This window comes from Halictus rubicundus, unplaced genomic scaffold (assembly GCF_050948215.1).
Source record: "Halictus rubicundus isolate RS-2024b unplaced genomic scaffold, iyHalRubi1_principal scaffold0215, whole genome shotgun sequence".
Classification (NCBI taxonomy): domain Eukaryota; kingdom Metazoa; phylum Arthropoda; class Insecta; order Hymenoptera; family Halictidae; genus Halictus; species Halictus rubicundus.
Window position 1 is genome coordinate 671 of NW_027488756.1, and position 72,089 is coordinate 72,759.

Below are 72,089 nucleotides of genomic sequence, written 5' to 3' on the forward strand. Positions count from 1 at the left end.
AATCTATAAAAACGAAACTATCCAACGAATTTGTTTGAAAATTTGTCGAGAGATTGCCACAGGTAGAACGCTTATTAGGCAAAAAAAATTTGTGTAAAATGTTATTAACATTAAGTAGTATGGGCTAATCGAAAATCTCCGTTTTCTGCCCATTTTTTATTTATGGAAGCATACAACAAATACTTTAATAGATTTTGGTCTGGAACTAATCGTTTTGGCAAGGTGTAATATTGATCTAACTTTGTGCAAAAAATCATGAGACCCTTTCGTCACAATTTAAGTTTAAATATCAACTTTCAGAATTTCCAAGAGTGAATTTTCCGGACGTTACGATTATTTGATGTTCCAGGTGAAATTTTTTAGGAATATTTCTAAATAATAAAGAAAAATGAGAAGTGCATACGATTTATTAATTTTTTATGTATAAGAAAATATTTAATAACAATTTTTTTTATCTGACATAAATTATTTTTACAGCGTTCATTGGAGCACTACCACAAAATACCTGTTGCATTTTTGCGACAGTAGTCCAGTGAACGAAAACTTCGTTTATTTAACATAAAAAATTGTTATTAAATATCTTTTTATATGTATGAATGTCACTTTTTTTTTCTTATCCGATATGTAACCCTTAAAAATTTCACCTGAAACATCAAATAATCATGACTTCCGTGCGATTCATTCTTGGAAATTCCGAAAGTTGATATTTGAACTTAAATTGCCGCGAAAGCATCTCGAAGTATCTCGTGATTTTTTGCACAAAGCTAGATCAATATTATAACTTGCCAAAACGATTAGTTCCAGATCGAAGCTTTTCAAAGGATTTTTTGTATTCCGCCATAAATAAAAAATGAGCGTAACGCAAAGGGGCTTCAGGTTAGTCCATATTACTTAATGTTAAACAACTTTTTTTGGAAAACTTTTTTTTCCAGTCAATAGTTAAAACCATTTGCAATGACCCATATGATTTGTAGACCCCTTAGTATTCAATTATAGGCGGAGTAATTACATAACTTTCGCACTGAAAACTGATGGATTCCCAGGAGCGAGGAAATGGTTATTTACCATGCGTATATCTCCGTAAAAAATTTTTTTTCAAAAATCTGACTTTGGCACATCATGCACGCACTATTAGGCTATACAGAAATAATTTTTTTTTATAAAAATCGAAAATTTATAAAATGGACTTTTTGCCGCCTTGGCACCACTGTGCGCCGTTTGTCCCGGGTGGACCACGTTTCGCGCGGCCGAACGTGGCCCGGCTTCACGGTCTGTAAAAACCCGCCGTTGCCCGGGTTTTTCTCCCGTCGGACGGGCCGAAAATCAGGGCAACGTGACACCGTACAAATTCGTTATTTAATACTAAGATAAAGCTACGAATGGCGTGTTTCAGCAAGAGACTCGAAGATGGACGCTTCTTTTGTTGACGTGCCCATCCTGCTGTGCTCCCTCCTGGGTCTGCTCGTAAATGGGTTCAACCTGCTCGTGATCCTGTGCATACACAAAGAGGTAAATATTTAAAAAATAGAAAACTCCATACAAATACTATATAACTATTACTATAAGGACTGCCTATTACAGTGAAATCTCGTTGTTTGTCAGTCCGCCGTTTTTACTGACAAGATACGAAATCGGAGGTTCTCGCCGAGCGTCCCATTTGAACTACACAGGGAACGCTGGAAACCGTCGTACCCTCTTCAAGTCATAAGAAACCTATAACTTGAAAACGCTACTGACGTGAAAACGGCGAAAACAGCAAAGGTCAAGAGCCGTCGTCGCCGAGAAGTGTGGCACACATTGTCGGCTATATCGGTGTGAGACCAGAAGACTAATCGAATCCAGTTACAAAACTTCTTTATTTGTCATTATTTTTTTTTATGAAACTTTTACCAACATATTTACCAACATGTTTCTGATTAAAACTAAACCAAATATGATTTAATTCCGATGATATATACTTGTGTAATGGACGATGAAATATGTAGGACGATTGTGTTGTGTCTTGACATGTTCTATGCCTTTAGTATAATTTCGTGGTTAGATCGTGCATAACTCACAGACGATAATCGTCCGTTCGCTGCACCAGATATCCGGTGGGACATATCAAACGCCCTGGTTGGAAATTATGGAGGTTGTGTCTGACATGTAATTGCTTCGACAGCACATATACTAAATTTGGAACGATACAGAGAAGATTAGCATGGTCCCTGCGCAAGGATAACACGCAAAATCGTGAAGCGTTCTGTGCTGTTGAGTACTCGCGTGATCCAGGCACACACCCTTTAGAGAAAAAGTGGAAAAATTGCCATTTTTCACGATTTTCGGCTTAAAATCGCAATTTTTAATCGTTTATAACTCGTAAACGAATAAGTCAATACCGGTGAAATTTTCAGCATGGACATAATTTATTCGAACGAATCAAATACATTCTTTAAATTTTCAATACAGGCTCAGATAAAAGAGCCTGAAAAAATCAACTTTTACTATTTCTTTTGCGATTCCGACCAATTCAAATTTTTTTCAAAAATTTTTTACACCTCGTCTAATAAACTAATCCTTCTAACTTCTCAATAAAATTCAAGTCATTTGATCTAATTTTTAGAAAGTTATGTTGCTTGAAATAGTGTAGACTCAGTTTTGCTCGTTACTGTAAGTAAGAAGTGGCCGCACAATGCACAGATAGATGGATAGATAGATTATAATAGATAGATACGTTATAATAGATAGATAGATTATTACTGTTTTTTTTTTCCCCGCGGGGAACAGAATTGCAGTCAATCACAGTCCCAGCAGACAGAGGCAGTGAACGTCCGGTGGTTCGACCGCCAACGAATAAACCCTCAGATGAAGAATTATTATGAATTATTATGGACATCCGATTATGTCGCACGAGGAGAAGTAAAAATAGGATTAAGATATATGTTAAAAATTCTACGCAGTAAGGTAGCACGAGAAACGACTCCAACTTTTCTTCCTGCAAGACACGCAGATGAAGTTCTCAGTTTACACGCTGAGAACAAACAGGAAAGGTGTCCAAATATGCCAAATTATAAGAAAAGACGCCGACTTCATGGTAAAAAGATCCTGTCGGCGTACAGCTGACTAGTCAGGAGACATCAAGAAGATAAAAAGATGCAAGGTAGAGACTCCTGTGCCAGCATCTTTGAAAAACAAAGGATTGTGCATCTTATAAAAAGGGGGACCAACTCCTAAAATTCAGTTATAAATAGTCAGTCAGTCAGTCAGACAATCGTGAACAATCAGTTATTCAGTCATAGTCAATAGTCCAGTAGTCTCTTTTGAAGTTAAAATAGTTCGTTCAGTTGTTTCGCGACAAACCGTTTCAAAGACCAGTGTCAGCAGTCGGAGTACATTGTAACCGAATCCGAACCCGTGATCACGGTAATATTAATATTATTATTATTATTATTATAATCAAACTATTTGTAAGCACTCCAGTATATGCGCTATATAAACCATATTTGTAAAATCAAATTTGTAATCTCTGATTCAGAACCACACTTTGAATAAATCAATAATTTTGTTGTTTTCAAAATAAGGGTACAAAGTTATTTAAACGAGCCTCAATTTCCCGAACCATAGCCGGTGTATGCAGGTAGGTTCGAAACTGCGTCCTATCCTCTTAAGATCGTAATTCATACCACTTGGGACGTAACACTATCAAAGCTTGCGAAGGAGTATCTTTGTGTTATGACAACATCTGTTCCTTCCGAAAGAGTATTCTCAAAGACTGGCGAAATAATTAGTAAAAAAAAGAAATAGATTAAAAGACAATATAGTGAATAAAATATTGCTTCTTAATATGTACAAAATAAATCCTTTATTATGTCTATTTCGTACATATTCGCTTTATCTACGTTTTTTTCTTGCCGAAATGTTCCAGTATTTCCACTCGCGGCATTTCTATACTCATGTCAGGTCCGAAATCACAGTCAAATTTAAAGCATCGAGATATTTGAAGGAATCATTTGGCAATCGATACATATAGTATAGAAACAGCTTATAGTGATCAGGAATAAATAACTTCTGTGAATTTGATTGCAAAGTGAAAAAACATTGACCACTTTGACTCGATAATTTCATACCTTACTTCATATATTAATGTATATATATAAGGCGCTAAAACTCAAGGAAGGTAAAGAATATATTTCACAGAAGTCATAAGGAAACACCAATCCCTACGACCCATATCCCATAAATTCCAACTTCAAGAAAACAAGATCTATTCAAATTAAAACATTGATAAAGAAATAATGAGAAAATAACTGCGAAATTTCTTCTTAAGGGCCAGTTTTCCCAGGTGGCCTTGAACAATCGATAGTACCGCTATAACGGCCACTCGAAGAAGCTAAATAGTAACATTTTCGTCCAGTATGGGGAGCTGGGTGCACTTTCCACATTCAGTGTCGAGTGAGAGAGAAAAAAAAAAAAAAAGAAATAAAAATATATATATAGGAAAATGTGCAACTTAGTACGTAAGTCAAATCGTTATGTATATAGGTATAAGGGAAACATATATTTGCGGCTAATGGGTCCGAGTGGACTCAAGTCTTTGTATTATTGTTGTTAATATTAATAGCAATGAAAATAAAAAAAAAAAAAAAATTCAGTGTCGAGTGGCATTTTCCGAGTATACTCTCTGATTCGATCGCATGATCTCTGACAATAGAGGCGATCTGAGCATGCGTGGTCCACATCGTAAACGACGGCGCTGGCGTAGCTTCGTTCGAACAGCCGTGCCTCGGCACACTCACACACCACCAGGTCGGCGTGTACGTGTACCGATGAGAATAGCAAGGGTCCGGGATGCCGCTAATCATTCCTCGATCGTGCAAAATGGCAGAGTTGGGCAAAATATTTATCTAAATAAAAATTTCGAATAACTAGTAAAAGATAAAAAAAATTTTTATTCCTTATTCGAAGGTTCAAGTAAAGAAAGTATCTTTATTTGATGTGTATCGAATAATTTTATTCGACGAAAAAAGATAATTTTTTTTATTCGAAGCGGATTTATTCAAACTTCGAATAATTTTTTCATCTTTTATCTTATACCTCGTCTGTGGTGTAGCGTTCATTTCATAACTTTAATTTCGTCAATTTTAAACTGTCCGATATTTTGATAAAGGTCCTCGTATTCTTCAAATTTTGAAAAATGTTCCTGCCACGAAAACATTGCATTTGTCTAAAACAATTGCAATAAATAAATGGTGAAGAAAACATTTTTTTTATTTCAAATGACAACGTTTTTAACGTACCGTACACTCCGGACTGCACCGGACTGTGTGTGCATTTGAGAGTAAAACTGTCGCGAGTTGCTCTCCAGAGTCAAATTCGTCAGTGTTTTATTATGCACGAAAGGAATAGCCCTCTCCGGTAGCAAATACTTCCGATGCTACCGGAGAGTGCCATTCCTTTCGTGCATAATATGTAAAACACTGACGAATTGACTCTGGAGAATAAGTCGCGACAATTTTACTCTTAAATTGGCACGCATCCTTAGAGTGTATGTAGACTAAAAATGTTGTCACTCGAAGAAAATGTTTTTCCACCGTTTATTTTGCAATTGTTTGAAACAAATGTTCCTGCTTTCGTGGCAGGAGCAATTTAAAAACTTTAAGGGAAATGAGGAACTTTCTCATAAAAGCGGACAGTTTCAAATTTCCGTAATTAAAGTTATTTCAAGTGAACGCTGCACCGTGACATACAGCTTCCGACGGCAGGCGCGCGGTAGAAGCAGCGGCCGGACATCTTACCTACGTGCAGCGTTCACTTAAAATAATTTTAATTCTCATTAAATTGTCAGTAATGGGGACACTTTGCGCTATCTCCCCATTCTTTTTCAAATTTTTAAGAATATTCCGGCCATGAAAATATTGCATCTGTTTCAAACAATTGCAAAATGAATGGTGAAAAAAACATTTTTTTCAAATGACAACATTTTTAGTATACTCTCTTACGTTATCACTATATGCTCCCAAAAACTCATCTTTGATCTTTGTCGATTTGTTAGTTCTAGCCGTATAATTTAATGAAACAAGAGTGACACTTTCTTACTTTTCTGTAAAATCATGAAAATCCTTTGAGACTTGTTCATAGGTGACTACAACATATTCAAATTTGAACAAAATGCGAAACATTGCTGCAACAAGAGTCCGATTTCGCGTGGAATGATCCTTATAAGAACAAGGTGAGAGCATATCGTTTCATAGAGGACGAAATACAGAAAGTTTCTGATACAATCGAACGAATCAGTTCGAGGGAACGGCGAGAACGTCCGCGACGTCGGCCATTGTGGATGGAAATCATTTTCCTTAGCCTCCGCCGAGGAATAAAAAGTCATGTGCAGCTCTGAAGACGCAGGGAATCGAATCGCATAGTTATCGGATGCACCGGCCAGCCTCGTTTTCATAACTTACCTTGGCCGGGAAACCATGGCGTTGTGAAAACAATTAGTTAATGGGACGCGGGCCAAGTTTACAAGCTGATCGAGTTACGTTTAATAAAGTCAGAGAATTTTAAACTTTCGTCACTTGCCCGGTTCGATCTATCGCTTGAAATTACCGGTCGAATTAACGGGGCTTTTAGGGGTTGTAACCCCCGACGAATTAGATCGGGTTAGATAAACGTGGAAGTTCGTGTCATCTATTAACCCTTAACACCCCAACGTGCTTCTGTATCATAACTGACCACTACTGTCCAAAATATGGCGAGTGTATAATCGATTAATAAAATGGCTTTTAGCAAACAAATAAGATCTATCGGTTTCTAGAAAATCGAAATATGCTCAAGTAGTATGCTCGACGATTATACGGTTCACACACAATTACAGACGTATTTCGCGCGTCCTCGTATCTCCGGGAGATAAAAATGAATTTCTTCATCCCCTCAATCAAGAAAACCACTTGGGAGATCCTTCGTTTTTACGCGAACAAAGGTGGCTGCTTTGCGGGAAGTTTTTTGACGGGAAATTAGCGGAGATGTTGACACCGTTGTTGCTCGTACATCTTACTTTTTTGTAATAAGGAATGCCATTGTGCTTAAATAAAAAGAAAAATTAAAATCGACTTTTACGGATGTTGCACGCAATTTCGCGCAGGAAATAATTCCAAGATATAACGAAAGATAGAAATGTTTCTGATCGGTGTACGTTAGCGTACCGTTTTCATTATTTTCAACCGATCCGTCGGAAACTACCTTTAAGAAGTTCAGCTATCTTCTTTCCTGCAATAACCCCAAAGAAAATGATTATATCCGGCTTTTCAGATTGATTTCAATTATATCTACACTACAAAATTCAATAGAATGGAGTAGAATTTTTCTTGATTTTAGATCTACAAAGTTGCTACCACTGAAAATAAGATTTCGTGGGGTTTATTAAAGTTTGACTACAGAAACTGAAAATTGCCCAAACATCCGCAGTCCATCGACAAGAATCACCCGCCATAATAAATAAAATATCTCGTTAAGCATCGCGTCCGTGATGAGAGGCAAAAAGCACATGAATTTTTCACACCCCCCAAAATAGAAGGACTCGGCAGTTAAGGTCAAACGTCTCTCGTCGTTCTCATAAGGTCATCGAAGTTGAGATGAGTCACAAGTGATCGAGGGCTGGTTTGTCGATCGCCGGACAATTTCTGAATTACCGAAATTTGGAAGTACAGTGAATTTTCGATATATGTCAACAACACGGGTCTTGCCAGTGTCATCACCATTGTTGCATTTCGATAAGAAACTTTCGATTCTTGTATCGAAAACCTTTACAGAAAATAAAATTGTTCTAAATAAATAATAAGTTGATCGTAAAAAATAGAAACAAGATGAAAATGTGCCTGTTCTTTCAACAACTTTCATAAATTGAAAATAATATTCTCCAATTTTTCTAACACCTTCACAATTTAGCTTTCCAGTTTCCATTTTTCTATAAATGCACAAAATCCACAGCGAACAAAAATTAGCACTTAACGATGTTTGTTTATTGCCCGTTGTTCAATTCCATTTTTGACAATCCACTCTCGACAATCGCGTTCGATACGGTGTTCCACGGATTCCACGTCGCAATTAACACGGGCCGGAAGTCACCGCGCATAATTTTGCGTAAGGAGAGTTAGACACTGTCAAATGGCGGAAGACGAACACTGCGGGCTTAATTGTGATCCTTATTGGGCCCACCGTGAAATATGGAACAAGAAGCGGATCGCGTGTTATTGTATGCGCCTCGTATTCGGGCGCACACGATCCCGGCCGACGGGATATAATACCCTGCGGGAATAATGATTCCCCTCTGTGACGCAAATTTTTCGAGCGGAGAATGAAATTCGAATTTTTACGGATAAACAAGAAAGCCCGTCACGTGCGCGATTTCAACGGGAATATCTACATATGTCGGGTATGCAAACAAGAACTTATTCATCCCATTCTTCCGTTTGTTTCAAACGCCAATGCAACTCGATGAATAAATATGAACTTCCCGGAACATGCGAAAAATCCCTCGGCGAAATAGTCAATCGAAGTTTTCTTGTGAGGTTTAAAGCAAACGCGAAGTATTCGTCAAACAATTTGATTATTTATTAAATTATTTCTTAATCTATTTAATAATCAGAATAATTATTCTTAGAATACGATAGAATTTCGTGGCTTGATTTCGAGAAATATTGTAATCGAATACCGTTGTCTGGCCCTCCGGAATTTTAATTAAAAATTCCGTAAAATTAACAGAGCTATGGCACGCGATCAGTTCATGCTCCTACGATACTCAGCACGACACGTAGAACGTAAAACGCGTTGTTTGGGACAATTCTAATTTCTTAAAATCTCTATTAACAGTTAGAATTTCTAACAACGATGATACTATTAAAATAAATTGGGAGAGAAAAAAAGAAGAAAGCTGCATGGAACTGGAAGAGGGAAACGGTAGAGGAAGTCAAGGAATTCTGTTATTTAGGAATAAAGTTTGAAAGCAACGGAAAGATAGCAGGTCACGTAAAGGAAAGGATAAAGAGAGCGAACGTGGTCCTAAATCAAGTATGGGGAATCGGCGAAAGGAAATTTAAAAATGATTTTAAAATGAGAATGTTTCTCTTTGATACGTTGGTACTGGGGGTACTCCTATACGGGGTAGAGCTATGGGGCTTTAAGGAGAGAACAGAAGTAGAAAGGATTCAGCTGAAATATATAAAGTGGACACTTGGTTTGGACGTGCGTACCCCAGGATACTTGGTAGTGGAAGAAACAAAAAGGGCGAGGCTTAGAGTAAAGGCAGGAATTAGGGCATGGAAATACACGGAAGGAGTAAGAAACAGAGCAGGGAGGAAGATAGTCAAGGAATGTCTGAAGGAAAAGGAATCAGGGAAAGTTCAGGGCGAAAGCGGGAAAGAAAGGGAGGAATACTTAAAGAGAAACGGATGGAGCCAAGCAGGGGTGGAAGAGATGATAAGGCTAGAGATGGAGGTAGCGGAGAGGCTAAAGGAGAGAGACATTGAGGTACAACGGCAAGAACAATATACAAGGATAGAGCAGTCAAAATATAACAAAAGGTACAAGTTTATAAGAGTGGCAGAGTTACCAGAATACCTAAGTAAGGAGGGAAGAGGGGAAAGTCAAAAGTTAGTAGCCCAAGTAAGATGCGGAAATGCAGAAAACTGGAACAAATACTGGCTGGGAGACGAAGCAAGAGAATGCGACCTGTGTGGGGACAGGTATGGCAATCTGGAGCATCTAACAAGAGAATGCAGGGAAATGGAGGGAAGGATTAGGATGGAGGACATAGTGAGTGGGAGGATAGATACAAATGTTGAAGCGCGGCTTCAAAAGTTCAGGAAGAAGAGAGATAAGCGAGCAGAAATATAAAGGTAATATAAGGAAGCGTAAACCAAAGATAACAGACTAGGAAATGGTGCAATAATCAGAATAAGAATAGGAACAGGCAGAATATAGGTAGAGTAGTCAGGGTAGGGATGGGTGAGTCGAAGAGGGAAGGGGGGAGAGAGAGAGAGAGAGAGAGAGAGAGAGAGAGAGAGAGAGAGAGAGAGAATTAATGCGTGGATAAGATAGTTATTTTTTGTATTCATAGGTTATTGTAAACCGAGTCCAATTCTTGGCCGTAAGGCTGAATAAAGCAATATTATTATTATTACTTTTTATAATAACTTTTATCATAACAATAAATTTTATATAACTTTTTCCTCCGTGAAAATGTTCTGCTCGGCTTCGTTAAGGAGTTATTAACGAAAAACGCGGGTCAATCAGAGCGCGGATACATTGAAAATTTAAAAAAATATTTATTTCAATTCTTCCGTAAATGACCATGGGATTTCGCGAGATTGGAAATAAAATAAAAATCACGTTCGCAACAAATGACGCGTTTATTTTATCGCGTTTTGTGTATAATCGCGTGGATGGTCTATTTGCCCGTTGGCCGGAAATATCCGCGCTTATTAAAATCGAAAATTTAACAGATTACATGTTTACGGAGAGAGAAGAGTCATCGAGTCGTTCGGGCGAAATATTAATCAATATATTGCGAATTTTAATGCGAAAGAAATATCGCCTGCGTTCGTTGAAAAATACAGAGACCAAATTTATTTCCCTTTTAAATCGTTTATGCGTTTCTAGATTTTCTAAATGCTTCTATACTGTTTTGCGTTTGATCCATCCATTTTTAACACGAATCTATAAAATCCTCGGTCTTGTTAATCATTGTTCGTTTAGCCTGGGATGAATAATCGTTCAAAATATAATGTTTTAAATTCGATGCTCTCAATGGGCTGATACAAAAACCTTTTAAATTCCACGAATTTGAATGTGAAGATATTTAATCTCCCGATCAAGAGCTTTCGACAGAACGTAACAAATCCGATTTTACCGTTTCCATTCGCGGGATTGGCCAGCAGGGACACGGTAGGAATCAGTGTTAGTTGTGGCCAATAATTTCATTGTTACGTTTTCAACGCCGTAAGGAAAAAATCGGCTTGATACTCCGCGTTTTTCAGCTACAGTGAAATTTTATCTTCGACTTTTCCTCGTTTTTCATTCTACATTACCCCCGGTTCTGCTTGGTAGCGTTCACGTTCGTGTCGGCCCCACCCCCTCTGCCCTTCGCCGTTACGTCAGAGTAATAAGTTTCAGGAGCCACTGCTCGATCGCTGGTCGTTTAATCGGCTGCGAAATATCGGAAATTGTTACATGCTTCTCGTATGCTGATTTATTTTATTTCTGCCCCCATCGATTGGCTGCCTCGATTTTACAATCACTAAATAATATAAATCCGTTTCGAAGAGGATACGTTGAGCAACAGTATCCGCTTCGTATTTTCCGCATTTCTTCACAGGTGAGGAGAGGTGTTAGCTCCACTTTTGCCAGTTCCACTATCATAATTTTTCCAGCCACGAGGCTCAGGGACAAACAGTTTCTCTGGAAATAAAGCATCGCCTCCGGAAAGGGCAAATTTTTTCGTGCAACACAGGCACGCGCGGTTTGCTAGAGTCTTACACAGAATGTATGTCGCGGTGTGTACCACCCACGTGCTCTCAGCAAATACCACCCTTTTCTTCAGTGAGAACAGAAGCATCCCGGTGGTAACAATATCGCTACCCGCTAACCGATACTACGTATCGTACCTTTGACAGCGAAACTGTATATACGTGACATCCTTTCTTCCCACCCCTGCGACCGTCAGAGATGAGAACCGCGCCAAGGGAAGAGAATTTAGGGGGAGAATTGCTTACGGCGTTTTTAATACGTCTGATCGCCATACGGTTGACCCCTCGTGTTTTTGTTCTCTTCTGGCTACGACTTATTCCTCGTCGGTCACTCGTGACTCCTATTTAATCTGTGAATCATTGGTAGGATGATAGAAAACATGATGATGGGCTAGAAATAGTTAACGCATTGGTTACCAGCGGTTGTTTTGGCAATAGACTTCATCATATGATATTGTTTAAGATGTCCTTTTTTAAAATGTGGTGTCATATACGGTCGGTAAAATATCGATAGAAAGAGAAATAATTACAGTAGAACCTCGCTTCGTCGACCGTCATTTATTGCTAGAACTCCTCGTCCCTTTCATACTCACAAGGGAACATAATCAGATGCGAAAATCCGATTTTGATGAAACTTGTGGGAGCTTATAGTTCTTTGAAAAATATTTCACACTTGTTTTTTTTTTATCGGCAACCATCCACTTTGAAGGGGTGAAAACAGCCCTCAAAGTTGGCGGTCAAAACCATATTTTTGGAGATATCTCGGAAACCAGAGGTCCAAAAAATTTGAATTTTTTTTTAAATTGTGTGTTTTTCACACTTTTTTTTTTAAAAGTTTGTTGTTTAAACAATATATTAAAAATTTGATTTTTTTGCGGCGCGCCGTAATTATAATTAGCACCGCGTCACGCTGCTACCTGCGCCACCTTCTTTCGCTACTAATAAAATAATAAACGACACATAACCCAGTGGTATTGTTTAAAATACTATACAGGTTTATACTAAATGCTTATATTTCGATAAAACCAGCCAGAATTCCTTCCTACGCACGCCAGGCGCAAGAATATCTTCCATTATGCATAATTATTGTTAAATGGCAAAAAAAAATCCTGAAACATGTACCCCCTATTTTGGATCAAAGATCACACACCCAAGTTTACATTAAAATGAACTAACAATAAATAAGGGAAACTGAAGAAAAATCAAATTTTTAATATATTGTTTAAACAAGAAGCTTTTGTTAAAATTTTCTTGCGCGACTACATTTCCCATTGAAAAACACACAATTTAAAAAAAAATTCAAATTTTTTCGACGTCTGGTTTCCGAGATATCCCAAAAAATATGGTTTTAACGCCCGAGTGTATGGTTGCTGATAAAAAAGCACGTGTCAAATTTCTTTCAAAGAACTATAAGCTCCCATAAGTCTCATCAAAATGGGATTTTCGCATCTGAATATGATCCCTTGCCAGTATCGCCAGATAAGGTGAGGCAGCACAAATTGACGGGAAAAAGTTACCCTCTGTCTGCCAGTACCGGATTAGTCAGATATAAAACCCGTCATGTTACCGGGGGCTAGAACTTTCTGTGAACAATATTTTTTAGTGTTGGTGTTAATTTTTAAAACATAAACGCATGCTCTTCTGTGTAAAAAAGAGATATTGTACATACATAGTACAAATTAAAAAGTACTAACATAGCTATATTTCAGATGTCAGTTTTATTTCGGTATCTATTTCAGACGTTAAAACCACGTCTTGAAAAAGACGTCTTTAGGGGAGTCATATCGTCGTCATTTATTTCAATAATTCATCATAGATTTGAAGATACGAATTTTGGCCACGAACTCGGCCGAATTCGCCACTGTGCGATGGCTGGCAACTTGAGGTTGTACTCACACCCGAGTCGGAGCTTTCGTTGACACATGTTTAGAAAGTTAGGGGTCTTTACTGTGGACGATACCTTGTTCTTAAGGGATCTGGCCGCGGAGTGGGGATGGGCGAGGGTGTCTTCTAGGAGCGCGAGTGACTTCTCATTACTTACCGTGGAACCATCCGGAGACGTATTCGGCACTTTAAGTAATTTTGCGAGTGAATCGATCTGGGAGCAGGAGCAAGTGTGTGAAGTGAGAACAACATAATTCCACATCGTCATTCTTGTAATATTCAGACAAGTAAGTATTTTTATTGCTACTATTTGTTATCGTTCGTGTTTTTGCTTATGCTCTTCCGCTATATTTGTTACATTGATATAACTTCTCTTAATTTCCGTATATATCTCTTTAATTAATGTTTAAATTAGTATGTTTTCTTATAAACCATGCCACAGAAATTTTGACTGTATTTTTCAATTCTAGGCAAGCAAACAATGGAAACTGCAACGTGGACGGTGGTTCAGTTCATCGAAGATGGCAGCATGGAGGCAGTGCTAACAAAGTGGTTAGAGGGCGAAAATTGTTACTGGCCACCACTGCAACGGGGTCGTTTGATGACCGCAATAAAAAAAATGGAGGCCAGTAACAATTTATGGACCAAGTACAAGGTCAAGATTTTTAGAAACAGCACTTTCGGTAAGTTACAATTTGTTCAGGATTCAAGCGTTGGAATTCGGCGGCTATTGTCTCAACTGGCGACCGCTGTATCATACAGTTTTTGTCTCGTATGTCAACACGCGGTAAGAACGCGTGTCGCCGTTGCTCGACACCGCGTAGCAACAGTTTCGTCTCTCATTGGCCGAATTTCAACGCTCGAATCCTTCAAATCGAGACAAACAAGGATTATCCGATTCGGGAGCACCAATCACGGTGCTCCACATTCGATGGTCCTTGTTATTGAAGGCATCTGCGTGTGCCTTCTCGCTCTCTTAATGTTCGTCACTCGCATCACGCTGCTTAACGCTCTTAACGTTCGTCTTCAGTCATATTTCTCGCGCTAGTTTGCTGCTCGCGCTCGTCTCGCTCAGGTCAGATTTCAAAATCTCTCGCTCGGAGACTCTCGCGATCTCCAACTGCTCTTTCGCAGTATTTTCTACAATCTTCCGCGCCACGTTACGTGCATTCTGCCGCGTGTTGAAGATCTCCGTCGCCCGCGTTAAAGATTTCCGTATCGCGGTGGCACGCGTTTCGCGTTCCGACGGCAGAAATCTGCACGCGCAAGATATCCGTCCATCCGCCGGCTCGCGATTCTCGATCGCGCTTTCTCTCTCTCGATCGTGCGCACCTCGTGACGTCCTCGTTCTCTCCATCGCTCGCGAGTGACCGGCTGGTCGTGCCGCCTGTGATCGGTCTGCGATCAATAAAGTGCAGTTTAATATCTCTCTCTCTCTCTCTCTCTCTCTCTCTCCGTCAAACTCTGACTCTCTACTTCCGCGACCGCGACCTACCTCGCATATATAGCCCGATGGTCCTTAATACATACACCCGAATCGGATCACCTACATCGCTCGCGGTCGTCGCACCTTCCTTACTCTCTCACATTCATTCGCACCCGCTCGCTCGGGCATTCACCTGTCGTTGCGTTGATGTTTTTCGGCCATCCGCGGACGACCTGCTCCACAAAAACGCTGGTCGTTTTTGCGTTTTCGCTGACCTAATCGGCGATTTCCGCCAACGGCTCCGTCCCCTACGTTTATGTTAAACAAAAACGAACAAACAAAAAGAAACAAAGAAACAACTGACAAACTAAAACATGAAAATAAACAAACAAACAAACTTATATTTTATATATATTTATTTTTATTTCCTTACAGAATATTTATTATATAATTTATGATAGGGGAATATTCAAAGTAAAATTAAAATTAAACAGAAACAAACAAACAAAACAAACTAAAACATCGAAATAAACAAACAAACAAACGAAAAGAAAAGAAATCATCTATAATAATAATTATGATTAATATTGATGCCGCGGCCTCTTGGAAATAACATTGTAGCGGCGTGAAGTGAGCGTGAAGAGAGAAAGAGAAAGAATGTGTCAGTACGCGTGAAGTGAGCATGAAGAAAGAGAGCGAGGATGAACAAATGAGCGTGAAGAAAGAGAGCGAGTATGAACAAATGAGCGCGAAGGAAGAGAGAGAAAGAATGAGTAAATACGTGTGAAGGAGCGAAAGAAAAGATAGAACGTAGAGACGCGTGCGTGTAGTTTTCACCAGAAGCAAACGAACCAGCGTGTGAGACGGTTGCAAACCGCGTGTAAAAAAGTAATAAAAGTGAATTCCAAGAATACAGCGTGAAAAGTGTGTTAGAAAAATCGAAGTAAGCAAACGGTCGAGGCAGGCCATGTGGTTTTTGTCAGCGCGTTGCCCTTCCACAAGGGAAAGTCCTTTAGCTTGGGGGTGTCATAAACAAGGGGGCATACTGTCGAAGGCGTTCTCACGGCTGAGGATTTTTGGGACAGCAGGACATTCTGATTCTGACTGTCGTCGTGTACAGTTGTCGTGAATAAAGATTCATAGTATTTTGTAATACGCCCACATTTATTTAAGTTAACGATATCGCGTTATCTATCTTTCTAGTACTTTCTTACAAGTGAATAAAAGAAGCCTAACAACATTATAAAAATAATTTATAATTACTTTGTATTTAAATTATATAATAAGAATTATATTTATTATTATTTTAATTTATAGTTATTATTATTTATTTTAGTTTATTTTATCGCCTGTGTGTGATGAAAGCAGCCTCTCTTTTTTTAGCCCCGCATCCGCTGGCGGTACTCCGCCCGCTTTATCAGCTTGGCCAATTTATTCTGAAACATAATATTATGCTTTATAATTTTTTAATTATTCACCATTTATTTATTATTTTATTATTTCTTCATTTATTCTATATTTACTTACATAAGAATCATAATTTAGCCTAGCCGTGGAGGTGGGCGGGGGCCCACGTTCAAATGGCCTCGGGATGCGGGAGGGCGGAAAGTTGGGCGGCAACAATTTTACCGCAATGGGCCACGGTATCTGCGAGGCCCGTGGCGTTGGGGCGGATGGCCCCTGTTCTAAGGACATTTTTTCAAATTTGATGGTGTTTGGTTCCATAATTCTGGAAAAGAAAAAAGAATTACTTCATGCGCCGTCTCGAAAATGTCGGATTCAAATTGACGCGTATTATAGTGTTGTTTGGAATTTGGAAGTGTGCAAGAACGGTTTTTTCGGGATCGTATCGGATTCTCGAACAAAGATTGTAAGTCATTGCAGGTGTGCAATAATTCGAAAGAATCGGTTACCCAATCGTTGGGACGGGTCGGAAATCCATAGGATCGAGAACAATCACTGAAGAGCAAAATTCTTCACTGATTCGTCTCGACCCCATGGATTTCCGACACGTCCGAACGATTCAGTGCACGACTCTTGCGAATTATTGCACACCGGCAGTCACTCACAATCTTTGTTCGAGAATATGATACGATGTCGAACAAAACATTCTCGCACACTTCTAAATTGTATATATCACTATAACACTTCACGACGCGTCCAACGAATCAAGTCTATTCGTCTAATGTAACAAAAATGTTTATATCTCAGAAACGGTTGACCTTTCGACCTATGTTTACTATAGCTTTTTCACTCAGCACTGTGTATCCTATATACCATATAAATATTGAATGGTTTTTTTTTAACACCCTGTATATATATATATATATATATATATATATATATATATATATATATATAACATGTATCCAACGGCAGAAGGTGAAGTTTTCAAGCTACTACACGCTGTAAGGAAAATAAATTGTAGGGACAACCTGAGAATAAATGAAGGGATCGTTTGCGGTGCAATTACAAAATTGTCTCTACCTGAAATACTTGCACTTGTGAAGACCATTCAACGTTTATGAACTCAATGGATACATATATAGAAACAACTTATCGTGATCATGAATAAATTACTTCTGTGAATTTGATTGCAAAGTGGGAGAACATCGACTCGATAATTTCATAGGGTGGATAATAAAAATCTCCTTGTGGATTTTAACCAAAGAACACACACACACACACCCCCCCCCCCCCGCCCTAAAGAACAAATTCGGTCATTCAAAATAGGCAGAATTTTTCATCGAAATAGATAGTTTTTTGCAAATATCTCGGAAAATAAAGAGACCGCCGTACTGTGCGGACTAATGGCCTGTTTTTGGGCACTTCTCGTAATTTGGTTATTAATGTATAAATATATATCAGAAATTGTTTGCAGAAAATTAAATTTACTGTGGCGGCCGTGCAAATAGCACGCCGACGAACCGCCAATATACATTGTAAACGCGGCGGCGACCGTCCTCGGAAAGCCGCAAAGAAACACGTGAAGATCGGCTCCGGGGACGGTCGCCATCTGTTAAACAATTGACTGACGCGAGGGAGAGGTGGTCAGTCAAAGGTATGCGATCGACACTCGGTCGCGAACGTCGATACAGGGCAGTCGACGGTCCACCGACCAATAAAGACGTATACCACCGAACACGGCCTCGATCATTACACCGGACACCCACATTTACCAATATAATTAATAAATTTAACAAAGATTTTATTTTTAAAAACATTCAATTTAAAACGAAATTAATAATAAATGAAGTATATGCAAAATTAGTAATAAGAGACTTGAGCAAATTATAATAGTAGTAAACAAAATAAGCAAACTTAACAAATCACTATTCGCTATAAACAATTTCGATCTATCTTTACATTCTTATTACTTTTCCAGTAGGTGTAAAACATATATTAAAAACAAATTAAGAATACGTAAAATGACATGATGCGAGTTACATGATGCGTAGTAGACATGATGCGCCTCCCCTCAGGTCAATCAACGAATGGGGATGAGTCTTTCGGGATTTTCGGGTCCATCCCTTGGAAGAGTTGGACACCAACGAGATGGCCAGCAAACGGACCCCGGACAGCAAACGCAGCAGTCATTCCGTTGTTATCAGACTTTCGCGATCGTACGCAACCACAGCACTTTCAATCGGATCCCGTTACCCAATATTAAATTGGCGGGTAACTTTTCGGCGATACGGGTACGCGACGCGTTCACAACGGTGAATCCGAGCCTTACAACCTCGGGTGGATATACAGTGGAAATCCGCGCGGCACACTCGATAGTCGCATCGCAAAACACTGGATCAGGTTATTCGGCTATCGAAACTTGCCAGTTAGTCGTTCCTAAACCATTCGAGAGTAAAATATTATTGTTTTCATTTATTGAAACAGCCCCTTGCGGGCCACACGGGGATACCGCTCCATCTCCGTCAAGGTGGTGGGCCTCCTCGCAACGGTTCCATCGTTCCATTTGGCGGCGGCAGAGCGTGGGAAGTTATACCACATCGCCTGCTCGTTCCGCCGCCCGGTGGAGGTGGAGCTTATGCGCGGGGAGGATGAGGAGCTTGTGGCTCTGATACGCCAAGCCCGGGCGGATACGTTTGCTGAATGGGGGAAACTGCTCGCTACGGAAAACACTTCAACAAGCAAGCGCTTTAAGAGAAGCTTTCCTAGGCGTATCAAGCAGAGATTGGTGCGTGTCACAAGCACATTCGAAGCGAGATCACCGTCACAACGCTAAACTGGTGCGGATACCTACACAGACTGAGCCTAATCAAGATGCATGGGGTACTAAGTACCAAAAAGTGGGATCCGATAATCTCTGGGGATTGAAATGTACAGAAGTGAATGTGTGGCCTACCCATGTTGTCGGCGCTAGTATGTATGAGATACATCCTGACATAGAAGCAAATAACCCCAGCGTTAGGTGTTATGGAGCGACTGATACATATTGGATGATCTCGACAACTGTTGCTGGGGCTAAGGAGCAGTTTATAATTAGGCCGAAACAGCCGTTTATATTTTTCTGCAAAGGACTTGTTAGAGTTGTTTTAGCTCATGTAATTGTTAGCAAAAACAAACTTCCTTCAGGACAGTGCATTTATGCGTTGTCACGTCCGGTGGTTCGACCGTAAATGAATAAACGCTTAGATAAAGAATTAGTATTAATTATTATAGAAAAACCCGATGATGTCGCGCGAGAGGAAATAAAATAAGATTAAAGTATATGTTAGCAATTCTACGCAGTTAGGTAGCGCGGAAAAAGACTCCAACTTATCTTCCTGCAAGACACGCAGACGAAGATCAGTTTACACCTTGGAAACAAACAAGAAGAATATTATGCCGAATTACAAGAAAAGACGTCGACTTCATAAGTAAAAGAACCCTGGCAACACACAGCTGACTAATCAGGAGACATTGAGAAGATCAACTCCTCAAAATGAGTTCAGTCAGTTAGTAAAAGATCCATACGTTAGACGCGTCGTGCAATTATTAACAGTTCTTTTTAAAATCTACGAGTTTCGACGTATAAGTCCCGCGAAGTGCTCGTGAAAGTTCAGCAACTTCGACCTGCGAGCCACTGCGGAAAACCAGCGACTACAACCTGCGAGCGCCCTCCCGAAATCAGCGACTGCAAACTTGCGAGCGATCTCCAAGAATCAGCGACTCGATAAATTAATATTATTATAAAGCGAAACACTTGTAAGCCCTCTAGCTTATGCGCTATACAAAATCCCTGCTTGTAAAGTAAAGTCAAACTTCGAATATCTGATTCAGCACCTAATTCTGAATAAATCGATAATTTTGTTGTTTTTTAAAAATACGGATACAACTTATTTAATCAATCCTCAATTTCCCGAATCGTAGCCGATGAATGCAGGTAGGTTCAAAACTGCGACTTATCCCCAAAAAATTATAATCCGCCCCACCTGGGACATAACAAAAATTGGTGACAGCGGTGGGATAAAGCGCAGTGACAAAGACCTTTGATCAACAAAATATTAGAAAGTTTTGGAAAGAACCTTCAATATATGAGTATGTATATCGGAAAATTAGTCCAGAGAAGCTGCTATCAATCCTCAGCACATCAACTTGTATGGGTAAACCAGTGATAAATTACATCAGAAACCCTGATATCCCAGAGACCAACTATATAAAATCGATGAAGGTAATAGCGGGACAAAGGATCAATTCAGAAAGACAACAATGCCTGTCCCAAGGCCGAATTATCGCCCAGAGGAAGAGGTGTTAGAAGAATTCTACGGGCCTATAGATGGGATAGTACCGACCCACTATCCAGAAACATACCGGAACCTCCTGAATCTGTACTGTGTCGTCGCACCACGACAAGAGACGTCCTATATACCTCACTGAAATAGGATATGTCGTGCGTGTTATGGCCGCCTGATCAGAAGGGAACAATGGTATTGTGAAGAAGGAGGCTGGCACATCTTGTGTCAGCTAGATCCAGCCCAAACCTACTCCAAATATGGACTGCCCGCCGGGAATTTTCCGGACCGAGACGTACGGAGGAGACGTATGGACTACCGCCCCGAAGAGGAGGTATTGGAGGAATTTTATGGGCCGATAGATGGGGTAATACCACACCATTACCCTGAAACGTACCGGAATCTTCTAAATTTATACTGCGTGTGTACATCACAGCAAGAAGCATCGTACGTGTACCACCAAAATAGGATATGCCGGACATGTTATGGCCGCCTAACCCCAAGAGAGCACTGGTACTACGAGCAAGGGGCTGGCACATCGTGTGTCAGCTGAACCCGGCCCACACCTACTCCAAATGCCAAGACTGCGGTCGGCAACTAGGAAGGGTCCGTCAGGCATGGGAGTGCACGGAATGCATCGAAGAGAACTTCGAAATGAACGTGGACGAGTGATGACCTGATCCACACTGGCTACGCCCAAGAAGTAGTCACCCGATGGTGACAAGCGCACCCACACCATGTACACATTTTTTTTCTTCTCATCCCATTACATTTGGATCCTTCAGTGCAGGAATATTAGCAGTCCTTATAATCCTCAAATTTATAAAGGTGTCACGTCCGGTGGTTCGACCGCCAACGAATAAACCCTCAGATGAAGAATTATTATGAATTATTATGGACATCCGATGATGTCGTGCGAGGAGAAGTAAAAATAGGATTAAGATATATGTTAAAAATTCTACGCAGTAAGGTAGCACGAGAAACGACTCCAACTTTTCTTCCTGCAAGACACGCAGATGAAGTTCTCAGTTTACACGCTGAGAACAAACAGGAAAGGTGTCCAAATATGCCAAATTATAAGAAAAGACGCCGACTTCATGGTAAAAAGATCCTGTCGGCGTACAGCTGACTAGTCAGGAGACATCAAGAAGATAAAAAGATGCAAGGTAGAGACTCCTGTGCCAGCATCTTTGAAAAACAAAGGATTGTGCATCTTATAAAAAGGGGGACCAACTCCTAAAATTCAGTTATAAATAGTCAGTCAGTCAGTCAGACAATCGTGAACAATCAGTTATTCAGTCATAGTCAATAGTCCAGTAGTCTCTTTTGAAGTTAAAATAGTTCGTTCAGTTGTTTCGCGACAAACCGTTTCAAAGACCAGTGTCAGCAGTCGGAGTATATTGTAACCGAATTCGAACCCGTGATCACGGTAATATTAATATTATTATTATTATTATCAAACTATTTATAAGCACTCCAGTATATGCGCTATATAAACCATATTTGTAAAATCAAATTTGTAATCTCTGATTCAGAACCACACTTTGAATAAATCAATAATATTGTTGTTTTCAAAATAAGGGTACAAAGTTATTTAAACGATCCTCAATTTCCCGAACCATAGCCGGTGTATGCAGGTAGGTTTGAAACTGCGTCCTATCCTCTTAAAATCGTAATTCATCCCACTCGGGACGTAACACTATCAAAGCTTGCAAAGGAGTATCTTTGTGTTATGGCAACATCTGTTCCTTCCGAAAGAGTATTCTCAAAGACTGGCGAAATAATTAGTAAAAAAAAGAAATAGATTAAAAGACAATATAGTGAATAAAATATTGCTTCTTAATATGTACAAAATAAATCCTTTATTATGTCTATTTCGTACATATTCGCTTTATCTACGTTTTTTTCTTGCCGAAATGTTCCAGTATTTCCACTCGCGGCATTTCTATACTCATGTCAGGTCCGAAATCACAGTCAAATTTAAAGCATCGAGATATTTGAAGGAATCATTTGGCAATCGATACATATAGTATAGAAACAGCTTATAGTGATCAGGAATAAATAACTTCTGTGAATTTGATTGCAAAGTGGAAGAACATTGACCCCTTCGACTCGATACTTTCACAGGGTGTATTAAAGAAAGTTTGTTGTGCATTGTAGGTATTAACGAAAGAACCCTCCCCCGCCCTAAAGAACAAAGTCGGTCATTCAAAATAGGCAGAATTTTTCATCAAAATAGGCAGTTTTTTGCAAATATCTCGGAAAATCAAGATACCGCAGTACTGTGCGGACTAATGGCCTGTTTTTGGGCACTTCTCGTAATTTGGTTATTAATGTGTATATATATATATAAGGCGCTAAAACTCAAGGAACGTAAAGAATATATTTCGCAGAAGTTATAAGGGAATAGCAATCCCTAAGACCCGTATCCTATAAATTCCAAATTCAAGAAAATAAAATCTATTCAAATTAAAACATTGATAAAGAAATAATGAGGAAATACCTGCAAAATTACTTCTTAACCGTTGAAAACGAAACATGAGGCCCTGGGGTGACCGAGGAACCAGTGCGTGAGGTAAAGAGCGAACCAGCATTGCATCCGTTGGCCAACCTCACCCATTTGAAAACACTGGAAATAAATAATAACATGTATCCAACGGCAGAAGGTGAAGTTTCCAAGCTACTACACGCGGTAAGGAAAATAAATTGTAGGGACAACTTGAGAATAAATGAAGGGATCGTTTGCGGTGCAATTAGAAATTGTCTCTACCTGAAATACTTGCACTTGTGAAGACTTCATTCAACGTTGATGAACTCAATGGATACATATACAATAGTATATCATGAATAAATTTCTTCTGTGAATTTGATTGCAAAGTGAAAAAACATTGACCACTTCGACTCAATAATTTCATACCTCCCTTCATATATTAATGTATATATATATAAGGCGCTAAAACTCATGGAACGTAAAGAATATATTTCGCAGAAGTTATAAGGGAATAGCAATCCCTAAGACCCGTATCCTATAAATTCCAAATTCAAGAAAATAAAATCTATTCAAATTAAAACATTGATAAAGAAATAATGAGGAAATACCTGCAAAATTACTTCTTAACCGTTGAAAACGAAACATGAGGCCCTGGGGTGACCGAGGAACCAGTGCGTGAGGTAAAGAGCGAACCAGCATTGCATCCGTTGGCCAACCTCACCCATTTGAAAACACTGGAAATAAATAATAACATGTATCCAACGGCAGAAGGTGAAGTTTCCAAGCTACTACACGCGGTAAGGAAAATAAATTGTAGGGACAACTTGAGAATAAATGAAGGGATCGTTTGCGGTGCAATTAGAAATTGTCTCTACCTGAAATACTTGCACTTGTGAAGACTTCATTCAACGTTGATGAACTCAATGGATACATATACAATAGTATATCATGAATAAATTTCTTCTGTGAATTTGATTGCAAAGTTCAAGAACATTGACCCCATCGACTCAATAATTTCATAGGGTGGATAATAAAAATTCCCTTGTAGATTGTTATGACACACAGCCATTTCGGAGGAAAGACCATTAGACCTCGGGATACTTTTACAAGGGTCTCGAGAAGGCCTAAGCATTTTTTATATACACGTTACCAGTTAAGGCCTAATCGTCACGGGTTAGGCATCCGCGTAGTGCGTGAGGGTTAGAGACCCTAAGGCAGACCCCTTGGGCCATCAGTTTGGGGACCCCTAATAAACATAGTTGCCAGATGACTGGAACAAAGTGACTCTTCTGCCAAGTCCTTGGAAAATCTAGCTTTTCCAAGGAAGCATTGTTCCCAAACTCGATGGTCCTCGCCCTCATGGGACAAGGGGGTAATAAACCATAGGCACGTGCTGGCCACTTGGGCCCTTTTTTTCGTCACGCTGCTCTGGGGTCTGGCAATCGTCACGTGCTGGTCTAGGCACTTTCTCTACGCGTTTGACTTGGGGTGGGGACTTCCTCCACCACCAACAGGGGTTGCATACAAATGACTCCTCCCTCAAGTCAATCAGCAAGTGAGATTTCTTTCCCCCAAAAATGGGACCATCTCCCACTCTTCTCCAAAGTCACCACCGAGGTGAAGAGCGAGCTGACCCCAGAGCAGAAATTAGATACAAACTTGTTCTCAAAGGAAACCGAATAATCACCAGTCCGAATGTAAACTGTATATAGTCATTGTTCTAATAAACCAAAGTTGTTATTGCAAAGGAAGGTGTCGGGTCATTAATTCGACAAAATAACACGCAGAACCTCTCCTACAATTGCGAGAAACTGCACGACATAACATAGATTTTAATGAAAGAACTCTCCTCCATCCTAAAGAACAAATTCGGTCATTGAAAATAGGCAGAATTCGCAATGGAGACTCTGACAGTTTTTTGCAAATATCTCAGAAAATAAAGAGACCTCCGTACAGTGCGGAATGGTCTGTCTTCGGGCACTTCTCGTAATTTGGTTATTAATGTATATATTAATGTACAATAACCAGCAAAACTGAGTCTACACTATTTGAAGCAACATAACTTTTTAAAAATTAGATCAAATGACTTGAATTTTATTGAGAAGTTAGAAGGATTAGTTTATTAGACGAGGTGTAGGAAGGAATGGGAAGAGGTGGAAAGGTTGCAGGAGAGGTTTCTGAGGTGGGTCCTAGGAGTAGAGAGGTACGCACCGCGGTATATGGTGCGGTAACAGCTGCAGAGGGAGTTGTTGAGAGGGAGGGCGGGGTTGAGGGCATGGGGGTACCAGAAGAAGTTGAGGGTGGAAAAAGGGGGGGAGCTAGCTAGGTTGTGCTGGGAGCAGGGAAGAGGAAGGGGCAGAAGGGGAGGGGAGGTAGTAGGGTGGGTGAAGGAGCGACGGCGTTTTTGGGAAGAGAGGGGCTGGACAGCGGAGGAGGCGGAGGAGATGATGGAGGAGAGGATAGAGGCAGTGAGTGAGGAGATAGTGAAAGGGGAAAAGAAGAAGCAACAGGGGAGAGATGGGAAAAGATAGGAAGCGCAAGGTACAACATGTGGTACGGGAGGGTGAAGGGAGAGCGGATACCGGGGTATCTGAAGAAAGGCTGGGGAGAGAGCAGGTGGCAAAGGGTGGCCAGGTACAGGTTGGGAAACGAGATGAGAGGTGGAAAGTATTGGTTGGAGGAGGAGAAGAAAGTATGTAAGGTCTGTGGGTGAGAGGAGGAAACGTGGGAACATGTGTGGGAAATGTGTAAGGGAGGGTTGAGGGGAGTGGTTGGCAGGGGATGGTGGGGAAGTATTAGGGGATGAAGGAGGAGAGGAATGGATGAGGAAGGTGGATGAATGGAGGAAGAGCAGGAATGGAGAGATATGGGAGATGAAGTAAATGGAGAGAATGCATAGGAATGGAGTGAAAGAGAGAGCAGCCGAAAGAGGAGGTCCAGGAGGCATGGGAAGGATGGGTGAGGTGCAGGGAGGGGAGAGAGCAGAGAAGCATGTATGTGTGGGACAGGGAAAAATAATAACGCGGCGGATATTAGTGAAAGATCGTTCTCTCTCTCTATGGCGTGTTTTTAGGACACGTTTAATTAAGTTAGGGTAAGTTAGGATAAGTTTAAGGTTAAGATTGGGGTAAGAGGGAGATGTAATTAAAATTGTAACCCCGAGGGGAATCAATAATTGATATATATATTAGACGAGGTGTACAAAATTTTTGAAAAAAATTTTAATTGGTCGGAATCGCAAAAGAAATAGTAAAAGTTGGTTTTTTCAGCTTTTTTATCAGAGCCTGTATTGAAAATTTAAGGAATGTATTTGATTTGCTCGAATAAATTATATCTACGCTTAAAATTTCACAGATATTGGTTAATTCGATTACGAGTTATAAACGATTAAAAGTGTGGTTTTAAGTCGAAAATCATGAAAAACGGCAATTTTTCCACTTTTAAGCGTTTATAACTCGTAAACGAATTAACCAATATCGGTGAAATTTTCAGCATGGATGTAATTTACTCAAGCGAATCAAACACATTTTTTAAATTTTCAATACAGGCTCAGATAAAAAAGCTAAAAAAACCAACTGTTACTATTTCTTTTGCGATTCCGACCAATTCAAACTTTTTTCAAAAATTTTTTACACCTCGTCTAACAAACTAAACCTTCCAACTTCTCAATAAAATTCAAGTCATTTGATCAGATTTTTAAAAAGTTATGTTGGCTCAAATAGTGTAGACTCAGTTTTGCTGGTTAGTGTATGTATATAAAGCGAGAAAACTCAAGGAACGTAAAGAATATATTTCGCAGAAGTTACAAGGGAATAGCAATCCCTAAGACCCATATCCTATAAATTCCAAATTCAAGGTAACAAGATCTATTCAAATTAAAACATTAATAAAGAAATAATGAGAAAATACCTGTGAAATTTCTTCTTAACTGTTGAAAACAAAACACGAGGCCCTGGGGTGACCGAGGAACCAGTCAGTGAGGTGAACAGCGAACCCACATTGCATCCAATGGCCGGCCTCACACTTGAAAACACTGAAAATAAATAATAACATGTATTCAACGGCAGAAGGTAAAGTTTTTAAGCTACTACACGCGGTAAGGAAAATAAATTATAGGGACAACCTGAGAATAAATGAAGGGATCGTTTGCGGTGCGATTAGAAATTGTCTCTACCTGAAATACATCCACTTGTGCACTTCATTCAACGTTTATAAACTCAATGAATAGATATATAGAAACAACTTATAGTGATCATGTATAAATAACTTCTGTGAATATGATTGCAAAGTGAAAAAACATTGACCACTTCGACTCGATAATTTCATACCTCCCTTCATATATTAATGTATATATATATATATAAGGCGCTAAAACTCATGGAACCTAAAGAATATATTTCGCAGAAGTTATAAGGGAATAGCAATCCCTAAGACCCGTATCCTATAAATTCCAAATTCAAGAAAACAAAATCTATTCAAATTAAAACATTGATAAAGAAATAATGAGGAAATACCTGGAAAATTACTTCTTAACCGTTGAAAAGGAAACATGAGACCCTGGGGTGACCGAGGAACCAGTGCGTGAGGTAAAGAGCGAACCAGCATTGCATCCGTTGGCCAACCTCACCCATTTGAAAACACTGGAAATAAATAATAACATGTATCACTCAATGAATACATATATAGAAACAACTTATAGTGATCATGAATAAATAACTTCTGTGAATTTGATTGCAAAATGGGAGAACATCGACTCGATAATTTCATAGGGTGGATAATAAAAATCTCCTTGTACATTTTAACCAAAGAACCCTCCCGCGCCCTAAAGAACAAATTCGGTCATTCAAAATAGGCAGAAGTTTACATCAAAATAGACAGTTTTTGCAAATATCTCGGAAAATAAAGAGACCGCCGTACTGTGCGGACAAATGGCCTGTTTTCGGGAAAACTTATCAAAATGTATACTCCAAACCTAATCGCCATAATACGTACTTACAACACACGGCACTGACACGAATGGCTGCTCTGAAGTGAATACTGGCCGACGCTTGCGAGCGAATGTTCGATGGCATTCCTTCGACCGCCTTCGGAACCGATCTTCGCTTCTTTCTCTGCAGCTTCCCGTGGACCGTCGCCGCGCCGCCGCGTATACAATGTATGTTGGCGGTTCGTCGGCGTGCTTGCCGCTGCGCGATGCCCAGGCTGCCACATGTCCATTTTCATCTGTCTTTTTCGGCGGTTTATTTGACTTCGAATAATTTCCGGAGGCGCGTTCGAATGCTGTAACGAGGACAGAGCAGTCAAAGACTGGCGCGCGCGTTGCAATGTATGTGGTTGTATCGCCCAATGACAAAGCAAGGATCAAATAAAACTCTAGTCTATATATAGACACTTATGAATCGTAGTTCTTTTTAGACCTTTGAAATTTTGAATCATTTCATTTTTGGTTTAATTTAGCTTCACACATGAATTTATTGACTCTGTTGTAAACATTTATTTCATAATAAAAAAAGAGAGACCGAGGTGTGTGCATGAATAATAGTGGTAAAGTATTTTTAAGTTATAACATTCGCAAAACATCGTATCCGGACCTAATCTAATCATACATTATCATTATTAGGATCATACTCTTATGCAAATGCACGTAGACTTTTTGACAGTGATACTGAAATAAATGTAATGTAACAATTACAATTTTTATTCTGTTATAACGTCTGACACCTGATCGTTCCATACTCCGGGTAAAAAAAAACATGTCCACTTAGGACCCTCCTCCCTATAAATATCCAACATTTAATAAAATTGAAAGATTCCCTTTTCAGTTCCTTTCTTATTCGTTATCCAACACGCCGGTGTTTCCATCTCGTATTCATCAGTCAGCTACACATCTGTAGGTAATACCATACCACAGACGAGGTATAGGAGTAGACCAATCACCCAATGTATTATTCTGTCTCACGCTCGGGGGGCTCTAGAGCCCCCGTACTATTCCGTGTCACATCCTACCGTATCATCCAGAACTAATATTGTGGAACCGATATTCTACAATGGCGCTGTTGCTGATATAATTTTAAATCTCATGTCGAGGATTCATATGATGAATGAAACAAAAGAATGTTGTTTCCTCTTAATTCCATTACGGCTGACACGCGAGTGCATCGAAGGAGACGTAATGTAATAATAATAATAACGTAACGTCTCCGGCTGAGAATATTTTGGTCCCGGATCGAATCCCGCATGGAACGATTTTTTTTTCGTTAAACACTTTTTTCTTGTTCTTTCTACTACATCAGTCGTCTTCCCTGTGCAATTACAACTACAACAGTGTAATAACATAATTATAAAAAATTAAATTAGTTCAATATTAGCCAAAAGTAAGAATGTAGTTTAAATTTAATTAAATAAAATACGACGTTGATATCATTAATTTCATTTGACTATTTAATAGCTACTTATTCAATGTACTTCTGATATTGCTTTTCATTCGCAGCATATATATTCTAATAAATTTAATTATTTGGGATTGATAAAAGATTGAACAACAATATTTATAATAACTAGTTTTGAACATTTTTTAAGGGTAATTAAATTTAAAAAACAAAAAGAATGATTTAAAAATACAAAATATATTTCAGTATATACCATTAAACCCGATTCTTTTTAATTTTTTCAGTTTAAATTTTACTTTGGTATTGTTCCGTCACAAGACAAAACAAATATTTCAATATAACCAAACATCTGGGTGGCAGACTTCGGCCTACCTCCAGTTTATCATGTTTGTAATGCACTAGCATTTATGGTAGCGGCCCGGGACAAAATTTACAACACTTTACCGGGCGCAGGTTTATAACGCCTTTCCGGACCCATCGAGTGAGGGTACCGCGCGTCCACCTCGGCACAAGGTTACCCTCCCTTTGGCAATGGTAGGCGCCAACGAAGATCAATGACAATGATTGACCAATCACGAACAAATTAGAAGACAGAGATTCTTAGACCCCACCCACACCGAGATTAGCTGCAAGGAGTGAAGAGACGACAAGACCAGTCAACCAACTAGCCTCAAATAAACAAGTATTCCTCCGAGCAACCGTAGAGTCGTAGTCCACCAGAGCAGCAGCGGTCGTAGTATCCGCGTATTTCTTTTTATTTCTTCGGTTCTGTTAACGTCAGAGTCGATAGTGCAAACCGACACGGACAAGAGTGTCCCTTGCACTGCATTCCAGACAGAGTTGGGCACTATTTAGATAACAAATTATTTAAATAAGGATTCGAATCAAAGATATTTTATCTTTATTCGTTATTCGAAAGTTCGAATAAAAAAAGTATCTCTGTCGAATAAATAATTTTATTAGACGAGAATTTATCGGACGAATAGAGAGAATTTTTTTTATTCGAAGCGGATTTATTCGAACTTGGAATAAATTTTCATCTTTTATCTGTATCTTTTATTCAAAGGCTTCGGATAAATCTTCGAATAACTTTTGCCAGCTCGAATAAGCGGCGACGAGGTCCGACGAACGCCGATCTTCAAAGACCCAGCGACTGACAAACGGTATACAATGTAAGCAGATGGAGAATCGCGCACGAATGAAAGTTCAAACTTTTAGATTTTTCAATATACCTCCATAAAATTGCGGCGAGTGAATTGAGGGGCTTTTCCTGATGAAAATGAGTCCAAACTCGAGTGTAATCGAACAATTTTATTGATACGTAATGTTACGATAAAAATTAAAATCTTGTTGAAGATAATCCAAATGATGTCGTGTTTGGACTCATTTTCATCTGGATAAGCTCTACAACTTATTCGTATTAAAAATACTATTCGCATTAACACTATTCCTACCGAAACTTCGCGTATACCTATTTCTACCGCGACCGGTCAAATGACCGGTCTGTAGCACAACTTATATTTTTTAATATAGAATGAAGATAATAGCCAATTTGACAGTATAAAAATATAGTTTCTTTTATTTAGGAGTATATAATGTATATTTTATTCGTTTTCACCGCATAATATTTCGTTTACTATACCCTGTTGGGCCTGATGTTCCCCTAAACATATTATGAATAGGTGCTCTTCCAGGATTAGACCCTTCTTTTACTTCTTGCCAAACAGTTCCGTCTATAGCAGTTTCGATTACCTCTTCCTCATTCTCGCTATCGGAAGTAACTAAAAATCTCCTTCTCTTTCGTCCTCTACGTACGTTCGAAACATTCCCTTCGTCCTCATCGGTGTTCGAGTCGTTCTCAAATAGATCATAATTTTCCGTATTGTCATTTGCAATATCAAAAATTTCGAACGTCTTTACATTTTGGGAATGAATATTCAAGGGATAAAATAAAAACTAAAATATAAAAATGTAAATCAAGATGGATAAAAAAATGAACAAAAGATAAAATGTGAAACTTGCTACGAAGTATTGTTGGTTTGTTCACTTTTTTGAAAATGACACTTATAACGCGTAATACAATAGAAAATAAAAGTAGAATAATAATAGAATAAAAATACAAAATAGTAAAAGACTGCCGAATATGCTCCTTGTAACTTTCACGTTTTGATGCTCTCTGTCCAGCTCACGAGACTTTACTGATTTGAATTCGTGAGAAGACGTCTAGGCATCTCCTTCGGCTATGATTTTATTTATTTTACAGTCATAGTAGATAAGACGGTGTAAGAAAATCCGAGGTTCTGGACCGCTTCGGATACCAATCAAGCAAATAAAGACCGCGAGGCCGATAGGCGAGCGAGGACTGTAAGCACTTTTCGGCTAAAATCATGCCACAACTGCATTACCTTCCGTTTGTAACGACTTTATAGTTTCGGAATTGAGTCTTTGAAAGAATACTATTACAAAAAGATATAAATCGATCTACCGGTCAAATGACCGGTCGTGGTAGGTAAGACAGACTACAAATTTTTCTCAGAAAATAAACAATAAAAAAAGAAGTAAATATTGAAAAATGTATTATACGCATATTGTAGGAAAAGTCGTGAAGTTTAAAGGCGATTCAACTACGTTGTATATAGGAAATTCTAATCGAAATTTTAAAAACGGTCATTTGACCGGTCGCGGTAGGAGTTTGGACTCATTTTCTTCAGGAAAAGCCCCTAACAATTCACTCGTCACAATTTTATGAAGGTATATTGAAAAATCTAAAATTTGAACTTTCATTCGATGCGGGTTTCGATGGCGGACGAAAAGATTCTCAGCCGGAGACGTTTTACGGCCTTTTTTTTTTTTTTTTATCGTGAGGAAATGTTTTATACATACCCCGACTCCCTGGGGGAAGCCGGGGTTATGTGGGATTCTCTCCGGGGGGCGAAGCCCCCGGAGACTACCCACTAAAACCTCACGCCCACCTAAGCTACACGGGAGGTGCCTGGATCACGCGAGTACTCAACAGGACACCTCCCAGCTATCATCATACCCCGGGGGAGGGGTTAACCTCCCCCACTGCCTACGCTATAAGACCCCGGGCGGAGGGACCCGCCCGGTGTCCCCATCCCTGGAGCCTTCGGATTGGGCTTCCCGAGCCCCAGCTCGGTCCACCCACAGCTCCCGGAGTCTTCGTGCCCCGCTCGGGGCCGGTATCCCGAAGGAACCAGCCCCGGCCGAGGCAAGAAGACGCCGCCACCGGAAGGAAGGGCCGTCGGAGGCGTGATCCGGCACGCCCCGACCCTTCCTCACCCAATACCCCCCACGGATCCCCCTCCCCAATCGGGGAGGGACGGACCGACACCCCCCTACACCGGGGAACTAACCCGGGGGGACGTTTTACGGCCTGCACCAACCGAAACTGTTGAGAGTCAGAGTTATATATTGAAATGTAACGCAAATAAAATATTTTATACTGCAGTTTTAAGTTTCTACACTGTTTTCCTCAATATAAAAATGTTCAATATTACATAATACACCTACAAAACGATCAGGAGGCATCGAAACAATTGATTTTTTTTTTAACGACGATGCAATTTATAAAAAAATAAGAAAAATTGTTTCAGTATTATCTAACTACTGAATTTTTATAAAACTGGTATCTCGGAAACTTCAATTCGAAATGTGCACTTTCTTCAAATGATTGGACAATTCAATTATCCAATTTTCTTAAACATGTTTGTATAATCTGGAAAATCTTTAAAAATTACACATTAATAATCACGATGAGACACAAATAACATAATAACATAAACGTGGTCAACTGAAAAGTTCGATATAAAATCGGCAATTTTATGGTATAAGAGTAGACCAATCACCATATGCGGTTTCGTGTCTCACATGTAAACAACTGGTTTTCTTACGCCCTCTACGCTGACGAACGATAAATGTTGGAACTAGATCATAAAAAATTATCAAATGTGGTCAAATACAAATGATTGACGAGTTATGTACATATCTGATGTTATGATCAGAGTTATGACTATATGTTCAAATTATATTTTTTAATTTGATGTCATTATGTTATATATCTACAATTATCTTTATCAATACAATATTAATAAATATAGATACCATGTTTCCAAATTATAGAAATACAATTTTCATAAATCTTGAACGTAAATAACATTTCTCCATACGTATAATTATTCGCATTTCTACAATTTTTTAACACTATTAATACGCATTCATTTTGAATATCTTTTGTAACTGAACTTGAAAAAGAAATTAAATTGAAATTTACTATATATTTCCATGTATATTTCATTTAAACAACATAAATTTTAGCTTTAAAGAATCATGTAAAATATCAATTAATATTAATTGTGAAATTCGAAAGAGTTAAGAATTAATTAATCAATAATTATGTAGTTGATCGTTTTTTGCGAGATGTCAATCTATTTCACTATTCACTCAGAACGTAGTTGTATTATTTTTTTGCACGTTTCTAATGAGAAAATAAACGACGAACGCAACGTACTGTTATGCGAGACTACCGGACTTATCTATTCTCTATAGATAAGTCAGACAAATAGATGAGTCAGAACTCACGGGCTTTCTCATCTACTAGACTAAGGCAAAATTACTCACCGGTACAGAGATTTCATGTTGAAGTCCAACCCTGCGAAAACTCCGACCTCCACGTCATTCCCTATCTCTAAGGGCTAGTGTCATCCATCCCCACCAAACTTCCATAGTTGTACTCTTATATAAGGCCCTGCGGAAGGGCGCGGAGAGAGAGAGAGACAGACAGAGAAGAAGTTACAAGTAGCCCATCAGTCGACTCGTTTGTTACAAAGTTATTCGTCGTGTACAAAATCGCTTGTATTCTTGCTTGGCGACCTATTCCCAAATAAACCTAAGTTGTGCTGGAAGAGTTTGGAGTTTATTCGAGGATACTCTTTGTTTGGAACTATAGCGAAAGGAAAGAGGTATAGGTTGCGATAGAGACAGGTAGAGAATAATAGTGGACTGTATGAAATAATAAATAATGTATTAAGAATAAAGCGGAAAGAATACAAGATAGCGGTGAAGTGCAGAGGTACACGAAAGCGGAGAATAGATAGTAGTCGGAGATGTAACGCGCAAATCGTGAAGCGCACGATTTGGGAGAGTGAAGTGTCGTGGAGCGCACGAATAAACGAAAGTAAAGCGAGACTGTGATCGAGCGATCGAGCGTGTCTAAAGACCTCGTTTCGCGGTTATCGCGGGTTATTTATACTATGCGTGGCCACCGGCGTCGGAAGGAATAAGGAGTGGGGTTTTTGAAAATGACAAAGGATTTGGCAGTGTCGAACGTTAGCTAGCGCACGAGGGCAATGCCCTAACGGCCGCTACTGCACAGGAAACAAGGACGGTGGGTGACGGATTTGATATTTTGGATTATGGGAACGGTGGCTCACGCGACAAGTAAACGTTTAGAAGTAAACACAAAGTTTACGTCTGAGTGCGTTCACCCGGTCTCGGCGCCGTGCTCGATCAGCTGGCTATTGTCAACGCCGAGACACGGTCGCACCGAGGCCGCTCGCCTGCGGATTAGGTCGCAAAAACTATGGCACAAGAAATGATGTTTGCGTTACCGAGATTCTCGGTAACGCCTGCAGTGATTTCGAACACTCTTCATCTACCCCTTCCTGCGGCATAACAGAGGACTAATTTTTGGTGGCAGCGGTGGGATAGGCCGCAATTCAGCAAGAAGACCGAGGTCAACAAGGCGACAAGACGAAATCTGGAAGGATATAAGACGATTATGAAAATTCTATTCGGGTAAGTGAATGCCTTTTCACACATATTGGAACCCGAAATCAGAAATTCACACCGAAAGTGATAGCAGCGAGTCGTTACATAGTTTTATTCATAAAACTCTCGAGAAAATGAGTCGACCCGCGAGCCCTGTTAGAAGCAGCCTTGAACAACAAATGGCTGAACTACTGAGAAAATGTCTTAAATTAATGACTCTCTGCGAAGAGCAACGGAAAGAAATCGACGAACTACGACATGGGGAAACTTCAGTACCACTAGAACCTGTAAACGTTAGAATCAGAGATGATGAAAGTGACAGCTCCTTTCGGTCAACGGACGAACAACGCGTTTTGCTCAGGAGAACGAAAGAATCAAGACAGGTTTATACAGTCAACAAACCCACGGGATCTGACCGAGGAATTACAAATCGAGGAAACATTACAATTGCTCTCCGAATGGGACAAAGCAGGTCAAGTCGAGTATTCCTCCTAGACACAGGAGCGAGAATAAATTTAATAAAAGCAGCAGCAGCAGTTGTTTTACCTACACGAGCGCGAATCAATCGTTTTTATGGAATTGATGATAGAGAAGTCGTCTCAACCAGAGAAGCTAAACTTACAGTAGGAAATCGTGAACATATTTTAGCGATAGTACCAGATAGTTTTCCTATAGAAGAAGACGGGTTACTCGGCATGCCGTTCCTTGAGGGGGAGGAAGCCAAGATAGATACCAAGCATAGGACGATAGAACTAACAGGTACTTTGCATAGGATCCTACATTTTAGTAAGGACTCGATTGAGGGTCGAGAAAAACGTTTAAAATTATTAGACGAAAATACACGGGTAGCCCATTTGACAGATCCGAAAGCTATTGAATTAGTCAGGAAGGTATCGCGAGAGTTTGAGGACATCCTTGCTTTGCCAGGCGACGCACTGCCTATGACAAAACTGACCGAGCATAGCATACCTGTCACAGATGAAGCCCCTATATATGTCAAGCAGTTCCAAGGATTGGCAGGATATTACCGGAGATTTATCCCAAATTTCTCGCAGTTAGCTAAACCAATGAATACGCTTCTGAGAAAGGACAGGAACTTCGAGTGGAAGCAACAACAAGAGGAATCTTTTCAACATCTGAAGACAGAACTTTGCGGAGATCGTGTACTCATGTACCCAGATTTTAAAAGACAATTCATTTTATCTACTGATGCATCCGGTGAAGCTTTAGGAGCGGTACTGGCACAAAAAGATGAGAGCGGAAAAGAAAAACCAATCAGCTTTGCAAGTCGGACCCTAAACGAAGCTGAGCAAAAATATTCAACCACGGATCGCGAAATGCTTGCCATGGTTTGGAGTGTAAAGCACTTCCGCCCCTACTCATATGGTCGAAAGTTCGTTATAATTACTGATCATCAGCCACTGAAATGGCTAAATAACATGAAAAACCCAACTGCCATGCAGACGCGATGGAGGATCATTTTAGAAGAGTATGATTACGAGATTCAATACAAAAAGGGATGTTTGAATTCTAACGCTGATGCACTTAGTAGAAATCCGGTAATTAATCAAACTTATCGTCTCCTACACGAACGTTTTAACCGCGATATTAACGAAAAATGGCGTATGTTATACAGTATAGGCATAACTTTACCTAATAGAAGTAAACATGTAAAACGTGGTTGGTTGAATCCCATTGGAGATTTAGCCAATGTATTATTCGGAACCCTTAGTCAAAAGGACGCCGAATATTACGATTCGGAACTTGATAAACTTTATACAGATAGTAAAAGTTTAGCCGTACACCTAGATAAAGAAACAACCATTGTAAAAGGCATTGTTAAAGACTTTTCCAATTATCGTGATAGAATTCAATCATTCATAAATGTAACCACTGAAGCAATCTATCAGGTTACAGATAAGATAGAACAGCGACAAATTCAACTCAGTACAGCAACTTTATTATCTGAACTTGTAACTGAATACGGGGAATTAACACACAAACTCAGAAGTTTAATCAACAATGGAATCCAAGGAAAATTGGACCCCACATTGCTAAATTCAGTAGACTTAGTAACAATTCTAAAAAGCATTGAATCCAAATTTGGAGCTGAAAGGATGCTATTTCCTGCCACGAAAGAATCAGCCTTCCTATATCAACGAGTCATCGAAGTTAATACTTTTGTCTTACATGATACACAACTTTGCTTTGAAATGAAAATTCCAATTCTTGAACCAGAACAATATAACCTTTATCAACTAGTACCAATCCCCCTTATTCGGGACAAACTAATGTATGTAGTTAGCATAACTGTTCGATATATACTACTAGACAGCACAACTAAATACTACAGCCCTGTCGAGTCTATGGATATTCACAAATGTAAAATCTTCGAGAAAATCCGAATTTGTGAAAGAACGACTCCAGTTCTCACTTCATCATTTCAAGACCAATGTATAGCGCAAGCAATTCATATATTCCCAGAAAGTAGGAAATATCAAATATCCATCATCAAAATTCTAAATCCCATCTGGATACAACTTTACTCTAAACGTGTAAAGAAGAAGAAGATATTTTAATTCATCACATATCTTTAGGTATAACCGAAACCATCTGGACCACACTTAAAATTATCACCGTTAGTTTAATCCTACTAGCTCTATTATATGTATTATGCAAATTAAAAGTCTGGAAACTCATAAGTTTATGCTTCAAACCTTGCAATCAGTATGTAAACTGTTTCAATACAGGAGGTACCCACGTTTATAACGAAAATGTAACGACACCGTCACCTCAGTATTCTGTCAGGTTCACATCAAAACCTCAAAATGACCAAGCATTCACTGTCGATGAAGTTAGCGACGAACCCGTACCAATTTATGTAAAACCGTCAAAGCGTAAAACCGTACTCAAACCAATCTTGTAAAAAGAACATACCTTACCAAGGTATATTCTTTTAAAATAAGGAAGGGGATGTTATGCGAGACTACCGGACTTATCTATTCTCTATAGATAAGTCAGACAAATAGATGAGTCAGAACTCACGGGCTTTCTCATCTACTAGACTAAGGCAAAATTACTCACCGGTACAGAGATTTCATGTTAAAGTCCAACCCTGCGAAAACTCCGACCTCCACGTCATTCCCTATCTCTAAGGGCTAGTGTCATCCATCCCCACCAAACTTCCATAGTTGTACTCTTATATAAGGCCCTGCGAAAGGGCGCGGAGAGAGAGAGAGAGAGAGAGAGAGACAGACAGAGAAGAAGTTACAAGTAGCCCGTCAGTCGACTCGTTTGTTACAAAGTTATTCGTCGTGTACAAAATCGCTTGTATTCTTGCTTGGCGACCTATTCCCAAATAAACCTAAGTTGTGCTGGAAGAGTTTGGAGTTTATTCGAGGATACTCTTCATCTACCCCTTCCTGCGGCATAACAGTACGACACGTACAAACACTACCGCATTCATCGAGCTCGATCACACTTGTTCAGTCGTGATGCCAGAATCGCGTTGTTATGCGAGACTACCAGACTTATCTATTCTCTATAGATAAGTCAGACAAATAGATGAGTCAGAACTCACGGGCTTTCTCATCTACTAGACTAAGGCAAATTACTCACTGGTACTGAGATTTCAGATTAAAGTCCAACCCTGCGAAAATTCCGACCTCCACGTCATTCCCTATCTCTAAGTGCTAGTGTCATCCATCCCCACCAAACTTCCATAGTTGTACCCTTATATAAGGCCCTGCGAAAGGGCGCGGACAGACACACACACAGAGAAGAAGTTACACGTAACCCGTCAGTCGACTCGTTTGTTACAAAGTTATTCGTCGTGTACAAAATCGCTTTGTATTCTTGCTTGGCGACCTATTCCCAAATAAACCTAAGTTGTGCTAGAAGAGTTTGGAGTTTATTCGAGGATACTCTTCATCTACCCCTTCCTGCGGCATAACAGCGTGACGCCGCACAGTGGTGCCAAATGGCCAAAAAGCGGCAAAAAATCTGTAAAATGAAACTATCCAACGAATTTGTTTGAAAATCTGTGGAAAGATTACCACAGTTACAACGCTTATTTGGCAAAAACTTTTTGCACAAAGTTGTTAATATTAAGTAATATGGGCTAATCGAAAATCTCTGTTTTCTGCCCATTTTTTATTTATGGAAGCATAAAACAAATCCTTTAATAGATTTTGGTCTGGAACTAATCGTTTTGGCAAGGTGTAATATTGATCTAACTTTGTGCAAAAATTCATGAGACCCTTTCGTCACAATTTAAGTTTAAATATCAACTTTCAGAATTTCCAAGAGTGAATCGTGCGGAAGCTACGATTATTTGATTTTCCAGGTGAAATTTTTTAGGAATATTTCTAATTAATAAAGAAAAATGTGAAGTGCATATGATTTATTAATTTTTCATGTATACAAAAATATTTAATAACAATTTTTTTTATCTTACATAAATTATTTTTATAGCGTTCATTGGAGCACTACCAAAAAATACCTGTTGCATTTTTGCGACAGTGGTCCAGTGAACGAAAACTTTGTTTATTTAACATAAAAAATTGTTATTAAATATTTTTTTATATGTATGAATGTCATTTTTTTTTATTATCTGATATGTATCCCTTAAAAATTCCACCTGAAACGTCAAATAATCGTGACATACACGCGATTCATTCTTGGAAATTCCGAAAGTTGATATTTGAACTTAAATTGCGACGAAAGCATCTCGAAGTATCTCATGATTTTTTGCACAAAGCTAGATCAATATTATAACTTGCCAAAACGATTAGTTCCAAATCGAAGCTATTCAAAGGATTTTTTGTATTCCTCCATAAATAAAAAATGAGCGTAACGCAAAGGGAATTCAGGTTAGTCCATATTACTTAGTGTTAAACAACGTTTTTTGGAAAATTTTTTTTACCAGTTAATAGTTGAAGCCATTTGCAATAACCCATATGATTTGTAGACCCCTAAGTATTCAATTATAGGCGGAGTAATTACATAACTATCGCACTGAAAACTGATGAATTCTCAGGAGCGAGGAAATGGTTATTTACCATGCGTATATCTCCGTAAAAAAAATTTTTTCAAAAATCTGACTGGCACATCATGCACGTACTATTAGGCTATACAAAAATAATTTTTTTTTATAAAAATCGAAAATTTATAAAAAGGATTTTTTGCCGCCTTGGCACCACTGTTCGCCGTCCCACGTGAAGGGTTGGCTCTCGTACCGTCGTCTCCTTAAGGCTCGTACAGACCTGAACATTTCGACGAACATTGCGCCGAACAGCGAACGAAACGCAAGATCGCGCCGTTCGGTTCGCCGAAATGAATGTCGATTTTGCGTTTCGTTCGCTGTTCGGCGCGCCGTTCGGCGCAATGTTCGTCGAAATCTTCAGGTCTGTACGAGCCTTTACGTTGCTTCTACTATGCACGCGCTACACACAAGCGTATCTCTATTCTGTCCGTGTGAGCTGCCTGCTCGACTGTTCGACGCGTTCCACCGAATTCACGTTACCAAAGTTTCGAGCGCCTGAGCCGCAATCGATTAGCACAATCGATTCGTGGTTCGGCGAGGCGCACATTTTGCTACAACATTTAAACTAAAAAAGATATCAATGCGAAATTTGGACTAGAAATCTTTTTTAAAGATCGGGTTTAATGGCGTATACTGAAATATGTTATATATTTTTTAAATAATTTTTTTTGTTGATTTTTAAGACAAAGACAGATAAGATGGTCAAAAGTGTCTCCAAACCAAATTAATTTTTAGTCGTACCATTCTCAACAAAAAATTACGAAAGAATTCTTGAATATTCTACCTAATATCATACACGACTGAGACTTTTTCAGAATTTTTGGCTGCAAAATAGATTTTTAAATAAATCCGAAAGCATAAAATTGCCGATTTTATATCGAAGTTTTCAGTTGACCACGTTTATGTTATTATGTTATTTGTGTCTCATCGTGATTATTAATGTGTAATTTTTAAAGATTTTCCAGATTATACAAACATGTTTAAGAAAATTGGATAATTGAATTGTCCAATCATTTGAAGAAAGTGCACATTTCGAATTGAAGTTTCCGAGATACCAGTTTTATAAAAATTCAGTAGTTAGATAATACTGAAACAATTTTTCTTATTTTTTTATAAATTGCATCGTCGTTAAAAAAAAATCAATTGTTTCGATGCCTCCTGATCGTTTTGTAGGTGTATTATGTAATATTGAACATTTTTATATTGAGGAAAACAGTGTAGAAACTTAAAACTGCAGTATAAAATATTTTATTTGCGTTACATTTCAATATATAACTCTGACTCTCAACAGTTTCGGTTGGTGCAGGCCGTAAAACGTCTCCGGCTGAGAATCTTTTCGTCCGCCATCGAAACCCGCATCGAATGAAAGTTCAAATTTTAGATTTTTCAATATACCTTCATAAAATTGTGACGAGTGAATTGTTAGGGGCTTTTCCTGAAGAAAATGAGTCCAAACTCCTACCGCGACCGGTCAAATGACCGTTTTTAAAATTTCGATTAGAATTTCCTATATACAACGTAGTTGAATCGCCTTTAAACTTCACGACTTTTCCTACAATATGCGTATAATACATTTTTCAATATTTACTTCTTTTTTTATTGTTTATTTTCTGAGAAAAATTTGTAGTCTGTCTTACCTACCACGACCGGTCATTTGACCGGTAGATCGATTTATATCTTTTTGTAATAGTATTCTTTCAAAGACTCAATTCCGAAACTATAAAGTCGTTACAAACGGAAGGTAATGCAGTTGTGGCATGATTTTAGCCGAAAAGTGCTTACAGTCCTCGCTCGCCTATCGGCCTCGCGGTCTTTATTTGCTTGATTGGTATCCGAAGCGGTCCAGAACCTCGGATTTTCTTACACCGTCTTATCTACTATGACTGTAAAATAAATAAAATCATAGCCGAAGGAGATGCCTAGACGTCTTCTCACGAATTCAAATCAGTAAAGTCTCGTGAGCTGGACAGAGAGCATCAAAACGTGAAAGTTACAAGGAGCATATTCGGCAGTCTTTTACTATTTTGTATTTTTATTCTATTATTATTCTACTTTTATTTTCTATTGTATTACGCGTTATAAGTGTCATTTTCAAAAAAGTGAACAAACCAACAATACTTCGTAGCAAGTTTCACATTTTATCTTTTGTTCATTTTTTTATCCATCTTGATTTACATTTTTATATTTTAGTTTTTATTTTATCCCTTGAATATTCATTCCCAAAATGTAAAGACGTTCGAAATTTTTGATATTGCAAATGACAATACGGAAAATTATGATCTATTTGAGAACGACTCGAACACCGATGAGGACGAAGGGAATGTTTCGAACGTACGTAGAGGACGAAAGAGAAGGAGATTTTTAGTTACTTCCGATAGCGAGAATGAGGAAGAGGTAATCGAAACTGCTATAGACGGAACTGTTTGGCAAGAAGTAAAAGAAGGGTCTAATCCTGGAAGAGCACCTATTCATAATATGTTTAGGGGAACATCAGGCCCAACAGGGTATAGTAAACGAAATATTATGCGGTGAAAACGAATAAAATATACATTATATACTCCTAAATAAAAGAAACTATATTTTTATACTGTCAAATTGGCTATTATCTTCATTCTATATTAAAAAATATAAGTTGTGCTACAGACCGGTCATTTGACCGGTCGCGGTAGAAATAGGTATACGCGAAGTTTCGGTAGGAATAGTGTTAATGCGAATAGTATTTTTAATACGAATAAGTTGTAGAGCTTATCCAGATGAAAATGAGTCCAAACACGACATCATTTGGATTATCTTCAACAAGATTTTAATTTTTATCGTAACATTACGTATCAATAAAATTGTTCGATTACACTCGAGTTTGGACTCATTTTCATCAGGAAAAGCCCCTCAATTCACTCGCCGCAATTTTATGGAGGTATATTGAAAAATCTAAAAGTTTGAACTTTCATTCGTGCGCGATTCTCCATCTGCTTACATTGTATACCGTTTGTCAGTCGCTGGGTCTTTGAAGATCGGCGTTCGTCGGACCTCGTCGCCGCTTATTCGAGCTGGCAAAAGTTATTCGAAGATTTATCCGAAGCCTTTGAATAAAAGATACAGATAAAAGATGAAAATTTATTCCAAGTTCGAATAAATCCGCTTCGAATAAAAAAAATTCTCTCTATTCGTCCGATAAATTCTCGTCTAATAAAATTATTTATTCGACAGAGATACTTTTTTTATTCGAACTTTCGAATAACGAATAAAGATAAAATATCTTTGATTCGAATCCTTATTTAAATAATTTGTTATCTAAATAGTGCCCAACTCTGTCTGGAATGCAGTGCAAGGGACACTCTTGTCCGTGTCGGTTTGCACTATCGACTCTGACGTTAACAGAACCGAAGAAATAAAAAGAAATACGCGGATACTACGACCGCTGCTGCTCTGGTGGACTACGACTCTACGGTTGCTCGGAGGAATACTTGTTTATTTGAGGCTAGTTGGTTGACTGGTCTTGTCGTCTCTTCACTCCTTGCAGCTAATCTCGGTGTGGGTGGGGTCTAAGAATCTCTGTCTTCTAATTTGTTCGTGATTGGTCAATCATTGTCATTGATCTTCGTTGGCGCCTACCATTGCCAAAGGGAGGGTAACCTTGTGCCGAGGTGGACGCGCGGTACCCTCACTCGATGGGTCCGGAAAGGCGTTATAAACCTGCGCCCGGTAAAGTGTTGTAAATTTTGTCCCGGGCCGCTACCATAAATGCTAGTGCATTACAAACATGATAAACTGGAGGTAGGCCGAAGTCTGCCACCCAGATGTTTGGTTATATTGAAATATTTGTTTTGTCTTGTGACGGAACAATACCAAAGTAAAATTTAAACTGAAAAAATTAAAAAGAATCGGGTTTAATGGTATATACTGAAATATATTTTGTATTTTTAAATCATTCTTTTTGTTTTTTAAATTTAATTACCCTTAAAAAATGTTCAAAACTAGTTATTATAAATATTGTTGTTCAATCTTTTATCAATCCCAAATAATTAAATTTATTAGAATATATATGCTGCGAATGAAAAGCAATATCAGAAGTACATTGAATAAGTAGCTATTAAATAGTCAAATGAAATTAATGATATCAACGTCGTATTTTATTTAATTAAATTTAAACTACATTCTTACTTTTGGCTAATATTGAACTAATTTAATTTTTTATAATTATGTTATTACACTGTTGTAGTTGTAATTGCACAGGGAAGACGACTGATGTAGTAGAAAGAACAAGAAAAAAGTGTTTAACGAAAAAAAAATCGTTCCATGCGGGATTCGATCCGGGACCAAAATATTCTCAGCCGGAGACGTTACGTTATTATTATTATTACATTACGTCTCCTTCGATGCACTCGCGTGTCAGCCGTAATGGAATTAAGAGGAAACAACATTCTTTTGTTTCATTCATCATATGAATCCTCGACATGAGATTTAAAATTATATCAGCAACAGCGCCATTGTAGAATATCGGTTCCACAATATTAGTTCTGGATGATACGGTAGGATGTGACACGGAATAGTACGGGGGCTCTAGAGCCCCCCGAGCGTGAGACAGAATAATACATTGGGTGATTGGTCTACTCCTATACCTCGTCTGTGGTATGGTATTACCTACAGATGTGTAGCTGACTGATGAATACGAGATGGAAACACCGGCGTGTTGGATAACGAATAAGAAAGGAACTGAAAAGGGAATCTTTCAATTTTATTAAATGTTGGATATTTATAGGGAGGAGGGTCCTAAGTGGACATGTTTTTTTTTACCCGGAGTATGGAACGATCAGGTGTCAGACGTTATAACAGAATAAAAATTGTAATTGTTACATTACATTTATTTCAGTATCACTGTCAAAAAGTCTACGTGCATTTGCATAAGAGTATGATCCTAATAATGATAATGTATGATTAGATTAGGTCCGGATACGATGTTTTGCGAATGTTATAACTTAAAAATACTTTACCACTATTATTCATGCACACACCTCGGTCTCTCTTTTTTTATTATGAAATAAATGTTTACAACAGAGTCAATAAATTCATGTGTGAAGCTAAATTAAACCAAAAATGAAATGATTCAAAATTTCAAAGGTCTAAAAAGAACTACGATTCATAAGTGTCTATATATAGACTAGAGTTTTATTTGATCCTTGCTTTGTCATTGGGCGATACAACCACATACATTGCAACGCGCGCGCCAGTCTTTGACTGCTCTGTCCTCGTTACAGCATTCGAACGCGCCTCCGGAAATTATTCGAAGTCAAATAAACCGCCGAAAAAGACAGATGAAAATGGACATGTGGCAGCCTGGGCATCGCGCAGCGGCAAGCACGCCGACGAACCGCCAACATACATTGTATACGCGGCGGCGCGGCGACGGTCCACGGGAAGCTGCAGAGAAAGAAGCGAAGATCGGTTCCGAAGGCGGTCGAAGGAATGCCATCGAACATTCGCTCGCAAGCGTCGGCCAGTATTCACTTCAGAGCAGCCATTCGTGTCAGTGCCGTGTGTTGTAAGTACGTATTATGGCGATTAGGTTTGGAGTATACATTTTGATAAGTTTTCCCGAAAACAGGCCATTTGTCCGCACAGTACGGCGGTCTCTTTATTTTCCGAGATATTTGCAAAAACTGTCTATTTTGATGTAAACTTCTGCCTATTTTGAATGACCGAATTTGTTCTTTAGGGCGCGGGAGGGTTCTTTGGTTAAAATGTACAAGGAGATTTTTATTATCCACCCTATGAAATTATCGAGTCGATGTTCTCCCATTTTGCAATCAAATTCACAGAAGTTATTTATTCATGATCACTATAAGTTGTTTCTATATATGTATTCATTGAGTGATACATGTTATTATTTATTTCCAGTGTTTTCAAATGGGTGAGGTTGGCCAACGGATGCAATGCTGGTTCGCTCTTTACCTCACGCACTGGTTCCTCGGTCACCCCAGGGTCTCATGTTTCCTTTTCAACGGTTAAGAAGTAATTTTCCAGGTATTTCCTCATTATTTCTTTATCAATGTTTTAATTTGAATAGATTTTGTTTTCTTGAATTTGGAATTTATAGGATACGGGTCTTAGGGATTGCTATTCCCTTATAACTTCTGCGAAATATATTCTTTAGGTTCCATGAGTTTTAGCGCCTTATATATATATATATACATTAATATATGAAGGGAGGTATGAAATTATCGAGTCGAAGTGGTCAATGTTTTTTCACTTTGCAATCATATTCACAGAAGTTATTTATACATGATCACTATAAGTTGTTTCTATATATCTATTCATTGAGTTTATAAACGTTGAATGAAGTGCACAAGTGGATGTATTTCAGGTAGAGACAATTTCTAATCGCACCGCAAACGATCCCTTCATTTATTCTCAGGTTGTCCCTATAATTTATTTTCCTTACCGCGTGTAGTAGCTTAAAAACTTTACCTTCTGCCGTTGAATACATGTTATTATTTATTTTCAGTGTTTTCAAGTGTGAGGCCGGCCATTGGATGCAATGTGGGTTCGCTGTTCACCTCACTGACTGGTTCCTCGGTCACCCCAGGGCCTCGTGTTTTGTTTTCAACAGTTAAGAAGAAATTTCACAGGTATTTTCTCATTATTTCTTTATTAATGTTTTAATTTGAATAGATCTTGTTACCTTGAATTTGGAATTTATAGGATATGGGTCTTAGGGATTGCTATTCCCTTGTAACTTCTGCGAAATATATTCTTTACGTTCCTTGAGTTTTCTCGCTTTATATACATACACTAACCAGCAAAACTGAGTCTACACTATTTGAGCCAACATAACTTTTTAAAAATCTGATCAAATGACTTGAATTTTATTGAGAAGTTGGAAGGTTTAGTTTGTTAGACGAGGTGTAAAAAATTTTTGAAAAAAGTTTGAATTGGTCGGAATCGCAAAAGAAATAGTAACAGTTGGTTTTTTTAGCTTTTTTATCTGAGCCTGTATTGAAAATTTAAAAAATGTGTTTGATTCGCTTGAGTAAATTACATCCATGCTGAAAATTTCACCGATATTGGTTAATTCGTTTACGAGTTATAAACGCTTAAAAGTGGAAAAATTGCCGTTTTTCATGATTTTCGACTTAAAACCACACTTTTAATCGTTTATAACTCGTAATCGAATTAACCAATATCTGTGAAATTTTAAGCGTAGATATAATTTATTCGAGCAAATCAAATACATTCCTTAAATTTTCAATACAGGCTCTGATAAAAAAGCTGAAAAAACCAACTTTTACTATTTCTTTTGCGATTCCGACCAATTAAAATTTTTTTCAAAAATTTTGTACACCTCGTCTAATATATATATCAATTATTGATTCCCCTCGGGGTTACAATTTTAATTACATCTCCCTCTTACCCCAATCTTAACCTTAAACTTATCCTAACTTACCCTAACTTAATTAAACGTGTCCTAAAAACACGCCATAGAGAGAGAGAACGATCTTTCACTAATATCCGCCGCGTTATTATTTTTCCCTGTCCCACACATACATGCTTCTCTGCTCTCTCCCCTCCCTGCACCTCACCCATCCTTCCCATGCCTCCTGGACCTCCTCTTTCGGCTGCTCTCTCTTTCACTCCATTCCTATGCATTCTCTCCATTTACTTCATCTCCCATATCTCTCCATTCCTGCTCTTCCTCCATTCATCCACCTTCCTCATCCATTCCTCTCCTCCTTCATCCCCTAATACTTCCCCACCATCCCCTGCCAACCACTCCCCTCAACCCTCCCTTACACATTTCCCACACATGTTCCCACGTTTCCTCCTCTCACCCACAGACCTTACATACTTTCTTCTCCTCCTCCAACCAATACTTTCCACCTCTCATCTCGTTTCCCAACCTGTACCTGGCCACCCTTTGCCACCTGCTCTCTCCCCAGCCTTTCTTCAGATACCCCGGTATCCGCTCTCCCTTCACCCTCCCGTACCACATGTTGTACCTTGCGCTTCCTATCTTTTCCCATCTCTCCCCTGTTGCTTCTTCTTTTCCCCTTTCACTATCTCCTCACTCACTGCCTCTATCCTCTCCTCCATCATCTCCTCCGCCTCCTCCGCTGTCCAGCCCCTCTCTTCCCAAAAACGCCGTCGCTCCTTCACCCACCCTACTACCTCCCCTCCCCTTCTGCCCCTTCCTCTTCCCTGCTCCCAGCACAACCTAGCTAGCTCCCCCCCTTTTTCCACCCTCAACTTCTTCTGGTACCCCCATGCCCTCAACCCCGCCCTCCCTCTCAACAACTCCCTCTGCAGCTGTTACCGCACCATATACCGCGGTGCGTACCTCTCTACTCCTAGGACCCACCTCAGAAACCTCTCCTGCAACCTTTCCACCTCTTCCCATTCCTTCCTACACCTCGTCTAATAAACTAATCCTTCTAACTTCTCAATAAAATTCAAGTCATTTGATCTAATTTTTAAAAAGTTATGTTGCTTCAAATAGTGTAGACTCAGTTTTGCTGGTTATTGTACATTAATATATACATTAATAACCAAATTACGAGAAGTGCCCGAAGACAGACCATTCCGCACTGTACGGAGGTCTCTTTATTTTCTGAGATATTTGCAAAAAACTGTCAGAGTCTCCATTGCGAATTCTGCCTATTTTCAATGACCGAATTTGTTCTTTAGGATGGAGGAGAGTTCTTTCATTAAAATCTATGTTATGTCGTGCAGTTTCTCGCAATTGTAGGAGAGGTTCTGCGTGTTATTTTGTCGAATTAATGACCCGACACCTTCCTTTGCAATAACAACTTTGGTTTATTAGAACAATGACTATATACAGTTTACATTCGGACTGGTGATTATTCGGTTTCCTTTGAGAACAAGTTTGTATCTAATTTCTGCTCTGGGGTCAGCTCGCTCTTCACCTCGGTGGTGACTTTGGAGAAGAGTGGGAGATGGTCCCATTTTTGGGGGAAAGAAATCTCACTTGCTGATTGACTTGAGGGAGGAGTCATTTGTATGCAACCCCTGTTGGTGGTGGAGGAAGTCCCCACCCCAAGTCAAACGCGTAGAGAAAGTGCCTAGACCAGCACGTGACGATTGCCAGACCCCAGAGCAGCGTGACGAAAAAAAGGGCCCAAGTGGCCAGCACGTGCCTATGGTTTATTACCCCCTTGTCCCATGAGGGCGAGGACCATCGAGTTTGGGAACAATGCTTCCTTGGAAAAGCTAGATTTTCCAAGGACTTGGCAGAAGAGTCACTTTGTTCCAGTCATCTGGCAACTATGTTTATTAGGGGTCCCCAAACTGATGGCCCAAGGGGTCTGCCTTAGGGTCTCTAACCCTCACGCACTACGCGGATGCCTAACCCGTGACGATTAGGCCTTAACTGGTAACGTGTATATAAAAAATGCTTAGGCCTTCTCGAGACCCTTGTAAAAGTATCCCGAGGTCTAATGGTCTTTCCTCCGAAATGGCTGTGTGTCATAACAATCTACAAGGGAATTTTTATTATCCACCCTATGAAATTATTGAGTCGATGGGGTCAATGTTCTTGAACTTTGCAATCAAATTCACAGAAGAAATTTATTCATGATATACTATTGTATATGTATCCATTGAGTTCATCAACGTTGAATGAAGTCTTCACAAGTGCAAGTATTTCAGGTAGAGACAATTTCTAATTGCACCGCAAACGATCCCTTCATTTATTCTCAAGTTGTCCCTACAATTTATTTTCCTTACCGCGTGTAGTAGCTTGGAAACTTCACCTTCTGCCGTTGGATACATGTTATTATTTATTTCCAGTGTTTTCAAATGGGTGAGGTTGGCCAACGGATGCAATGCTGGTTCGCTCTTTACCTCACGCACTGGTTCCTCGGTCACCCCAGGGCCTCATGTTTCGTTTTCAACGGTTAAGAAGTAATTTTGCAGGTATTTCCTCATTATTTCTTTATCAATGTTTTAATTTGAATAGATTTTATTTTCTTGAATTTGGAATTTATAGGATACGGGTCTTAGGGATTGCTATTCCCTTATAACTTCTGCGAAATATATTCTTTACGTTCCATGAGTTTTAGCGCCTTATATATATATACATTAATATATGAAGGGAGGTATGAAATTATTGAGTCGAAGTGGTCAATGTTTTTTCACTTTGCAATCAAATTCACAGAAGAAATTTATTCATGATATACTATTGTATATGTATCCATTGAGTTCATCAACGTTGAATGAAGTCTTCACAAGTGCAAGTATTTCAGGTAGAGACAATTTCTAATTGCACCGCAAACGATCCCTTCATTTATTCTCAAGTTGTCCCTACAATTTATTTTCCTTACCGCGTGTAGTAGCTTGGAAACTTCACCTTCTGCCGTTGGATACATGTTATTATTTATTTCCAGTGTTTTCAAATGGGTGAGGTTGGCCAACGGATGCAATGCTGGTTCGCTCTTTACCTCACGCACTGGTTCCTCGGTCACCCCAGGGCCTCATGTTTCGTTTTCAACGGTTAAGAAGTAATTTTGCAGGTATTTCCTCATTATTTCTTTATCAATGTTTTAATTTGAATAGATTTTGTTTTCTTGAATTTGGAATTTATAGGATACGGGTCTTAGGGATTGCTATTCCCTTATAACTTCTGCGAAATATATTCTTTACGTTCCTTGAGTTTTAGCGCCTTATATATATATATATACACATTAATAACCAAATTACGAGAAGTGCCCAAAAACAGGCCATTAGTCCGCACAGTACTGCGGTATCTTGATTTTCCGAGATATTTGCAAAAAACTGCCTATTTTGATGAAAAATTCTGCCTATTTTGAATGACCGACTTTGTTCTTTAGGGCGGGGGAGGGTTCTTTCGTTAATACCTACAATGCACAACAAACTTTCTTTAATACACCCTGTGAAAGTATCGAGTCGAAGGGGTCAATGTTCTTCCACTTTGCAATCAAATTCACAGAAGTTATTTATTCCTGATCACTATAAGCTGTTTCTATACTATATGTATCGATTGCCAAATGATTCCTTCAAATATCTCGATGCTTTAAATTTGACTGTGATTTCGGACCTGACATGAGTATAGAAATGCCGCGAGTGGAAATACTGGAACATTTCGGCAAGAAAAAAACGTAGATAAAGCGAATATGTACGAAATAGACATAATAAAGGATTTATTTTGTACATATTAAGAAGCAATATTTTATTCACTATATTGTCTTTTAATCTATTTCTTTTTTTTACTAATTATTTCGCCAGTCTTTGAGAATACTCTTTCGGAAGGAACAGATGTTGCCATAACACAAAGATACTCCTTTGCAAGCTTTGATAGTGTTACGTCCCGAGTGGGATGAATTACGATTTTAAGAGGATAGGACGCAGTTTCAAACCTACCTGCATACACCGGCTATGGTTCGGGAAATTGAGGATCGTTTAAATAACTTTGTACCCTTATTTTGAAAACAACAATATTATTGATTTATTCAAAGTGTGGTTCTGAATCAGAGATTACAAATTTGATTTTACAAATATGGTTTATATAGCGCATATACTGGAGTGCTTATAAATAGTTTGATAATAATAATAATAATATTAATATTACCGTGATCACGGGTTCGAATTCGGTTACAATATACTCCGACTGCTGACACTGGTCTTTGAAACGGTTTGTCGCGAAACAACTGAACGAACTATTTTAACTTCAAAAGAGACTACTGGACTATTGACTATGACTGAATAACTGATTGTTCACGATTGTCTGACTGACTGACTGACTATTTATAACTGAATTTTAGGAGTTGGTCCCCCTTTTTATAAGATGCACAATCCTTTGTTTTTCAAAGATGCTGGCACAGGAGTCTCTACCTTGCATCTTTTTATCTTCTTGATGTCTCCTGACTAGTCAGCTGTACGCCGACAGGATCTTTTTACCATGAAGTCGGCGTCTTTTCTTATAATTTGGCATATTTGGACACCTTTCCTGTTTGTTCTCAGCGTGTAAACTGAGAACTTCATCTGCGTGTCTTGCAGGAAGAAAAGTTGGAGTCGTTTCTCGTGCTACCTTACTGCGTAGAATTTTTAACATATATCTTAATCCTATTTTTACTTCTCCTCGCACGACATCATCGGATGTCCATAATAATTCATAATAATTCTTCATCTGAGGGTTTATTCGTTGGCGGTCGAACCACCGGACGTGACACCTTTATAAATTTGAGGATTATAAGGACTGCTAATATTCCTGCACTGAAGGATCCAAATGTAATGGGATGAGAAGAAAAAAAATGTGTACATGGTGTGGGTGCGCTTGTCACCATCGGGTGACTACTTCTTGGGCGTAGCCAGTGTGGATCAGGTCATCACTCGTCCACGTTCATTTCGAAGTTCTCTTCGATGCATTCCGTGCACTCCCATGCCTGACGGACCCTTCCTAGTTGCCGACCGCAGTCTTGGCATTTGGAGTAGGTGTGGGCCGGGTTCAGCTGACACACGATGTGCCAGCCCCTTGCTCGTAGTACCAGTGCTCTCTTGGGGTTAGGCGGCCATAACATGTCCGGCATATCCTATTTTGGTGGTACACGTACGATGCTTCTTGCTGTGATGTACACACGCAGTATAAATTTAGAAGATTCCGGTACGTTTCAGGGTAATGGTGTGGTATTACCCCATCTATCGGCCCATAAAATTCCTCCAATACCTCCTCTTCGGGGCGGTAGTCCATACGTCTCCTCCGTACGTCTCGGTCCGGAAAATTCCCGGCGGGCAGTCCATATTTGGAGTAGGTTTGGGCTGGATCTAGCTGACACAAGATGTGCCAGCCTCCTTCTTCACAATACCATTGTTCCCTTCTGATCAGGCGGCCATAACACGCACGACATATCCTATTTCAGTGAGGTATATAGGACGTCTCTTGTCGTGGTGCGACGACACAGTACAGATTCAGGAGGTTCCGGTATGTTTCTGGATAGTGGGTCGGTACTATCCCATCTATAGGCCCGTAGAATTCTTCTAACACCTCTTCCTCTGGGCGATAATTCGGCCTTGGGACAGGCATTGTTGTCTTTCTGAATTGATCCTTTGTCCCGCTATTACCTTCATCGATTTTATATAGTTGGTCTCTGGGATATCAGGGTTTCTGATGTAATTTATCACTGGTTTACCCATACAAGTTGATGTGCTGAGGATTGATAGCAGCTTCTCTGGACTAATTTTCCGATATACATACTCATATATTGAAGGTTCTTTCCAAAACTTTCTAATATTTTGTTGATCAAAGGTCTTTGTCACTGCGCTTTATCCCACCGCTGTCACCAATTTTTGTTATGTCCCAGGTGGGGCGGATTATAATTTTTTGGGGATAAGTCGCAGTTTTGAACCTACCTGCATTCATCGGCTACGATTCGGGAAATTGAGGATTGATTAAATAAGTTGTATCCGTATTTTTAAAAAACAACAAAATTATCGATTTATTCAGAATTAGGTGCTGAATCAGATATTCGAAGTTTGACTTTACTTTACAAGCAGGGATTTTGTATAGCGCATAAGCTAGAGGGCTTACAAGTGTTTCGCTTTATAATAATATTAATTTATCGAGTCGCTGATTCTTGGAGATCGCTCGCAAGTTTGCAGTCGCTGATTTCGGGAGGGCGCTCGCAGGTTGTAGTCGCTGGTTTTCCGCAGTGGCTCGCAGGTCGAAGTTGCTGAACTTTCACGAGCACTTCGCGGGACTTATACGTCGAAACTCGTAGATTTTAAAAAGAACTGTTAATAATTGCACGACGCGTCTAACGTATGGATCTTTTACTAACTGACTGAACTCATTTTGAGGAGTTGATCTTCTCAATGTCTCCTGATTAGTCAGCTGTGTGTTGCCAGGGTTCTTTTACTTATGAAGTCGACGTCTTTTCTTGTAATTCGGCATAATATTCTTCTTGTTTGTTTCCAAGGTGTAAACTGATCTTCGTCTGCGTGTCTTGCAGGAAGATAAGTTGGAGTCTTTTTCCGCGCTACCTAACTGCGTAGAATTGCTAACATATACTTTAATCTTATTTTATTTCCTCTCGCGCGACATCATCGGGTTTTTCTATAATAATTAATACTAATTCTTTATCTAAGCGTTTATTCATTTACGGTCGAACCACCGGACGTGACAACGCATAAATGCACTGTCCTGAAGGAAGTTTGTTTTTGCTAACAATTACATGAGCTAAAACAACTCTAACAAGTCCTTTGCAGAAAAATATAAACGGCTGTTTCGGCCTAATTATAAACTGCTCCTTAGCCCCAGCAACAGTTGTCGAGATCATCCAATATGTATCAGTCGCTCCATAACACCTAACGCTGGGGTTATTTGCTTCTATGTCAGGATGTATCTCATACATACTAGCGCCGACAACATGGGTAGGCCACACATTCACTTCTGTACATTTCAATCCCCAGAGATTATCGGATCCCACTTTTTGGTACTTAGTACCCCATGCATCTTGATTAGGCTCAGTCTGTGTAGGTATCCGCACCAGTTTAGCGTTGTGACGGTGATCTCGCTTCGAATGTGCTTGTGACACGCACCAATCTCTGCTTGATACGCCTAGGAAAGCTTCTCTTAAAGCGCTTGCTTGTTGAAGTGTTTTCCGTAGCGAGCAGTTTCCCCCATTCAGCAAACGTATCCGCCCGGGCTTGGCGTATCAGAGCCACAAGCTCCTCATCCTCCCCGCGCATAAGCTCCACCTCCACCGGGCGGCGGAACGAGCAGGCGATGTGGTATAACTTCCCACGCTCTGCCGCCGCCAAATGGAACGATGGAACCGTTGCGAGGAGGCCCACCACCTTGACGGAGATGGAGCGGTATCCCCGTGTGGCCCGCAAGGGGCTGTTTCAATAAATGAAAACAATAATATTTTACTCTCGAATGGTTTAGGAACGACTAACTGGCAAGTTTCGATAGCCGAATAACCTGATCCAGTGTTTTGCGATGCGACTATCGAGTGTGCCGCGCGGATTTCCACTGTATATCCACCCGAGGTTGTAAGGCTCGGATTCACCGTTGTGAACGCGTCGCGTACCCGTATCGCCGAAAAGTTACCCGCCAATTTAATATTGGGTAACGGGATCCGATTGAAAGTGCTGTGGTTGCGTACGATCGCGAAAGTCTGATAACAACGGAATGACTGCTGCGTTTGCTGTCCGGGGTCCGTTTGCTGGCCATCTCGTTGGTGTCCAACTCTTCCAAGGGATGGACCCGAAAATCCCGAAAGACTCATCCCCATTCGTTGATTGACCTGAGGGGAGGCGCATCATGTCTACTACGCATCATGTAACTCGCATCATGTCATTTTACGTATTCTTAATTTGTTTTTAATATATGTTTTACACCTACTGGAAAAGTAATAAGAATGTAAAGATAGATCGAAATTGTTTATAGCGAATAGTGATTTGTTAAGTTTGCTTATTTTGTTTACTACTATTATAATTTGCTCAAGTCTCTTATTACTAATTTTGCATATACTTCATTTATTATTAATTTCGTTTTAAATTGAATGTTTTTAAAAATAAAATCTTTGTTAAATTTATTAATTATATTGGTAAATGTGGGTGTCCGGTGTAATGATCGAGGCCGTGTTCGGTGGTATACGTCTTTATTGGTCGGTGGACCGTCGACTGCCCTGTATCGACGTTCGCGACCGAGTGTCGATCGCATACCTTTGACTGACCACCTCTCCCTCGCGTCAGTCAATTGTTTAACAGATGGCGACCGTCCCCGGAGCCGATCTTCACGTGTTTCTTTGCGGCTTTCCGAGGACGGTCGCCGCCGCGTTTACAATGTATATTGGCGGTTCGTCGGCGTGCTATTTGCACGGCCGCCACAGTAAATTTAATTTTCTGCAAACAATTTCTGATATATATTTATACATTAATAACCAAATTACGAGAAGTGCCCAAAAACAGGCCATTAGTCCGCACAGTACGGCGGTCTCTTTATTTTCCGAGATATTTGCAAAAAACTATCTATTTCGATGAAAAATTCTGCCTATTTTGAATGACCGAATTTGTTCTTTAGGGCGGGGGGGGGGGGGGTGTGTGTGTGTGTGTGTTCTTTGGTTAAAATCCACAAGGAGATTTTTATTATCCACCCTATGAAATTATCGAGTCGATGTTCTCCCACTTTGCAATCAAATTCACAGAAGTAATTTATTCATGATCACGATAAGTTGTTTCTATATATGTATCCATTGAGTTCATAAACGTTGAATGGTCTTCACAAGTGCAAGTATTTCAGGTAGAGACAATTTTGTAATTGCACCGCAAACGATCCCTTCATTTATTCTCAGGTTGTCCCTACAATTTATTTTCCTTACAGCGTGTAGTAGCTTGAAAACTTCACCTTCTGCCGTTGGATACATGTTATATATATATATATATATATATATATATATATATATATATATATATATATATATATATATATATATATATATACAGGGTGTTAAAAAAAAACCATTCAATATTTATATGGTATATAGGATACACAGTGCTGAGTGAAAAAGCTATAGTAAACATAGGTCGAAAGGTCAACCGTTTCTGAGATATAAACATTTTTGTTACATTAGACGAATAGACTTGATTCGTTGGACGCGTCGTGAAGTGTTATAGTGATATATACAATTTAGAAGTGTGCGAGAATGTTTTGTTCGACATCGTATCATATTCTCGAACAAAGATTGTGAGTGACTGCCGGTGTGCAATAATTCGCAAGAGTCGTGCACTGAATCGTTCGGACGTGTCGGAAATCCATGGGGTCGAGACGAATCAGTGAAGAATTTTGCTCTTCAGTGATTGTTCTCGATCCTATGGATTTCCGACCCGTCCCAACGATTGGGTAACCGATTCTTTCGAATTATTGCACACCTGCAATGACTTACAATCTTTGTTCGAGAATCCGATACGATCCCGAAAAAACCGTTCTTGCACACTTCCAAATTCCAAACAACACTATAATACGCGTCAATTTGAATCCGACATTTTCGAGACGGCGCATGAAGTAATTCTTTTTTCTTTTCCAGAATTATGGAACCAAACACCATCAAATTTGAAAAAATGTCCTTAGAACAGGGGCCATCCGCCCCAACGCCACGGGCCTCGCAGATACCGTGGCCCATTGCGGTAAAATTGTTGCCGCCCAACTTTCCGCCCTCCCGCATCCCGAGGCCATTTGAACGTGGGCCCCCGCCCACCTCCACGGCTAGGCTAAATTATGATTCTTATGTAAGTAAATATAGAATAAATGAAGAAATAATAAAATAATAAATAAATGGTGAATAATTAAAAAATTATAAAGCATAATATTATGTTTCAGAATAAATTGGCCAAGCTGATAAAGCGGGCGGAGTACCGCCAGCGGATGCGGGGCTAAAAAAAGAGAGGCTGCTTTCATCACACACAGGCGATAAAATAAACTAAAATAAATAATAATAACTATAAATTAAAATAATAATAAATATAATTCTTATTATATAATTTAAATACAAAGTAATTATAAATTATTTTTATAATGTTGTTAGGCTTCTTTTATTCACTTGTAAGAAAGTACTAGAAAGATAGATAACGCGATATCGTTAACTTAAATAAATGTGGGCGTATTACAAAATACTATGAATCTTTATTCACGACAACTGTACACGACGACAGTCAGAATCAGAATGTCCTGCTGTCCCAAAAATCCTCAGCCGTGAGAACGCCTTCGACAGTATGCCCCCTTGTTTATGACACCCCCAAGCTAAAGGACTTTCCCTTGTGGAAGGGCAACGCGCTGACAAAAACCACATGGCCTGCCTCGACCGTTTGCTTACTTCGATTTTTCTAACACACTTTTCACGCTGTATTCTTGGAATTCACTTTTATTACTTTTTTACACGCGGTTTGCAACCGTCTCACACGCTGGTTCGTTTGCTTCTGGTGAAAACTACACGCACGCGTCTCTACGTTCTATCTTTTCTTTCGCTCCTTCACACGTATTTACTCATTCTTTCTCTCTCTTCCTTCGCGCTCATTTGTTCATACTCGCTCTCTTTCTTCACGCTCATTTGTTCATCCTCGCTCTCTTTCTTCATGCTCACTTCACGCGTACTGACACATTCTTTCTCTTTCTCTCTTCACGCTCACTTCACGCCGCTACAATGTTATTTCCAAGAGGCCGCGGCATCAATATTAATCATAATTATTATTATAGATGATTTCTTTTCTTTTCGTTTGTTTGTTTGTTTATTTCGATGTTTTAGTTTGTTTTGTTTGTTTGTTTCTGTTTAATTTTAATTTTACTTTGAATATTCCCCTATCATAAATTATATAATAAATATTCTGTAAGGAAATAAAAATAAATATATATAAAATATAAGTTTGTTTGTTTGTTTATTTTCATGTTTTAGTTTGTCAGTTGTTTCTTTGTTTCTTTTTGTTTGTTCGTTTTTGTTTAACATAAACGTAGGGGACGGAGCCGTTGGCGGAAATCGCCGATTAGGTCAGCGAAAACGCAAAAACGACCAGCGTTTTTGTGGAGCAGGTCGTCCGCGGATGGCCGAAAAACATCAACGCAACGACAGGTGAATGCCCGAGCGAGCGGGTGCGAATGAATGTGAGAGAGTAAGGAAGGTGCGACGACCGCGAGCGATGTAGGTGATCCGATTCGGGTGTATGTATTAAGGACCATCGGGCTATATATGCGAGGTAGGTCGCGGTCGCGGAAGTAGAGAGTCAGAGTTTGACGGAGAGAGAGAGAGAGAGAGAGAGAGAGAGATATTAAACTGCACTTTATTGATCGCAGACCGATCACAGGCGGCACGACCAGCCGGTCACTCGCGAGCGATGGAGAGAACGAGGACGTCACGAGGTGCGCACGATCGAGAGAGAGAAAGCGCGATCGAGAATCGCGAGCCGGCGGATGGACGGATATCTTGCGCGTGCAGATTTCTGCCGTCGGAACGCGAAACGCGTGCCACCGCGATACGGAAATCTTTAACGCGGGCGACGGAGATCTTCAACACGCGGCAGAATGCACGTAACGTGGCGCGGAAGATTGTAGAAAATACTGCGAAAGAGCAGTTGGAGATCGCGAGAGTCTCCGAGCGAGAGATTTTGAAATCTGACCTGAGCGAGACGAGCGCGAGCAGCAAACTAGCGCGAGAAATATGACTGAAGACGAACGTTAAGAGCGTTAAGCAGCGTGATGCGAGTGACGAACATTAAGAGAGCGAGAAGGCACACGCAGATGCCTTCAATAACAAGGACCATCGAATGTGGAGCACCGTGATTGGTGCTCCCGAATCGGATAATCCTTGTTTGTCTCGATTTGAAGGATTCGAGCGTTGAAATTCGGCCAATGAGAGACGAAACTGTTGCTACGCGGTGTCGAGCAACGGCGACACGCGTTCTTACCGCGTGTTGACATACGAGACAAAAACTGTATGATACAGCGGTCGCCAGTTGAGACAATAGCCGCCGAATTCCAACGCTTGAATCCTGAACAAATTGTAACTTACCGAAAGTGCTGTTTCTAAAAATCTTGACCTTGTACTTGGTCCATAAATTGTTACTGGCCTCCATTTTTTTTATTGCGGTCATCAAACGACCCCGTTGCAGTGGTGGCCAGTAACAATTTTCGCCCTCTAACCACTTTGTTAGCACTGCCTCCATGCTGCCATCTTCGATGAACTGAACCACCGTCCACGTTGCAGTTTCCATTGTTTGCTTGCCTAGAATTGAAAAATACAGTCAAAATTTCTGTGGCATGGTTTATAAGAAAACATACTAATTTAAACATTAATTAAAGAGATATATACGGAAATTAAGAGAAGTTATATCAATGTAACAAATATAGCGGAAGAGCATAAGCAAAAACACGAACGATAACAAATAGTAGCAATAAAAATACTTACTTGTCTGAATATTACAAGAATGACGATGTGGAATTATGTTGTTCTCACTTCACACACTTGCTCCTGCTCCCAGATCGATTCACTCGCAAAATTACTTAAAGTGCCGAATACGTCTCCGGATGGTTCCACGGTAAGTAATGAGAAGTCACTCGCGCTCCTAGAAGACACCCTCGCCCATCCCCACTCCGCGGCCAGATCCCTTAAGAACAAGGTATCGTCCACAGTAAAGACCCCTAACTTTCTAAACATGTGTCAACGAAAGCTCCGACTCGGGTGTGAGTACAACCTCAAGTTGCCAGCCATCGCACAGTGGCGAATTCGGCCGAGTTCGTGGCCAAAATTCGTATCTTCAAATCTATGATGAATTATTGAAATAAATGACGACGATATGACTCCCCTAAAGACGTCTTTTTCAAGACGTGGTTTTAACGTCTGAAATAGATACCGAAATAAAACTGACATCTGAAATATAGCTATGTTAGTACTTTTTAATTTGTACTATGTATGTACAATATCTCTTTTTTACACAGAAGAGCATGCGTTTATGTTTTAAAAATTAACACCAACACTAAAAAATATTGTTCACAGAAAGTTCTAGCCCCCGGTAACATGACGGGTTTTATATCTGACTAATCCGGTACTGGCAGACAGAGGGTAACTTTTTCCCGTCAATTTGTGCTGCCTCACCTTATCTGGCGATACTGGCAAGGGATCATATTCAGATGCGAAAATCCCATTTTGATGAGACTTATGGGAGCTTATAGTTCTTTGAAAGAAATTTGACACGTGCTTTTTTATCAGCAACCATACACTCGGGCGTTAAAACCATATTTTTTGGGATATCTCGGAAACCAGACGTCGAAAAAATTTGAATTTTTTTTTAAATTGTGTGTTTTTCAATGGGAAATGTAGTCGCGCAAGAAAATTTTAACAAAAGCTTCTTGTTTAAACAATATATTAAAAATTTGATTTTTCTTCAGTTTCCCTTATTTATTGTTAGTTCATTTTAATGTAAACTTGGGTGTGTGATCTTTGATCCAAAATAGGGGGTACATGTTTCAGGATTTTTTTTTGCCATTTAACAATAATTATGCATAATGGAAGATATTCTTGCGCCTGGCGTGCGTAGGAAGGAATTCTGGCTGGTTTTATCGAAATATAAGCATTTAGTATAAACCTGTATAGTATTTTAAACAATACCACTGGGTTATGTGTCGTTTATTATTTTATTAGTAGCGAAAGAAGGTGGCGCAGGTAGCAGCGTGACGCGGTGCTAATTATAATTACGGCGCGCCGCAAAAAAATCAAATTTTTAATATATTGTTTAAACAACAAACTTTTAAAAAAAAAAGTGTGAAAAACACACAATTTAAAAAAAAATTCAAATTTTTTGGACCTCTGGTTTCCGAGATATCTCCAAAAATATGGTTTTGACCGCCAACTTTGAGGGCTGTTTTCACCCCTTCAAAGTGGATGGTTGCCGATAAAAAAAAAACAAGTGTGAAATATTTTTCAAAGAACTATAAGCTCCCACAAGTTTCATCAAAATCGGATTTTCGCATCTGATTATGTTCCCTTGTGAGTATGAAAGGGACGAGGAGTTCTAGCAATAAATGACGGTCGACGAAGCGAGGTTCTACTGTAATTATTTCTCTTTCTATCGATATTTTACCGACCGTATATGACACCACATTTTAAAAAAGGACATCTTAAACAATATCATATGATGAAGTCTATTGCCAAAACAACCGCTGGTAACCAATGCGTTAACTATTTCTAGCCCATCATCATGTTTTCTATCATCCTACCAATGATTCACAGATTAAATAGGAGTCACGAGTGACCGACGAGGAATAAGTCGTAGCCAGAAGAGAACAAAAACACGAGGGGTCAACCGTATGGCGATCAGACGTATTAAAAACGCCGTAAGCAATTCTCCCCCTAAATTCTCTTCCCTTGGCGCGGTTCTCATCTCTGACGGTCGCAGGGGTGGGAAGAAAGGATGTCACGTATATACAGTTTCGCTGTCAAAGGTACGATACGTAGTATCGGTTAGCGGGTAGCGATATTGTTACCACCGGGATGCTTCTGTTCTCACTGAAGAAAAGGGTGGTATTTGCTGAGAGCACGTGGGTGGTACACACCGCGACATACATTCTGTGTAAGACTCTAGCAAACCGCGCGTGCCTGTGTTGCACGAAAAAATTTGCCCTTTCCGGAGGCGATGCTTTATTTCCAGAGAAACTGTTTGTCCCTGAGCCTCGTGGCTGGAAAAATTATGATAGTGGAACTGGCAAAAGTGGAGCTAACACCTCTCCTCACCTGTGAAGAAATGCGGAAAATACGAAGCGGATACTGTTGCTCAACGTATCCTCTTCGAAACGGATTTATATTATTTAGTGATTGTAAAATCGAGGCAGCCAATCGATGGGGGCAGAAATAAAATAAATCAGCATACGAGAAGCATGTAACAATTTCCGATATTTCGCAGCCGATTAAACGACCAGCGATCGAGCAGTGGCTCCTGAAACTTATTACTCTGACGTAACGGCGAAGGGCAGAGGGGGTGGGGCCGACACGAACGTGAACGCTACCAAGCAGAACCGGGGGTAATGTAGAATGAAAAACGAGGAAAAGTCGAAGATAAAATTTCACTGTAGCTGAAAAACGCGGAGTATCAAGCCGATTTTTTCCTTACGGCGTTGAAAACGTAACAATGAAATTATTGGCCACAACTAACACTGATTCCTACCGTGTCCCTGCTGGTCAATCCCGCGAATGGAAACGGTAAAATCGGATTTGTTACGTTCTGTCGAAAGCTCTTGATCGGGAGATTAAATATCTTCACATTCAAATTCGTGGAATTTAAAAGGTTTTTGTATCAGCCCATTGAGAGCATCGAATTTAAAACATTATATTTTGAACGATTATTCATCCCAGGCTAAACGAACAATGATTAACAAGACCGAGGATTTTATAGATTCGTGTTAAAAATGGATGGATCAAACGCAAAACAGTATAGAAGCATTTAGAAAATCTAGAAACGCATAAACGATTTAAAAGGGAAATAAATTTGGTCTCTGTATTTTTCAACGAACGCAGGCGATATTTCTTTCGCATTAAAATTCGCAATATATTGATTAATATTTCGCCCGAACGACTCGATGACTCTTCTCTCTCCGTAAACATGTAATCTGTTAAATTTTCGATTTTAATAAGCGCGGATATTTCCGGCCAACGGGCAAATAGACCATCCACGCGATTATACACAAAACGCGATAAAATAAACGCGTCATTTGTTGCGAACGTGATTTTTATTTTATTTCCAATCTCGCGAAATCCCATGGTCATTTACGGAAGAATTGAAATAAATATTTTTTTAAATTTTCAATGTATCCGCGCTCTGATTGACCCGCGTTTTTCGTTAATAACTCCTTAACGAAGCCGAGCAGAACATTTTCACGGAGGAAAAAGTTATATAAAATTTATTGTTATGATAAAAGTTATTATAAAAAGTAATAATAATAATATTGCTTTATTCAGCCTTACGGCCAAGAATTGGACTCGGTTTACAATAACCTATGAATACAAAAAATAACTATCTTATCCACGCATTAATTCTCTCTCTCTCTCTCTCTCTCTCTCTCTCTCTCTCTCTCTCTCCCCCCTTCCCTCTTCGACTCACCCATCCCTACCCTGACTACTCTACCTATATTCTGCCTGTTCCTATTCTTATTCTGATTATTGCACCATTTCCTAGTCTGTTATCTTTGGTTTACGCTTCCTTATATTACCTTTATATTTCTGCTCGCTTATCTCTCTTCTTCCTGAACTTTTGAAGCCGCGCTTCAACATTTGTATCTATCCTCCCACTCACTATGTCCTCCATCCTGATCCTTCCCTCCATTTCCCTGCATTCTCTTGTTAGATGCTCCAGATTGCCATACCTGTCCCCACACAGGTCGCATTCTCTTGCTTCGTCTCCCAGCCAGTATTTGTTCCAGTTTTCTGCATTTCCGCATCTTACTTGGGCTACTAACTTTTGACTTTCCCCTCTTCCCTCCTTACTTAGGTATTCTGGTAACTCTGCCACTCTTATAAACTTGTACCTTTTGTTATATTTTGACTGCTCTATCCTTGTATATTGTTCTTGCCGTTGTACCTCAATGTCTCTCTCCTTTAGCCTCTCCGCTACCTCCATCTCTAGCCTTATCATCTCTTCCACCCCTGCTTGGCTCCATCCGTTTCTCTTTAAGTATTCCTCCCTTTCTTTCCCGCTTTCGCCCTGAACTTTCCCTGATTCCTTTTCCTTCAGACATTCCTTGACTATCTTCCTCCCTGCTCTGTTTCTTACTCCTTCCGTGTATTTCCATGCCCTAATTCCTGCCTTTACTCTAAGCCTCGCCCTTTTTGTTTCTTCCACTACCAAGTATCCTGGGGTACGCACGTCCAAACCAAGTGTCCACTTTATATATTTCAGCTGAATCCTTTCTACTTCTGTTCTCTCCTTAAAGCCCCATAGCTCTACCCCGTATAGGAGTACCCCCAGTACCAACGTATCAAAGAGAAACATTCTCATTTTAAAATCATTTTTAAATTTCCTTTCGCCGATTCCCCATACTTGATTTAGGACCACGTTCGCTCTCTTTATCCTTTCCTTTACGTGACCTGCTATCTTTCCGTTGCTTTCAAACTTTATTCCTAAATAACAGAATTCCTTGACTTCCTCTACCGTTTCCCTCTTCCAGTTCCATGCAGCTTTCTTCTTTTTTTCTCTCCCAATTTATTTTAATAGTATCATCGTTGTTAGAAATTCTAACTGTTAATAGAGATTTTAAGAAATTAGAATTGTCCCAAACAACGCGTTTTACGTTCTACGTGTCGTGCTGAGTATCGTAGGAGCATGAACTGATCGCGTGCCATAGCTCTGTTAATTTTACGGAATTTTTAATTAAAATTCCGGAGGGCCAGACAACGGTATTCGATTACAATATTTCTCGAAATCAAGCCACGAAATTCTATCGTATTCTAAGAATAATTATTCTGATTATTAAATAGATTAAGAAATAATTTAATAAATAATCAAATTGTTTGACGAATACTTCGCGTTTGCTTTAAACCTCACAAGAAAACTTCGATTGACTATTTCGCCGAGGGATTTTTCGCATGTTCCGGGAAGTTCATATTTATTCATCGAGTTGCATTGGCGTTTGAAACAAACGGAAGAATGGGATGAATAAGTTCTTGTTTGCATACCCGACATATGTAGATATTCCCGTTGAAATCGCGCACGTGACGGGCTTTCTTGTTTATCCGTAAAAATTCGAATTTCATTCTCCGCTCGAAAAATTTGCGTCACAGAGGGGAATCATTATTCCCGCAGGGTATTATATCCCGTCGGCCGGGATCGTGTGCGCCCGAATACGAGGCGCATACAATAACACGCGATCCGCTTCTTGTTCCATATTTCACGGTGGGCCCAATAAGGATCACAATTAAGCCCGCAGTGTTCGTCTTCCGCCATTTGACAGTGTCTAACTCTCCTTACGCAAAATTATGCGCGGTGACTTCCGGCCCGTGTTAATTGCGACGTGGAATCCGTGGAACACCGTATCGAACGCGATTGTCGAGAGTGGATTGTCAAAAATGGAATTGAACAACGGGCAATAAACAAACATCGTTAAGTGCTAATTTTTGTTCGCTGTGGATTTTGTGCATTTATAGAAAAATGGAAACTGGAAAGCTAAATTGTGAAGGTGTTAGAAAAATTGGAGAATATTATTTTCAATTTATGAAAGTTGTTGAAAGAACAGGCACATTTTCATCTTGTTTCTATTTTTTACGATCAACTTATTATTTATTTAGAACAATTTTATTTTCTGTAAAGGTTTTCGATACAAGAATCGAAAGTTTCTTATCGAAATGCAACAATGGTGATGACACTGGCAAGACCCGTGTTGTTGACATATATCGAAAATTCACTGTACTTCCAAATTTCGGTAATTCAGAAATTGTCCGGCGATCGACAAACCAGCCCTCGATCACTTGTGACTCATCTCAACTTCGATGACCTTATGAGAACGACGAGAGACGTTTGACCTTAACTGCCGAGTCCTTCTATTTTGGGGGGTGTGAAAAATTCATGTGCTTTTTGCCTCTCATCACGGACGCGATGCTTAACGAGATATTTTATTTATTATGGCGGGTGATTCTTGTCGATGGACTGCGGATGTTTGGGCAATTTTCAGTTTCTGTAGTCAAACTTTAATAAACCCCACGAAATCTTATTTTCAGTGGTAGCAACTTTGTAGATCTAAAATCAAGAAAAATTCTACTCCATTCTATTGAATTTTGTAGTGTAGATATAATTGAAATCAATCTGAAAAGCCGGATATAATCATTTTCTTTGGGGTTATTGCAGGAAAGAAGATAGCTGAACTTCTTAAAGGTAGTTTCCGACGGATCGGTTGAAAATAATGAAAACGGTACGCTAACGTACACCGATCAGAAACATTTCTATCTTTCGTTATATCTTGGAATTATTTCCTGCGCGAAATTGCGTGCAACATCCGTAAAAGTCGATTTTAATTTTTCTTTTTATTTAAGCACAATGGCATTCCTTATTACAAAAAAGTAAGATGTACGAGCAACAACGGTGTCAACATCTCCGCTAATTTCCCGTCAAAAAACTTCCCGCAAAGCAGCCACCTTTGTTCGCGTAAAAACGAAGGATCTCCCAAGTGGTTTTCTTGATTGAGGGGATGAAGAAATTCATTTTTATCTCCCGGAGATACGAGGACGCGCGAAATACGTCTGTAATTGTGTGTGAACCGTATAATCGTCGAGCATACTACTTGAGCATATTTCGATTTTCTAGAAACCGATAGATCTTATTTGTTTGCTAAAAGCCATTTTATTAATCGATTATACACTCGCCATATTTTGGACAGTAGTGGTCAGTTATGATACAGAAGCACGTTGGGGTGTTAAGGGTTAATAGATGACACGAACTTCCACGTTTATCTAACCCGATCTAATTCGTCGGGGGTTACAACCCCTAAAAGCCCCGTTAATTCGACCGGTAATTTCAAGCGATAGATCGAACCGGGCAAGTGACGAAAGTTTAAAATTCTCTGACTTTATTAAACGTAACTCGATCAGCTTGTAAACTTGGCCCGCGTCCCATTAACTAATTGTTTTCACAACGCCATGGTTTCCCGGCCAAGGTAAGTTATGAAAACGAGGCTGGCCGGTGCATCCGATAACTATGCGATTCGATTCCCTGCGTCTTCAGAGCTGCACATGACTTTTTATTCCTCGGCGGAGGCTAAGGAAAATGATTTCCATCCACAATGGCCGACGTCGCGGACGTTCTCGCCGTTCCCTCGAACTGATTCGTTCGATTGTATCAGAAACTTTCTGTATTTCGTCCTCTATGAAACGATATGCTCTCACCTTGTTCTTATAAGGATCATTCCACGCGAAATCGGACTCTTGTTGCAGCAATGTTTCGCATTTTGTTCAAATTTGAATATGTTGTAGTCACCTATGAACAAGTCTCAAAGGATTTTCATGATTTTACAGAAAAGTAAGAAAGTGTCACTCTTGTTTCATTAAATTATACGGCTAGAACTAACAAATCGACAAAGATCAAAGATGAGTTTTTGGGAGCATATAGTGATAACGTAAGAGAGTATACTAAAAATGTTGTCATTTGAAAAAAATGTTTTTTTCACCATTCATTTTGCAATTGTTTGAAACAGATGCAATATTTTCATGGCCGGAATATTCTTAAAAATTTGAAAAAGAATGGGGAGATAGCGCAAAGTGTCCCCATTACTGACAATTTAATGAGAATTAAAATTATTTTAAGTGAACGCTGCACGTAGGTAAGATGTCCGGCCGCTGCTTCTACCGCGCGCCTGCCGTCGGAAGCTGTATGTCACGGTGCAGCGTTCACTTGAAATAACTTTAATTACGGAAATTTGAAACTGTCCGCTTTTATGAGAAAGTTCCTCATTTCCCTTAAAGTTTTTAAATTGCTCCTGCCACGAAAGCAGGAACATTTGTTTCAAACAATTGCAAAATAAACGGTGGAAAAACATTTTCTTCGAGTGACAACATTTTTAGTCTACATACACTCTAAGGATGCGTGCCAATTTAAGAGTAAAATTGTCGCGACTTATTCTCCAGAGTCAATTCGTCAGTGTTTTACATATTATGCACGAAAGGAATGGCACTCTCCGGTAGCATCGGAAGTATTTGCTACCGGAGAGGGCTATTCCTTTCGTGCATAATAAAACACTGACGAATTTGACTCTGGAGAGCAACTCGCGACAGTTTTACTCTCAAATGCACACACAGTCCGGTGCAGTCCGGAGTGTACGGTACGTTAAAAACGTTGTCATTTGAAATAAAAAAAATGTTTTCTTCACCATTTATTTATTGCAATTGTTTTAGACAAATGCAATGTTTTCGTGGCAGGAACATTTTTCAAAATTTGAAGAATACGAGGACCTTTATCAAAATATCGGACAGTTTAAAATTGACGAAATTAAAGTTATGAAATGAACGCTACACCACAGACGAGGTATAAGATAAAAGATGAAAAAATTATTCGAAGTTTGAATAAATCCGCTTCGAATAAAAAAAATTATCTTTTTTCGTCGAATAAAATTATTCGATACACATCAAATAAAGATACTTTCTTTACTTGAACCTTCGAATAAGGAATAAAAATTTTTTTTATCTTTTACTAGTTATTCGAAATTTTTATTTAGATAAATATTTTGCCCAACTCTGCCATTTTGCACGATCGAGGAATGATTAGCGGCATCCCGGACCCTTGCTATTCTCATCGGTACACGTACACGCCGACCTGGTGGTGTGTGAGTGTGCCGAGGCACGGCTGTTCGAACGAAGCTACGCCAGCGCCGTCGTTTACGATGTGGACCACGCATGCTCAGATCGCCTCTATTGTCAGAGATCATGCGATCGAATCAGAGAGTATACTCGGAAAATGCCACTCGACACTGAATTTTTTTTTTTTTTTTATTTTCATTGCTATTAATATTAACAACAATAATACAAAGACTTGAGTCCACTCGGACCCATTAGCCGCAAATATATGTTTCCCTTATACCTATATACATAACGATTTGACTTACGTACTAAGTTGCACATTTTCCTATATATATATTTTTATTTCTTTTTTTTTTTTTTTCTCTCTCACTCGACACTGAATGTGGAAAGTGCACCCAGCTCCCCATACTGGACGAAAATGTTACTATTTAGCTTCTTCGAGTGGCCGTTATAGCGGTACTATCGATTGTTCAAGGCCACCTGGGAAAACTGGCCCTTAAGAAGAAATTTCGCAGTTATTTTCTCATTATTTCTTTATCAATGTTTTAATTTGAATAGATCTTGTTTTCTTGAAGTTGGAATTTATGGGATATGGGTCGTAGGGATTGGTGTTTCCTTATGACTTCTGTGAAATATATTCTTTACCTTCCTTGAGTTTTAGCGCCTTATATATATACATTAATATATGAAGTAAGGTATGAAATTATCGAGTCAAAGTGGTCAATGTTTTTTCACTTTGCAATCAAATTCACAGAAGTTATTTATTCCTGATCACTATAAGCTGTTTCTATACTATATGTATCGATTGCCAAATGATTCCTTCAAATATCTCGATGCTTTAAATTTGACTGTGATTTCGGACCTGACATGAGTATAGAAATGCCGCGAGTGGAAATACTGGAACATTTCGGCAAGAAAAAAACGTAGATAAAGCGAATATGTACGAAATAGACATAATAAAGGATTTATTTTGTACATATTAAGAAGCAATATTTTATTCACTATATTGTCTTTTAATCTATTTCTTTTTTTTACTAATTATTTCGCCAGTCTTTGAGAATACTCTTTCGGAAGGAACAGATGTTGTCATAACACAAAGATACTCCTTCGCAAGCTTTGATAGTGTTACGTCCCAAGTGGTATGAATTACGATCTTAAGAGGATAGGACGCAGTTTCGAACCTACCTGCATACACCGGCTATGGTTCGGGAAATTGAGGCTCGTTTAAATAACTTTGTACCCTTATTTTGAAAACAACAAAATTATTGATTTATTCAAAGTGTGGTTCTGAATCAGAGATTACAAATTTGATTTTACAAATATGGTTTATATAGCGCATATACTGGAGTGCTTACAAATAGTTTGATTATAATAATAATAATAATAATATTAATATTACCGTGATCACGGGTTCGGATTCGGTTACAATGTACTCCGACTGCTGACACTGGTCTTTGAAACGGTTTGTCGCGAAACAACTGAACGAACTATTTTAACTTCAAAAGAGACTACTGGACTATTGACTATGACTGAATAACTGATTGTTCACGATTGTCTGACTGACTGACTGACTATTTATAACTGAATTTTAGGAGTTGGTCCCCCTTTTTATAAGATGCACAATCCTTTGTTTTTCAAAGATGCTGGCACAGGAGTCTCTACCTTGCATCTTTTTATCTTCTTGATGTCTCCTGACTAGTCAGCTGTACGCCGACAGGATCTTTTTACCATGAAGTCGGCGTCTTTTCTTATAATTTGGCATATTTGGACACCTTTCCTGTTTGTTCTCAGCGTGTAAACTGAGAACTTCATCTGCGTGTCTTGCAGGAAGAAAAGTTGGAGTCGTTTCTCGTGCTACCTTACTGCGTAGAATTTTTAACATATATCTTAATCCTATTTTTACTTCTCCTCGTGCGACATAATCGGATGTCCATAATAATTCATAATAATTCTTCATCTGAGGGTTTATTCGTTGGCGGTCGAACCACCGGACGTTCACTGCCTCTGTCTGCTGGGACTGTGATTGACTGCAATTCTGTTCCCCGCGGGGAAAAAAAAAACAGTAATAATCTATCTATCTATTATAACGTATCTATCTATTATAATCTATCTATCCATCTATCTGTGCATTGTGCGGCCACTTCTTACTTACAGTAACGAGCAAAACTGAGTCTACACTATTTCAAGCAACATAACTTTCTAAAAATTAGATCAAATGACTTGAATTTTATTGAGAAGTTAGAAGGATTAGTTTATTAGACGAGGTGTAAAAAATTTTTGAAAAAAATTTGAATTGGTCGGAATCGCAAAAGAAATAGTAAAAGTTGATTTTTTCAGGCTCTTTTATCTGAGCCTGTATTGAAAATTTAAAGAATGTATTTGATTCGTTCGAATAAATTATGTCCATGCTGAAAATTTCACCGGTATTGACTTATTCGTTTACGAGTTATAAACGATTAAAAATTGCGATTTTAAGCCGAAAATCGTGAAAAATGGCAATTTTTCCACTTTTTCTCTAAAGGGTGTGTGCCTGGATCACGCGAGTACTCAACAGCACAGAACGCTTCACGATTTTGCGTGTTATCCTTGCGCAGGGACCATGCTAATCTTCTCTGTATCGTTCCAAATTTAGTATATGTGCTGTCGAAGCAATTACATGTCAGACACAACCTCCATAATTTCCAACCAGGGCGTTTGATATGTCCCACCGGATATCTGGTGCAGCGAACGGACGATTATCGTCTGTGAGTTATGCACGATCTAACCACGAAATTATACTAAAGGCATAGAACATGTCAAGACACAACACAATCGTCCTACATATTTCATCGTCCATTACACAAGTATATATCATCGGAATTAAATCATATTTGGTTTAGTTTTAATCAGAAACATGTTGGTAAATATGTTGGTAAAAGTTTCATAAAAAAAAATAATGACAAATAAAGAAGTTTTGTAACTGGATTCGATTAGTCTTCTGGTCTCACACCGATATAGCCGACAATGTGTGCCACACTTCTCGGCGACGACGGCTCTTGACCTTTGCTGTTTTCG

At 39.3% G+C, this 72,089-nt stretch overlaps 3 protein-coding genes and 2 non-coding genes across 5 annotated transcripts; 3 read left to right on the forward strand and 2 right to left on the reverse strand.

Annotated features, from left to right (window-relative positions):
• The first annotated feature begins 2,149 nt into the window (after nt 1-2,149).
• Nucleotides 2,150-2,252, forward strand: LOC143364040 (U6 spliceosomal RNA). The gene has a single exon (XR_013083970.1). It is a non-coding gene; the product is annotated as a U6 spliceosomal RNA (small nuclear RNA).
• A 13,707-nt stretch (nt 2,253-15,959) lies between these two features.
• On the reverse strand, nt 15,960-28,195 carry LOC143364030 (uncharacterized). Its single transcript, XM_076804549.1, has 4 exons — nt 28,021-28,195; nt 26,938-27,061; nt 16,336-16,537; nt 15,960-16,244 (listed from the first exon to the last, which is right to left on the reverse strand). Coding segments are annotated over exons 1-4 (384 nt in total). The 5' UTR covers nt 28,022-28,195; the 3' UTR covers nt 15,960-16,187.
• A 7,582-nt stretch (nt 28,196-35,777) lies between these two features.
• LOC143364038 (uncharacterized) lies at nt 35,778-38,033 on the forward strand. The gene is made up of 4 exons (XM_076804557.1): nt 35,778-35,827; nt 35,869-36,306; nt 37,153-37,691; nt 37,848-38,033. Exons 1-4 carry the CDS (start codon nt 35,778-35,780, stop codon nt 37,850-37,852), a joined length of 1,032 nt encoding a protein of 343 aa, XP_076660672.1. The 3' UTR covers nt 37,853-38,033.
• A 7,583-nt stretch (nt 38,034-45,616) lies between these two features.
• LOC143364029 (uncharacterized) lies at nt 45,617-57,883 on the forward strand. The gene is made up of 4 exons (XM_076804548.1): nt 45,617-45,791; nt 46,751-46,874; nt 57,306-57,507; nt 57,599-57,883. Coding segments are annotated over exons 1-4 (384 nt in total). The 5' UTR covers nt 45,617-45,790; the 3' UTR covers nt 57,656-57,883.
• A 13,701-nt stretch (nt 57,884-71,584) lies between these two features.
• On the reverse strand, nt 71,585-71,687 carry LOC143364041 (U6 spliceosomal RNA). Its single transcript, XR_013083971.1, has one exon. It is a non-coding gene; the product is annotated as a U6 spliceosomal RNA (small nuclear RNA).
• Between the last annotated feature and the right edge of the window lie 402 nt (nt 71,688-72,089).

Coding starts and splice junctions, on each gene's coding strand:
- LOC143364030 (XM_076804549.1), bottom strand. Junction 16,538..26,937: donor GTTAAGAAGAAATTTCACAG/GTATTTTCTCAT, acceptor TTTCTTTTCCAG/AATTATGGAACCAAACACCA. Junction 16,245..16,335: donor GGCTAAATTATGATTCTTAT/GTAAGTAAATAT, acceptor ATTATGTTTCAG/AATAAATTGGCCAAGCTGAT.
- LOC143364038 (XM_076804557.1), top strand. CDS start 35,778: ATGGAATTGATGATAGAGAAGTCGTCTCAACCAGAGAAGCTAAACTTA. Junction 35,828..35,868: donor CCAGAGAAGCTAAACTTACA/GTAGGAAATCGT, acceptor AGTACCAGATAG/TTTTCCTATAGAAGAAGACG. Junction 36,307..37,152: donor AGAAAGGACAGGAACTTCGA/GTGGAAGCAACA, acceptor AATTCAACTCAG/TACAGCAACTTTATTATCTG.
- LOC143364029 (XM_076804548.1), top strand. Junction 46,875..57,305: donor GTTAAGAAGAAATTTCACAG/GTATTTTCTCAT, acceptor TTTCTTTTCCAG/AATTATGGAACCAAACACCA. Junction 57,508..57,598: donor GGCTAAATTATGATTCTTAT/GTAAGTAAATAT, acceptor ATTATGTTTCAG/AATAAATTGGCCAAGCTGAT.